The following is a 72,089-nucleotide window of genomic DNA, read 5'->3' on the forward strand; positions in this document are numbered from 1 at the left end:
CCATGTGGTCGGATCGTAATATATTACTATCATTTATCAACTTTTTTAAATTCATATTGCTTTGTAGTATTATTGTCTAGATGATTCTTTTTATCTTTTGGTTGGAAATCATATAGTGCATTAATTTGTTAGTGATTATGCTTTCACTAATGTGATGCTCAATTTCTTTGAGCAGTTAAGTAATCTGAATGAAAACCATTAATGATCTTTCGCCTTCTTTTTTGGTCTCAATTTCCTTATTCTTTCTTCTTCTTTTTCGTCCTCACAGCAGCAGATATTATTGAAAATTTTCAATGTTTCACCCTAAACCCTAAACCCTAAACATAGGACACATCAATCATACAAGTTTACACCATAAAATTCCACCTATAACTCATAATACTATATCAGAAATTCTCTATAAATATTCAAACAACATGAACTTACCCTTATTATGAGATTTATTTTTCCTTTCAGTCATCATGGAGAACACTTGTGTCGGTAGTTCTTTTATTTTTATATCTCAGTGGTTGCATCATTTCTCACAGAATTCATGCATGATGTTCCTCAACTGTCGCAGAAACTCTCCTTGATTTTAGATAACTCCTTAATGATATCTCCTGTTTGCATACGCTCCGCTGATAATTCCTTAGAACACAGAATGCCAATTCTAAGGACAGATGTTATGCAATTTATTCTTCTCCTCTTGATATCAACTCTTTTCTGTGCCTCCGGTTCTCCAAGTATGTCCTCTAAAGGTAGGTTTGGATCCATGACGTCAAACACTTGGTTTAGTAGTGCCATCTCAACATAGGTGTGAAGGCTAAGACCTTCTTTGAAAGAGACATCGGTGGGTCTCTTCCCTGTGAACATCTCTAGCAGGAGTATCCCATAGCTGTAAATATCGCCATGAGTGGACACTTTGTTAGCCATGCCGTACTCTGAAATAGTGATACTGCGTGTCAGTTCGAGTATGATCACATTAAATAGAGTAATTATAAAGATAATGACCAATTATAAAGATCATAAGAAGGAACTAAATCAAAAGGTGCACCTGGAGCAACATATCCAATTGTCCCTTTTAGAGCTGCTGAATTGGTTGATTTCTGAGAGGATAAACTAGCAGATGCTTCAAGGAACCTCGCCAATCCAAAGTCACCCACACGAGCAACCATGTCATCATCAAGAAGAACATTGCTAGGCTTAAGATCGCAGTGAACAATGGGAATTGGACCATGGTGGTGAAGATAATCCAATGCAGATGCCACATCAATGGCAATATTTAGCCTTTGGATGAAGCTCAGCTCTCGGCTTTGCTCCTCCACTTGTGGATGTAGCCATTGGTCTAGACTCCCATTAGGTAAATATTCGAAAACTAGAGCTTTGAAATCGTTACCTCTAAAATCAACACTTGAACAGGCTGTCAATATTTTGACAAGATTCCGGTGTCGAATGCATCTCAGCGTTTCACACTCTGCAGTGAAACTTCTAAGGGCTCCTCGTTGTTGGAGGTTAAGTACTTTTACAGCAACAACATTATGCTCTTTAGCATCTATGTTTCCTTTGTATACAGAACCAAAGCTTCCCACACCAATCAAATTAGTAGAAGAGAACCCTTCTGTTGCCCTTACCAGATCAGCGTAAGAGATCCACATGTATGGTTCACTTGAATGTGTCATATTTGATGGCTTCTTTCTTGACTTACGCCTCCAATATTGAGCTGCAGCAGTGAAAGAGAGGAGTATGATACAAGAGAGGAGTGCGGCAGAAACTGAGATGATCACTATCAGTTCGGGAGATGGATGCTTCTTCTTCTTCTTAGATGTCTTGACGGGGCATTGCGGCAACTCGAGTTCTGAGATGCCTCCACATAACATACTATTTCCAACTATTGAGATTGCACTTGCATTATTGAAAACTCCTCGTAATGGCACTTCACCCTCGAAATTGTTGAAGGAGAGATTCAGAGAGCTCAGTTCACTAAAAGTTGCTAGAAACTCTGGAATGGGTCCAGACAAGTTGTTACGCGAGAGATCTAACACCTGAAGGCCTCTCAATTGGCTTACAGAAGAAGGAATTGGTCCTTGGAATAAGTTTCCATCTAGATATAGATATTCCAAGATCTGACATTCACCAAGGGAGGTAGGAATTTGCCCAACGAATCTATTCTCTTGGAGATTAAGCTCTGCTAGATTCTTTAAGCTACCAACTTCTTGGGGGAGCAAGCCAGACAATAGATTGTGTGACAAGCGAAGATATATCGAGAGAGTAGAAATAAGGGAGACTTCTTTCGGTACAACACCAGTAAACCTATTATTTTCGAGGCCTAGCAGTTCAAGCGGACATCTTCCAAGGCTGGAGGGTATGTTCCCAGAAAGTGCATTGAAGCTGAGCTCAAGTTGGATCAGTTGAGTAAGGTTGCCAAATGTAGATGGGATCTCTCCAGACAAATTGTTTTGGTTTAGATATATGTTCTGTAACATCTCTAGCCTTCCTAGATTGGCAGGGATAGCACCTGTGAGGAAGTTACCACTGAAACCTATAGCATTTAAATTGACAAGGTTTACAATACCTACTGGTATGCTCCCTTCTATTTGGCTGTAGCTCACGTCTAACCACTCAAGACTGGTCGACAAATTACCTATTGCATTAGGCAGCACGCTGTTAAGTTTATTGTAACCGAGCTGCAGTACTCGTAGGTATGTGCAGTTCGACAAAGCAGTTAAGAAGCTCCAATCCTTTGCCTCTATCCGATTATTATCCACAGCAAGGAAGTATAAGCTCTTCAGAAGGCCAATACTTGGGGGGATGGCACCCGTGAATGAATTATACCTGAGTTGAATTGCTCCAAGCATAGAGGAATTAGACAAAGACGAGGGAATTGATCCATGAAAGAAGTTGTTGTTCAAGGCCAGAAATTGGAGACGTGGAAGCCGGAGGCCAATATCTAATGGTAACGAACCGACTAAGTTGTTCTGCTGCAAGTCCAGATGTTGGAGGGAGGAGAGGTTCCACAGCGAGGGAGGGATGCGGCCAACGAGATTGTTAAAAGCTAGAGTAACACCTCTGAGTTTAAGCATATTGCCGAGCGACGGTGGGATGCCGCCGGTGAGATTGTTTAAATATAGTTCAAGAGTCGTGAGGGACCGGAGGTTCGCCAGAGAAGAGGGGATTCTTCCGGTCAGATTGTTTAAGCCAATGTGTAGGAAATCAAGGGAGGAAAGATTGCCTAAAGATGGGGGGATGCCTCCTTGGAGGTAATTGCCTGCCAGAGAAAGAGTAGCAAGAGAAGAGAGCATGCTCATTGTGGAAGGAATGGGTCCGGATAGACTAGTATTATCAACAAGAAGAGACACCAATTTTGAGAGATTCCCTATCGAGTGGGGGATCGCTCCGGAGATACCATTCTCAGACAATTCCAGCGCTCTTAAATTTTGGAGCTTCCCTATCAAGTCAGGAATGGGACCTTGCAGTAGGTTGTAAGCCAGAGAGAGTCTCTCCAAGTTGACCAAGCCGCCAATCTCCAATGGAATGCCTCCTCCGATCTTGTTGTTCCTAAGATTGATGGATCTTAGATCGGAGCAGAGGCTGAGGTTAGACGGGATACTACCTCGGAGGTGGTTGCTATTTAGATGGAGGTTTTGTAGATAGGTGCAGTTCGAGATGGAAGCTGGGATACTCCCCTCGAGTGAATTGAAGCTTAGATTGAGAAGCTTGAGGTGAGAGAGAGAGCCGAGTTCGTGCGGGACAAGGCCATGGAGTTGGTTATTGGAGAGGTCGAGCGAGTTGAGGAACGTGAGGTTGGCTATGGACGGGGAGACGGAACCGGCCAGATCGAGAGAATTGAGAACTATGGCCGTGACGCGATGCCGGCGGTGACCGCGCTTGCCGCAGGCCACGCCTCCCCATTGGCAGAAATCAGGGGATGATGCATGAACATCCCACGAGGCCAAGGCTCCAGATGGGTCGGAAAGAAGAGACTTGATAGAGAGGAGGACGAGACCATCGGAAGAAGAAGTAGTAGTATCGTTTAAGGCGAACAACGGAGTAGTAACTAACGAGAACAAAAGGACGACGTACAAAAAGTTTAGCGGCGAAAGGAGTTCTCTTCCGATGGCGCAGCAGGGGAGAAGTCTAAGCTCCATGCACATTAATGTAGCAGAACCATGAACACAACGTGGAAGAGGAAGACGAAGAGGAAGAGATCAAGAGAGAGAGAGAGTATATACCAGATATGATCAAGTTGAGTATCGATTAAATAGAGTTGCATTTCCTTGCGTAGGACATGACGATTGATTCCATGACAAACAAACAAAGACTTCAAAGACTTCAAAGTCGATCGGAGTCTTTTCAGTTTGAAAGGAAGACTTATTTGGTTATGATGGGGCCACACGTCAGGACTCAGGATGGTAATCGACAAACTATAATAAATGTGATGATCTATGACTATTTTAACTCTGACCCTAATTCTTATTACATATTTAATTTATTTTAAAACTTAAATATAACATTAAGTGTGTTTGAACATTACTAACCCAATAAAAGTTTAATAAATTTTAGAGAGACATTTCTATATAAATTATTTTTCGGTTTAGCAATTTATATAGGAATTTATCCCTCACAATTAATCAATTTTTTTTAGAAAATTTAAATTTTATATAAATCACTGACACATAAAATAATTATTTAGAATAGCTAGTAGTAGATTTGGAAATAATCTTTAGATTAACTATATTTTTATCCCTCTTATTTTTGAACAAAAATTAATTTAATTTTCTAGTCTTTGTTTGCACTTTTGACTAAATTAAACTATTATAAAAACCCTATCAACATTAGCAGAATAATTTTTTGATGATTTTAAGAGTCTAGTCTAATTAAAGCCTTTCAACTAGTTCTGGACAATTTAAATTATTGGCAATTTTCTTATATCCCAATTTTATTATTTTTAGCTAGCTTCTTTGATATGAATAATTAATTAATTAGGATTAAATATATTTTATTCATCGGTATTTTGGCATAAAATTAATTTACTCTCTCTCTCTCTCTACTTAATTTTGTTTCACTTAATCATTCCCTACTTATAATTAATGTAAAAGTAGTGATGTCATTCAATAGAATATTTAAAATTATTGCAATATTCATATTATTTTTTTGGACAATAATCTATTAATCTATTGTGAGAGCAAGTTTTTTATTTAAATTTGATTAAATATTAATTTCAACCTATTTCTTACTTTATGGGTATTCTAGCTGGTCAGCTATTTTTAGAAGTCTTTTTTAAGTCTTAGAATCATTAATTTTGACAGAAAATTTAATATTTTCCATATTAGTCATATAAAAAGGGTAATTAAGTGATATAAATTATAAGGGGATAAATAATTTTTCTATTAATTATTATAATAAGCTATGGTCAATATTATAAGACTTTTCCAATGACTACCTTGAACATAGTTTTGAGCAAATTTTTAATTTTTAAAGACATCAAAGGCTTGACCCAACAACAAAAAAAAGAAAAAAAAGTCAACTCTATGAATTTATATTAATCTATTAGATTAACAGTGACGTTTACCAAATTTATATTATTAAACAAAGTTGGTCGGTTTATTATTCAAATGATTGATAAGCCTCAACAATGTTAACAAGATGTTTTTTTAGGGTTTATTTTCTTTTGCATGCATATCCCTCCAAAGTTACTCATCTACTAATATTTTATCCTAGAAATTTATTTTCCTGTGTATATACCTTTCAATTTCTTTGAGTTTTCTTGACTGTTACAAGTTAAAATCATAGTAGTTTAACAAATGAAAACAAATAGAATGAAAATTATTTATGTCTTTTTATAATTAACTTAATAAAATGTTAACTTTTTTTGTTAGGTTTAAGTGGCATCCATGCCAAAAAATAAATAAATAAACTCTATAAGAGGTATCATTATATATATATATATATATATATATATTTGAATTTTTTCAAAATCTTTAGTTTCAGTAAGATAAATTTGCATTTATTTGGATTTGAATCTCATACACTTAGTCATAACAAGTAGGCTTTGTGAAAAATGCCACGAGATAATGCCCGCTAAATGATCAAAATAGTTTGGTGCTCAGTTAAATTTGATAGCAAAACTAATAGTCCTACTTTAATCATAAGTACATAGACTGACTTAAGATTTTTTAAAATACAGAGAGTAAGTAATTTTAAGTATAAATATATAGTCATAAAATATATTTGGCCTAAATTAATATTATCAAGTCAACTATTAATGAGTCTCTTTGACCCTTTTGAACGAGAATTTAAGGACTAAGATGATGTAGGATCAAAAGATAGTAGAGTAAATTCGGTCTATTTAAGTATTACTATATTTAATCTGAAATTACTCCCAGCAAAGACATCACTATGAACAGCTTTGATTTATTTCATAGCATTTATTATGAATATCTATGTTCATATGCTTTATAAAGATGGAGAAAATGAGAAGAAAAGAAAACATCAACCAGGAAACTATTTGAATCGAAACCAATCCTAATATTAATTAACCACATCTACCTCTAAGATGGAAGAACCTTCAAACATTCTCCATGACATATCCTACAGCATCCATGCAGTTGTTCCACAGACCAAGAATGAGGTTGCCAACCAGCTCAGATGCACCACCAACAACCTGAGTAAAAATCTCACCCAACTCTTCCACCCCGGCCTTCGACATCTCCAGCAACTCCCCCACCGCCGACGAGGCGAGCTCGACGGACCCCGTCGCCGCGCTACCGATGAGCTCGACGAGGCTCGAGACGGCGGACGTAAGAATGTCGACGGCCAGCCCGGCGGCGTACTCTCCGGCCGACTTGAATGCTTCTCCCATGCGTTCTATTACGCCGCTGCCGGCATAGGAAGGAACCTTGAGGAGTTGAAGCAAAGCTACTATAAACATGGCCGCGATCCTGAAGACAAGGAAAGTTGCCATGTCTATGAATGAGCTCAAGGACCAGAGTATTAGCCTTAGCAAGACAAGCGCCATAGCTTAGCTTAAGCCTTCTCTCTTATTATCTCTAAAGGAGGAAGGAAGGTGAACTGGAGTAGGATAAGAGGAAAGGAGGAGAGACAAAGCTTCTAAGCACTTAGGAAGCTTTTAATATTTCAGACATAAAGTATAGGATTTGGTGCATACCAAGCACTTCACTTCCACTCTTATTGCCCAAAACTCTCCCTTTTTTTTTCTTGGGTGTTTAAATAATTGCCTCCAAAATCTTTTAAAATACCATAATTGTCACTAAAATTAAATCATTGTGCTATTTTTACTTAGATCTGAAGTAAACTATTTTACCCTTGTATAGATTATATACAATAGTTTAAATGCTATCAAAAATTATTGATAAATATTTTATGTTATAAACTTAAAAAGAGAGAGAAAGAGAGTATTTTAGTTATTTATACATGTTTAATATGTTAGGAATATTTTGTCAAACACTAATCATAAATTCATAATGGTAAATTTGAAAGAGTCCAACATTTTAGTAGCAATTTTAATGATGTGATGGAAAACAATGATATTTTGAAAGTTTTTTTTTGCTTAATTAGAACAGAAGTTTTTATAATTTTGCAATTCAGATCTGATTAATTTAAACGAACCAATCTATAACAAAATAATATTAGAAAATGAACACTCTGTTAGAGATGCTAAGATTAAGTTCTAAAATATTTAAAATATATACTTTTGTATGGCAGTCTTCAAGAATGTTTTGATTTTTTAATCAATGGCATAGAATATACTGAGAAATGCTGCTTGCTTATCAGAGGTAGTTTCTTGCTAATATGTCTGCAAAAGGAGGGATTTTTCTGCAAAAGAGCTTAAAAGAAGTGGTGATATGTGCAAGAAAACGAGTAAAACTTTGTTGACCATAGAGTATACTCAACAACCGTTGACTTAATTATACTAATTCCTTCTCTTAGTTTATTTATTTACCTTTATTTTTGCATAAATGGCACTCCGAACTTAACTATATTAGTTAACATTTTATTAAGTTAATCCTAAAAAGACACAAATAAATCTATTTAGTTTTATTTTTATGTTAAATTACTATGATTTTAACCTATAGTTGCCAAGAAAAAAAATTTAATTTGGAGAACAAAGAATCTTGTTAACATTTCTTAGGCAAATTAGTGATTGACTAATGAACCGGTCAACTTTGTTTAGTAACATAAATTTGATTAAGGTCACTATTATCTAATAGACTAATATAAATTAGTTCACCTAATTTCGTCCAATTCGATTCATATCACCAATTGAGTTCTTTCTTGGATTCTGATTGGACCAAACCTTTGTCACATCTTTAGAATATGAAATATTTATTAAAGACCAAGTTCAAGGTCAATTATTGGAAAGAAGATAACTTACAATAATGTAAATATTATTACATAAGCAAATTGCCAATAATTTAAATAGTGCATAGTTAGGTGAAAGGCTTTAACAAATAATGCCTCTCTAAATTTAATATATATATATATATATATACTTTTCAAAAATCTTATTTTTTTTAATAGGGATACTATTTGGAGTTAATTAACTGTTAAAATTTAAATAATTTATATCTAAAATTATGAAACTATACTTATTCTAGTTTCCATAAAGTTTTCTTAGTTATGAGTATTTTTATCTTTTTTTCGTAAAATAATTAAGACAACTTGAAAAGTAACGGGCATATTTTTTTTAAATAACTTATATTTTGAGATATAAATTGAAGGGTACATGTTACAGATCGGTCTAATCCGATCCGCAATGATTCCGGACCGGATAAAGTACATAACTTTTAAGGGGATTTGCGAACAATTTAACTAATAGATATTCTTGAATTTTAGATATATTGTTGCTCTTGGAGAGAGATTTTCAACGAATCCAAGATCATAGGACTCGGACGGCTAGATCTCAAGATATCGACTAAACGGTGGTCGAAGGTCAATTAGATCCTAGCTTAATAACCTACCAATAGCTAGATAGATACTAAGTTTAGTTCTTAGTGTGAAGGGGGAGAAGTTATTGTAGAAAAGGAAAGTTAGAAGCTGAAAGAGGCCGACTAAAAACTTCGGCAGAGGAAGAAGGGATATGGGAGAGGGCGTCAGTAGCTAGAGACAAATAGAGAAGGAGATAAAGACCAAAGGCAATTTTAATATCCTCCTCCAATTAGGGTTTCCTTATGCTCACCCTAAGAACTCCTCAACTAAGTTAAACAACTCCAAGCAACGCTAACAAATCCTAACAAAACCCACACTTTTGCCGCGGTGCCTTCGAACGCGCCCGATCACCTTCGAACGTAGAATTTCCATTCTATATCGATGCGAACGTTGTGTAGGCATTCAAACGGCTCAATTCCGTTCAAATGCGTTATTTACGTTTTCTGTTTTTGCGAACGTGATGCAGGCATTCGCACCCCCCGTTAGAACATTATCTCTACGTTCAAATGCGCCCCGGCAAAAGTAGTTTTATTGCTTCTAACAAACTCAACTAGATAACTAGATAACTAGATAAATAAGCTTATCCCAATGTCATGCGTGGAGTCAATATGAATCGAATCGTATCATTACACAAGCAAAAAAAAAACCTTAATCAAATGTAAAAGTTTAAATATCTATATATATATATATATATAGTTTCTCTTATGTAAGTCACGTGTGTTTAAATGCTTTCTTTCGCTAATAATTTAGAATAATTATTTAGTTTGAACTTCTAAATTCTCACAAGTAAAGTGGGTGTCTTAACTACAGGGTAATTCATAGAAATATATTTAGACTTATTTATTATAATTGAGTTAATTATATTTTGGCCCTATCAATCTCTATATAAATAGTTTTCTCTATAACTTTACTCTCTTAATTATTCAAAATCATCACCTAAGTCCTTCTATTAGTATACTTACAGAATTTTTAATAGAAACCCACCATATGCACGGACTAAAATTTCATATTTTGCTCCAATTCTAACTTAACACTGAAAACTCTAATCTAGAATTTGTTTGGAATGAGTGTAGCAGTTGAAGAAAATTAAGTGTTTGGTTGTAAGCTAGGAAAGTAGTGTTATTATTATTACTTATATGATATAAAAAGTGAAAAGATTGTTATCTTAAAGAAAAATTAAGAATATGTCATATAAATATATGAAAATGCTCACTTTGAAAGATGTTGAAACTTTTGTTTTGGAATATGGTTTTTATATTAATGTTTTAATTTTTTTTCAAAGAAGTCTACAGAATTGCAAGCTAAGCCCATAAGAAAAAGGTTACTCCAAGGTATAGAAGCGGACATTGCAAGTCAGCACTCATCGCTGAAACTATGGCGCTAAAGGAAGCTATATTCTGCTCAGGCAGAAAAGGTTACTCTAAGGTGTGCCTTGAGTCTGACTCAACCGTCTTGGTCGGCATTCTGAAAGATGGACACCAGCCGCCTTAGTCAATTGCCTCTATAATCAATGATATCAAAAACCTAACTAGCATTTAACAGTTGTAAAATTACTCATACATCTTGTCAAGCTAATCTTGATGTTAATTGGCTTGCAAAAAAAAAAAATAAGCCTCAGCTTTAGGTGTACTTGGGATGAGGAATTTCCTTCTGAACTTGTTCAAACTTTGGTCTCCGATTGCTCGGGAGATTTTGTGCCCAATTAATATCTTAATATAATCATTTTCTTTAAAAAAAATTTAAAACAAAAAGCCCACAAGAAAAATGTATAGTGTTTTTTTTTTCATTTGTAAGCTTGCAAACCCTAGAGTAAAGTTATTAATATTTTATTATTATTATTATTAAAGAACTTGTAGGAGTTTATAAGTATGCAAGCAATTTTTCTTTAAGAAATCCTATCCGCAAGCAAAAGTGTTAAGTTTTCTGCAAATAAATCATTTGCATATTTACGAGCTTATGATGTGACATGAAAAAGTTAAAAAAAAAGAAAATATTTTGGAGAAAAATTAAGGATATGTGAGAGAATGTGAAATAGAAGTGTTATTATTATATTTGATGTGATATGAAAAAAATATTAAAAAATATATATTGATTTTGGAGGCAAGTTAAGAATGTTAATAACGAAATATTATTATTGAATTTGTAAAAAAAAAATGTATGTCAATTCAAATGTAAATTATGATTTGAGAACAATTCAGACATACTCTCTTTTTAGTTTGGTTAGGGATAAATTACTGTTTCTTTACTAAATATAGTTAGTGGTTGCTAATTAAGTATAAAACCTCTTCTCTATGCATGGATTATAAGATTAAAGGCATGATATATAAATATTATGAAGATAAATTTATAATATATATTATTAGTCTGTTATCTAACAACTTAGAATTTTATATCAACCGGTAATCTAACATATAAACCCTACTATTTTCTATGTGGGTCTTCAACCTTTTGTTCTCCTCCTCTTTCTCATTCTCCCAAAATCTAGCCTAATTAAATATAAATCCCACCACGAGCACCACACTAATTAACACATAATCCCAGTATTCCTCCTCTTTCTTCGTAGAGGGACGTAAATTAGATTAATATCCCAACTAATTAATCCATTGAGAGCAAATGGATTGAGCTTTCTTAAACAAAAGTACCTCTATTTGGCAGAGAAAATACTAATGGAGCTTTTCTTCTTAACTCCAATAAAGCAATTATCTTAATCATGAAATTACATTTAAATTTGTATCTTGTGAGAAGGTAAGATTCGATTTGATCATTAATTTGGTATTTGGAAGCTTGGCGAATGGCAATTTTTCTGTCCTTGAGAATGTATAATCCTTTTGTAACAAAAATATTAAAAATAAAGTATAAAGCATAAACAGTAGATATAACATCCACAAGTCCAAGTATTATATCACTTGCTATGGATTGTAAATTTTGTACATCTCAGTCTAGCCTGTTGATAATGCTTCCAATAAACATATATTCACAATAAAGACATAACATTTTAGGTAGGCAAAGTCAGAATCTGAGGCAACAAGAGATTTTAGGTGACCCCATTTTGATAAACAGAATCAGTTGAGTTCATGACTAACCAGAATCATCTTCACACTCAGAATTCTTCAATCTTCACGATGACCGGTGAAATAAAAATGATTCAGCAAAGCCTAAAATTTCACTTTCTTCATCAGCTTCATTCAAATTTCATCTCTCTGATCAAGTTAAAAGGTTAAGCCGACGAACAATCTTGGGCCTCCCAGAAGGAGCTGGAAGTCATGGAAACGACAGCCTTCATTGCTAGAGAAATTACGAAAAAGAAGCTAAATTCTGACAAACCATTGCTCTGTATTTACAGATCGCTAACCATCTTTCAGCAACTTGTTCTTCTTAGCTCTCCTTTAATTTGTAAATCGTATCAACGTGCCCTTCCGCATCCCAAAGAAAAGAACCGAATGCAACAGCTTCTAGCACCAACCGTTTCAGTCCGGAAGATGTGACAGTGATCACCTCATTGTTTGCAAGTGTGTTCTTGTCGTGGTCTCCAAACAGAGCCCAGCTGTGATTCTCAATTAGATTAGTAGCTTCTTGAGACCGCAGCTTTGCACATAACTGCAAAGTCTTCGAATCAAAACCCATCATGTAACCCCTCAGCTTCTGGGCCTTTACTCTTGCATCAGATCTAGAATGTGAGGAAGATGCCATATTGGCAGAACAGCCAAGGGCCACCAAGTTCTCCTGTTCTTGGTTCCCAAGATGTGGAAATTGACAATTCATCTGTGCAAGGTTAAGATCTAGCTGATGCCTAAGGGAGACGGACTTCATAAAGTATCCATACATAATGGATGCAGCATAAACCCGGCCTAAATGTAGCCTCTTAATACCACACATCAACAAGTTCGCTTTGGAGTCAGATTTACATGTCATTCTGATGACATTGGAGAGATGTTCTCTTACCATTTCTAGTACCTCCAATCCATGAATGGATTCCAAGTCTTCATCCTTTGATGACCATATTTCTAGTCTTCCATTGTTCATTATCTTGTATAGATTAGGAACCATAGGGACCTTAATTTGAGTAAATTTGTAGACAATCAACATGTACATGACATCCTGGATGGAAATCTGGCACTCCTGATCCTTCATTTCAGCTATTCTCCTGGTTTTACATGATATTATGCCAGCATCAGTTATCTTCAGGTATTTAATATGCCTCATTAAGCATGAGAAGAAAAGTTTATCAGTTAGGATGATTCATATGGTAAGAAATGACAAAAATACGACGCGTCATACTTATCCCAATATGATCTCTATATAAAATTCTGCTAGAATATATAGTTGCATGAAATTCCCAATTTTACTTTCACAAATCAAATATCACATGCCTCCAGGACTTTTTAAATTTACATCAGGTGATGCAGAATAGGCAGCAACTATGGTTCTTCCAAGCTATACTATTGTAGGATGCGTAAAATATTAACCGATGCCAACCACTTATAGTAGACATCTTGCAGCATGACTTGGATAAGCAGATACTATAATATTTATGGACGGCACTGGACAAAGTGTCCATGACATTTTAACCAATATTAACCACAGTATTTTCACCCTGCATAACTTGAGTTAAGACAAGAAGAGGAAGATTGCAAGAAAGAAAAGAAAGACATAGTGAGAAAGGTTAGAATTCTGAAAGAGAAAAGAGGAAAAACTCCAGCATCTATTATATACATATATGTTTACTAATTATATGTGTGTGTCTTAAAATTTTAGAAAACATTTCAATGCCTTGTAAGCCATTGGTTGTGCCTTAGGATTGTAAAACACTAATCCCAAGGTGGAGAGAGAATGCTTCCAACCTTTTCCATCTCGGAATTGGGCTTTTGAAGTCCCAAAGTGTTCTCAAAGTCTAAAAAAGGTGTTCAATCTATTCACAAATATGATTACATGTCATAATGTAACAAAAATGTAAAAGAAACTAAATGCAAGAGAAAGAGAAAACTATTTTATTTCTAACAAAAACAAATTTTAATCAAGGATTTTAAACTAATAGCAAATGGAGGATTTATTAAAAGAGGGCATATTTCCTTATTGTTGTTTGGAGATTAGTTATATAGTCACTAATGTCTGGAATCCCAATCTTTTGAGGAATTGCACATGGTTAGAGGATCAGATTTGAATAGAATAGTTCTGTTAAGATGTGCCACAGATTTGTTAGTAAAGGTACTAATTAGCATTATACAATTAGACAACTGAAAACTATAGTTATGCAAGCTAGAGATAATGAGTTGAAAGCAGGCAGGTGCACCGCTAGCCCCCATGGCTTCACCTGTGTGCATACCTGAGTTGATAATTTTAAAACTGGGAAAAATTTAAACACTTTTGTAGTTATTTCATTGATCTCCAAATTGTAAACAGAGCTATCCCAATGTGGAGGATATAAAGTACTCATTTTATTTGATCTGGAGGTGCATCCAATGGCTATAAAAGTGTTAAATCTTTAGAGGAGGTTTTAACATATAGTTTGTAATCTAGACGTTGAACACATGCTTATATTACATAGCAATCATAGCTATATCCATATATCTGGGCTAGACTAGAGATTCTACATTAAATCTTTGGAAAAAGATGTTACATCTTTCTAGCCACTGAATGCAACTCAACATTCAGAGTACCTCTGTTTCAAAGATGAGAGAAACCCTTTATTTCTGCCAAACAAGGAATCAATGGCCTATATCATTAAATGTGGGCTTGGATGGCCTCTTATTCTAATATGAGATTGAAGTGCTACGTTTCGACTGTGTGAGGAAAGATCATTGGACAAATAATGGTTCACCGACATCTTATACTGGTCGGTGGAGCAAATATCATACTCCCTAAGTTCACCTATCTGTTGTCACTTTTGGTGTTAACAGTTTGTCAGTAGGCATGATGGGCTAGAAAGAGGCAGCGAATGTAGATCCTAAAATTGGCCAATCTTGATCCAAACCTAAAATCTGTCTTGTGATTGGTTTTGGTCTGGGATCAGCCAGTTTCAGCTGTATCGGTCATTCCATCTCGACCATATCGGCCAAAACTAATCTTTTTTAAGATTCAAATTAAATCTAAAATATAACTAACCTAGAAGGCATTAGTAATTGATGTCCTCCAACTTTCTTCTTTTCAATTTTTTAGTTTTTACTCACAATTTCTCACCCGCACTCTCCTCCCATCCTCACACTTCACTGAGCTCATTCGGTGGCCGATGCGATTAACCCCTCCGGCTACTCCACACGTTGGTGAACTCAGGTGAGTTTTTTGTTCTCATTTTTGTTCTCTCTTTTTCACCCACTTTTTAACTTCTCTTTTCTTACTACTAATAATAATTTTCAAGTGTAGAAGTTTATCAAATTTAAGTTAAAATTCATTATAGTTTTGACTGAGTTTTTTCTTTAATTTTTAAATTTTATATGTGAGTAATTTTTATTTTCTCATATTCTGTTATTTTTATAATTTTTTTAAAAAAATTCTGCATTATAAATAACATTTAAAATTTTACGTAATTAAAAATAGTTTGATCTGATACAGCCGATATGACTAATACAAATTATTTTTTCTAACAGCTAATCCCGATTCAAACACTTAATTCAAAATCTTGTATACAACACCTACCACCCAAAGAGAGAAAAAGAGGGGGAGAGAGAGGAGAGAAGGAAGGGTACTAGTGCAATCTCTCCTCATTTTGTCATCCTCTTTCTTAATCCAATATTATCCTCCAAACAATAGCCTCCACTTTACCTAGCAAGTAAAACCCTTGGAATATATTATAAAAATAGTTAACTCCATCAAAAAATCTTTTCCATCGAAATTCAAATTGTTCTCTAAAGTCATATAAATTTTTTACAAATGAATTTTTTTTCCAATAAGCAAAGTTTTTGGACTATTCTTAGCCTATATTTTATATGGGTCCATTTATTCATTTGTCCACAATATAACTAATTTTTCTGACAAGAGAGGTCCTAAAAGAACATTCTTTGATCAAAATTTTCCACTATGCAATTAACCGAACTCAATTTTTTGATAGACGAATTAACCGAACTCAATTTTTTGATAGACGAATAATTCATGGAATTACAAATGGTGTTGTTTGAGCTTGAAGAAAGCCTTCGCTATGGGAACTCACCTGGGATTACGATATTGATGACGACACCAGATGAAGCCCACACTACAACGTAAACTGATCAATAGGTTCATGGATGAGGGAGAGCGAAAGAGGTTCATGGATGAGGGAGAGCGAAAGAGGTTCCTGGATGAGGGAGAGCGAAAGAGGTTCATGGTAGTGGTGGAAACAAAGTCCTCACCACCAGAATGCTAGCATGGTGAAGGTTGTGTGATAGGTTCATGGAGGAGAGGAAGAGAGTTGGAAGAGGTTTGATCATGAAACAAGAGTCCTTAAAAACCAAAGGAAAAGAAACAAAAAAATGAGCTCAGATTGGACATTTTATTTGCAGGAACATGCTATTTTCTATGGGGATCTTTTCCAACAAAATGTTCCCTAAACAGCTATATAGGAGACAATTCCTATTCACTCGAAACTATATTAAATCCAGTTTGAGCTTGGCTTGAGCTCTTGTCCGGTTAAAACTTGTTGGGTCAAGGTTGGCCCAGTATAATCAAGCAGGCCTGAGCTCAACTCTTCAGGGTGAACAAGAAGCACATGCAAAGTGGGGCTCAAATAGAGAAGGGCGCTCTACAAGATTGATTGAGATATAAAATACTAACAAGTAGGAGAAATTCCTAATGTTCTAGAAGAGACAAGATGAAAGATTGAGAAATTCCTAATGTTCTAGAGGAGACAAGATGAGAGATTGAGAAATTCCTAATGTTCTGGAGGTTTGAACAGTAGGCTTTTATCAAACAAATAAGGGTGTTACCAACTGCACTAAAACAACTTATCTACTTTGGCAATGTATAAGTATATTAATAAATTCTATATGCACCTTACGAGCTAAATCAAACTGAGCTAGAGAGACCCAAGGCTAGCATGATCTTGGCTTGTTTATTAATTAGCTCAAAGTCAGGTAATTTAATAAATGAGAGAGCTCGAGCAGTTCACGAGTTGATGATCTTTTTTCACATCCCTACTTACTAGTCAAAACTCCTGTATGCCCATTTGTATATTCTTTTACAGCCCTACTTAATAGTTCATGCGGTTTCTCCAAGTTGGACACATGATTTAGGTACACTAATTTTTGACAGTCACTTAGAGAGAAATAAGAAAACTGCGTATATACATAAATAGGAATGCATTTACAACTATAGATGCATGTGCAACAAAATTGGGAAAATATATATGTGAAAATATAGGAATTTGTGGAATTTGGAAGTCTTCAGATACAAATTTTAAATATGCTTTAAGAACAATTCTTAGATTGAAGACCTGTTAAAGAATCTATGGAAAAGAAATGTTACTAATACTGACCTATGAAGGGAAGACTCAGGAGAGCCGATGCTATTTTCCCAGCGAGCAAAGGCACTCTTTCTCTCAGTCGCCAATTCTTCAAGCTGCTCTGCTGCAGCAAACGGAAAGATATGAGGTTGGCTCTTCAGTATACCACACAAGAAGTTTCCTTCTGCCGATTGCGGCTCAAGTGGTGTACCCACACTTCTTGATTCATATTCATCATGCTGTGCACTAGCAACTATACTGAGTGTTGAAGTCCTTCCGCTAGTAAAACTGCAGCTCTGATTGAATTTATAAACACCCTGTATCATCAAAAGTTCACATAGCACAAAAATTAGTCATGCAAAGACAGAAATAGAATAAGGTATAGGATAAATTTCATTTCTGGCTTGTCATACTTATAGGAAAAGTGAAAAAGCCTCACGATATTGCCAATGTTTCAAGTGATATCCTGTATGACCCATTAGCTCAATAAAAGGACAGTCAAACTTGTCCTAGGACAAAACCACCCAAGATGCATCCAGCAATCCAGTCATTGTATACTGATACTTAAACTAAGAAATATCCAATTTTCCACATCAAAGAGGAGAAATTTTCTTATCGAATAAACTAAAGATTTTGGTCAAAAATTATACAAGTATCTTGAGTCTAGAAACATAAAATCCTGAATCATTCATCAAGGAGAAAATTCCTAATCTCATGACTGCTCTCTTTGACTTCCTCAAATCCATTTCTATGTCGGAGTCGTGTCTCTCCAGATGAACTTTAAAATCTTCGAATTAGAAGAGCATTGCAACCTTGGAGGTCAAAAACTACAAACTCAATACGAATCTGACCACCATACCAGCAGCCACCAATCATACCATCACAAGCCACAGGATGCGAAGTTGACCAAAAAGAAAAAGAAAAAAAAACAATAATAATCTTTCCTTCCATCCCAAAACGGCACCTTTCTATGAGAAAAACATATGGAAAGGGGATTAGACCTGGAAATCCAAAGAAAGGCGAGCCGACCCCAAAGATCCAAGCTTAGCGAAGGAACTCCTACGACAGAGATAAGACCTCCGAGGGCTCACCACCAAACCCAAGGAGAGAGATGCTACCTTGACGCGAACACAGCAATCCATGGGAGACCCGCAACCCAGATTGGATAAGGGAAATCTCAGAGAGATTTCGTCGAACAGGTGGAGGGCAAAGGTGGGAGAGGGGGGGTGAAGGGGGCGGATAAGAACAGAGATTAAGAACGCAAACGCAGTCTCTTTGTTGGTCTTAAAGGACTGATGATATCTTGTCAGTTGTCACGTTGCTTATACCTCGTTGGTCTTCGGCTGGGCATATGAAACGTGTCAAAGCTCCATTGGATAAGGAAGAAGATCTCTTTTGGCTAAGATTATCGCTGGGTGTATTTTATACAGGAGAGGATGTAAATAGTACATACTGCAAAATAGAAATTGGGAAAATTAATAATTGGAAAATTAATTTACACTATTATTGATGCGAAATTAAAATAATAATGTTTTATATTTCATAAAAAACTATGATAAATTTAGGCTCAAATACCGCCTAATTTTATGTCTTAAATTAATTAACCCATATTATCCAACTCACCAAGCTCATGGGTTAATCAAAATATAATTAATTAACCCATATTATCTACAATCTATATCACTAAAATCAAACCAAAAAAATAAAATTAAAAAATCCACAAGAATGAAATTTTGCTAAAAAAATATCTATAATTTTTTTGCAACCCTCCGTTTATTAATTTTTCTTTTACGTAACGTGACTTACTTTATATATGGTTTGACAAATATATATATATATATATATATATATATATATATATATATATATATATTTTAGTAAGCGTTAGGGTATAAAATATATTTAAGGGAAATTTGTCTATAACAGTCTGCCTTTTAGCTAAACTTGCATTTACACCCTACGTTTTCACTATTTCCATATCGAGCCTTATGATTCAATTAATATTTACAGAAAACACCCTACTGTTAGTTCTGTTAGCTTAACTTAACCAAACCTCACGGTTAAGTTAACTACACTAATATGATTATCAAAATACCCTCGTCTAAGTTACCCAACATATACACAATTTAACCCAAACCTAACTCAGCCTAACCTAACCTAACCTAACTTAACCCAACAAATACCCAAATCTATCTCAAACGAGGGTATATGTTGAGCTTATTGATGATGACATTAATCCTCTTCGGAGCTACATAAAAAGTAAATTTGAACTCATTAATTAGCTAATAGCTATACCATTTCTAAAATCCATACTTTAACATTTCAAATAGGACGTAGGTTCAAAATTTGATCAGTGAAATTGTTGTAAAAAGTAAAACTCAAGCTGTGCCATTTCCAAAAATTGAAGCTATGTCATTTTCCAAATCTAAAGCTAAATCTAAAGAAAATATCAAACCCAAGATATAGGAGGAGAAGATAGAGTTGTTAGAAGAGAAAATCTTACCTTTTTTTGATCAAAAGAAGCTATATGGTTCTGCCCTAAAAGAAAGGAAGAGAGAGGAAGAAGAAATAGGGAGGAAGAAGAAATATAAGGGTATTTTCGTCATTTTAAAAAATTAATTGTAAATTTGATAAAATATTCCCATCTGCCTAAACGGTGTTAGTTAAAATCTAACACATGGTGTTTTCTGCAAATATTAATTGAATCATAGGGCTCGATCTGCAAATGGTAAAAACGTGGGGTGTAAATGTAAATTTAACTAAAAGGTAGGGTGTTATATATAAATTTCCCTGTATTTAAGAAAATCTTACTTATTTATTAACTAAAGAAGCACAGTAAATATATTTTTTTAAATTGGAAAAATATAAAAAAAATTCCTTATTAAAAATTAATGCTTCAGATTCTTTATAATACCGTTGTAAATATTGTTTATGATTCATTCATCTTGAATCCTCTCTCTGGTATGAGCTCTTAACTTAATTAAATATATTTGTGATGGTAGTTGTAGCAATATATAAATTAGGATGCATTTTATCAAATTATATTTTGAAACTAAATTTCAAAATTAACCATGAGCAAATAATATAGTATGTATATATATATATATATATATATATATATATATATATATAATTACAAATGCCTCCTATATATCAAACCAAGGAAAGGGCAACCATATCAATCTGTTCATTTTCTCTCTTATCTTAATTATCCTAAAGAAACATTTTCTATTTATTGTAATATTTATATAAATATTTTTAAAATTTTATTTGTAAAATATTAAAAATGTTTAAAATCTTTGTGTAGGTATATACACAATTTTTTATGAATATTTACAAAACAATTAAAATAAAAAACAAAGAAAATTAAAGTGAAAGATAAGTTTTCTAATAGTTCTAAGCGTTCACATTGATGTACGAACACGAATTCAAATTGGCTCAAAATTTTATATTTTAAGTTATCCTGTTTGAACACAAGTTGGCCGTGTTTGAACATCGTTAGAAATATGTTGAATTGTTCTCAATTTAATATATCTATATTAGATCTTAAAAAATTATATCTCTAAGGTCATTGAAATGAAAAACTTAACCACAAGAATCATTGAGGTCAGGAAAGCAATCACGAAAAATAGTGCATCACGGAATCAAATTAAACAAAGTTTGGATAAACTGAGTCATGAAGATCAGCGAGTGATTAGTAATATTCTGCAACTATTAAAAGGTTTTAATAATTGATTTCAATCCGAGCTTGTGTCCATAGTTTTTTACTTTTTTTAAAGGTTTAATAATTCTTTGTTATTATCTTTTTCACACTTTTCATATTTATTTTTATTGATAATATGTAGTATGACAAATATTATAATTTTTCGATCGATATATGAGCATACCTGAGGATTCACATTTTGTTTATTTATCAAACACACTTATTATATTTTATCCTTATTTTCCTAACCAAACACCATAGTCATTTATTTGCATCCTTGTTTCCTCATCCTACTGCTAGATTACCCTCTTAGTTAATGCTCAAAATTAAACTATTATCAAAATTTTCATTTGTATCACATTTGCTGAAAGAGATTGTCTTCTTTGAGTACCAAACTCAAATTAATTGTGCTAACTCCACCATTGCTTCTAGGATTTCGAAATTAGAAGCCAGTCAGCAATTTATGATTTTTGAATAATATAATAAGTTAATTAAATAATTTGGATAAACATCTAAAATCTCTAGTTGTATTGGTGAGCTCCGGTTCAAGCTCAGCTCAAAATTCAAATCAAAACTAAAAACAAAACTTAAGCTTGACTTAGCTCGAGCCGAGCCCAAGCTGCTTTGAACATTCGCATTAAAATTTTCAGATTCACAGTTGTTCGAATACAACTTCGTATATTCGAATTTCTAGAGAACAAAAGTTTAGAGTTATAGTCATCCGAATGCAATGACTTGAACATTCGAACAACATCGAAAAATTTTGCTAAAATATTTTGTTGAATATTTTTCAAGGATATTTTATCTTATAAGGTATTTGAGGGTTATTTAAATCTAACCCTAATAGCCATCTTTGATCATTTTTGGAGGAGAGCTCTTGGAACTAAACTTTGTTAGATAGAATGTGCCTCAAACTTCCAATCTACTCAACTTAAGTTCTTCAAATCATGAAGAATAGCTTCTCAAGGGTTAGAGAGATGATTTGATCAATCTTAGATTTGATTAATCTCGTAGCTCACAGAGATTGAGAGCCGATCGGCGAAGACAATTTTAGATAAAGTTGTAAGTATCGACAGGAGTCTGTAATTGTATGTTGTAAACTGCTATATTAGTGATTTTTTTTAATTTGAGTTTAGATTCGTAGTTTTTTATGCAATTTTAGGGCTTTTCACCTAAAGATCTTGATGCTCGCTGCTTCTGCTTATTTTTTGGTTATCATTCCGCATTAATATTATTTACAAGCAAGGTATTAGAAAATTGTGCCTATGATTTTTAAGTCTTTCATTAAGATTAATAATCATTCTAATTGGATTCAAAATAAATGATCTGTGGATAATCCATTTCCTAATTCTAGCACAAATGACCTGGATTAATGTGAAAAAGTTAGAAGTATAAAAATAGTCCAACAGAACAACAAATCCCATACAGATCATATAAGTTACATCTATAAGCCAATATTAGAAGATAAAGTTAAGAATCAAACTGCCAATGAGCCAAATGGGCTTAAAATAACTTCACCAGCATAACTCCATTTATTCCATCCATTGCCTATAAATTCTCCCATTCCTCTTCCAGGAACACATTCCAGAGAGCACCAAATGGCCGAGAGACAGATGCTCTTGCTGGGCCTCGCCTTAATGGGCCTTTTGTTGTTGGGCCAAACTCAAGTCGAGGGGGCCAAGGCCGGTGGGCCTGCTCAGTTCATCGACTGGTGCTCGCTCACCGGTGCATGCAAGCAAGAGCCGAGACGCCCGAAACCGGAGAACCCCTATTCTCGGGGTTGCTTGAGGCAATTCCGCTGCCGCAACGATGATTGACATTGCTGCTCGAAAAACTTGTTCTTATAAATATGAATGGTTGCAGTGATGTTCAACGTATATATATATATTAGTCCAATATATATGTCGAATTTGAAGATATTTATTAAAGACAAAATTATAGATAATTGAAAGCTTTCTAATGTCTCCCTAGAATATCACGAATAGAATTGTATATAACTAAAATATACATATATTTATTACATATTTATTATTTAAAATATAATTCATATTATTTTTAATGCATCGAAAAAATAATCCAATTATTTGCACTTTATCTCTTAAACTTAATGATCGGTTAAAGATGGAAAGAGTAATAGTTTTAGTATGAATATAAACTTTAAGTAGGTAAATGACATAAATGAGACTATACAGGCGATAAAATAAATTGATGCCTAACTACATATAATTTCCCCTATGTTAAGTTTGTTGAGAGAGTAACTGCTTCACATCTTTTCTAGCTAACCTCGAAAGCCAGTGAGTGCTAATCTCTCCCTTCCTCTGAAAGCATCCACTTTAGTAAAATTAATGACCATGGTATAAATTACAGTTCTTCCTGGACTTCAACAAAGAAGAACGAGCAAATGAAGAAGAGTTGGGATTAATGTTTTCTCTTCTTTTTTTGTGACTGAAACAATGCCGGCTAATAATAGCAGGAACAAAATGAAATCTCAGGACATCACATCAGCAAGACAGCAATGCTATGAAGTAAGACCATTACTACTACACCTTTATTGCTCAGGAAAACAAAGCTAGTATTCATGGAATACATCTTAGTTGTTAAATAGGATTTGCCGTCTTTCCAGAGACAATCTCAAACAAACGGAGGCAAAAGAAAGATCAGAAACTGAAGAAAAGAAACAGAAGAAAAGGTGAAAGAGTTGGGAAGCAAAAGAGCATAAGTTCTCAGAACAAAGGAGAATCGCAAAGTTGGGCCCCTAATCCTTGTACTTCATCTCAGACATTTGGAAGCCAGGCATGTCGAAGGAGGAGGCAAACTTCTCAACTGCAGCCTTGAGATTTTCAATATCCTTGTTGTTCACCAATCCCTTGTTGAAGTCCTTGAGGAGCTTCCCATGCTCCTTCTGGATGCTCAAGCAAATGGTGACTGCCTGGTGAAGGAACTCGGCGATCTGCTCGAAGTCCTTCTCAACCAAACCCCTTGATGTCATTGCAGGGGCACCTGGAAAGATGATCAAATGGTAAGCGATAGCATTCACCAATTTGGAAAATACCATACAGGAAATATAGGGGTGAATAGAATACGATACATGCAGCAATCTGGTTGAAAGTTCGTTACCAAGTTTCATAAAAACATTTTACTTGCTTCTTTTACTGGAAACAAACATGCAATTTTAGTTTTCGGTGACTAAAGCTTATTTGAATATACTGCCAAATACCTTGCCGTCAATTTGCTATTATTTAAGAGGACTCCTAGATCTGCATCTCTACAAATAAGCATGTCCATATGGGGTGCCCAGTGGGGCTCATAGGGGGGACAGAGGAAAAAAAAAAGAAAAAAGCATCCTTGTACAAGCTGTCATGATTGCACTTTTTGAGTAGATCTAGCAAGCCCCAAGCAGGCCTGCTAATTGTTGGAAAGCATGCATGACATACAGATCAATGAGTCTTTTGTGACCAATGCAGTTGGTAAAATCATAAAAGCATCTTATTTTTGCAGTTGAATTCCACCAGATCTATAAGATAACAGATCATAATAGTTATAACTATACCAATCGTACAGATCTTTAGACAATTACTCTAAACATCAAATATAGCAGATATAAACCTGTAAGAACCTCTGAGAATCTACTAAAAAGAGAAGGATTGATAAAAAGTAGAATCCCAGTAAAGGGTAAAAATGTCCTCACCAATCCGAACACCACCAGGAGACAATGCGCTGCTGTCCCCAAAGACAGCATTCTTGTTCAAAGTAATATTGCACAAATCACAGAGTTTCTCAACCTTGTTTCCTACAAACATAGTAAATAGGGTAAGATTAATTGCTGAACATCAAAAAGATGATTGTAAATGAAAGTATAGTTTTAGATACCAGTCAAGCCAATAGGACGGAGATCCCAGAGGACGAGATGGTTCTCAGTGCCATCAGTAACCATTTTGTAGCCTTTGCTCATCAGATAGTTTCCAAGGGCGACTGCGTTGGCCTTGACCTGCTTGGCATAGGTCTTGAACCCAGGTGTTGTGGCCTGTTTCAAGGCCACTGCCAGTGCTGCAATTTGGTGATTGTGAGGACCACCTTGAAGTGATGGGAACACAGCAAAGTTAACCTTATCCTCATAGTCATACACAGCACCCTCCGGCTGGCCCTTCTTGGGAGGCTTAGGTCCCTTCCTGTAAAAGATCATCCCAGCTCTTGGTCCTCTAAGACTCTTGTGAGTCGTGGTGGTCACTAAGTCACAGAATTCGAATGGGTTTGCAGCTTCCTACATCAACCAGGACAAAAGGAATCATTACCAAAGTTCTAAGAAACAAATATAATTACAAATAGATCAGCCAGACTCATGAATTGTCCTCAACTCTCTCAATGAGGAAAGCAGATAATTTGTTGTGTGAAAAAACGAAACTCTTTGCTATTGAATAATAATCCTTGAAAAGGTAGCAAATTATTCACTTAATTTCTCTCTTTCATATGCATGAATTCAAGAAAAGCAGAGATATAAACATTAAAAAAAAAGTATAGTTTCAAAATAACAATCGTATCAGATATGATACAAATGCGAAGAACATCTTTAGTCCCAACTATTTGGGGAAGGTCACACAGATCAATATGAACTGGATATAGAAATGCGATGATATTAAAATTCTACTGTCTACCCAATACAAGAAATCGTTTGACTAGACCCACATGAAATTAGAATATTCATAGACAACATTAAGAAAATATTAAGTAAATCCAGTGAATATAAAATGTTAAATTATGAATTCATTTGTTCTAGATTTTATCTAGTCACTATGCAAGTATACTCAGACCGACGAACTCAAACAGCTTCAAGGCATTTAGATCAGATCTTACAAGAATAAGAGAAACAAAGCTACACTTTTCCAAGATCAGACGCGATCTCATCTTAAAACAGCCAATTTTCATAGATCTAATCCAGATCTCACAGTGAGTTAACCAAACGCACTGCTCCATTCATATTAAAAACCACAAAAACTCGAATCCCAAAATCCCATCTTACTACCAAAACCAATATCAAAAGTTAGGAAACAGATAACGAATCATTACCTGCGCGGCCACCAAGCCACTGATGTGCGCCATATCGCAAAGAAGCATCGCCCCACACTTGTCCGCAATGGATCTAAACTTTCCATAGTCCCAATCCCTGGGATACGCACTCCCCCCGCAAATGATGAGCTTTGGCCGGAAATCCAACGCCTTCTCCTCCAACTTCTCGTAATCGAGGAACCCCGTCACCGGGCTCACCTTGTATGGCAAGCTCTCGAAATAGATCGAGGTAGCCGAGATCTTCTTCCCCCCAGCTGTGTAGTACCCATGAGTCAAGTGCCCGCCGGAAGGGAGATCAAGCCCCATGATCCGATCATGGGGGTTGAGGATCGCGGTGTACGCCGCGAAGTTGGCGGGGCTGCCGGAGTAGGGCTGGACGTTGACCCCCCACTTGGCCGGGTCAAGGTGGAAGGCGGCGAGGGCACGGTCGCGGCAGAGGTTCTCGATCTGGTCGATGAACTCGTTGCCTCCGTAGTAGCGGTTGCCGGGCATACCCTCAGAGTACTTGTTGGTGAGGGCAGAGCCGAGGGCCTCGATGACGGCGAAGGAGGTGAAGTTCTCGGAGGCGATGAGCTCGATGCCGTGGGACTGGCGGTGCTTCTCGCGCTCGATGAGGTCGTGGATCTCCGGGTCGGCGGAGGAGAGAGGGGTGAGGCCCCAAGAAGCGACGGAATCCATGGCGGCGGCGGAGACTGGAGGACGGAGGAGGAAGCGAGAGGAGAGAGGAGGAGGAGGAGAAGGAGAGAGGAAGCGAGTGGAGTGGAGGACGCGAAGAGGAGAAGAATGGAAGGGGGGATATATAGGAAGGAGGGGTACGGTGAACATGAGAGGGGTGGGGGATTTGGGGTTGGTGGTGGGAGGTGGGTGTGGAACAGAATTATTTTAGGGTATTGTTTTGCTTAAAATTGGGGGATGGAAGAGACAGTGTGATGGATGGTTGTAATTTAATTGCATTTACTATTACACCTCCTATTTTTATTTTATTTTTTATAGCTATTAATTCATGGCTAAATGTTATACAAATAGACTAGCTCTACTCACACATGTGTAGTATAAATTGGACAACTAATCCAATCTATAAAAAAATAAGCCTTAAAATTATATACATATAACACTCCCGATGAAAAATCTATCAAATATCAAATCAATATTTATGGGAGAATAACCATAATAAATCATAATCACTGAGTCACATTGGTGACTTTAAATTTATTAACTTATATATATATATATACTTAACCATTAAAATAATAGTAATATATTAGACTATGTAATTTATATTTGTGTCATTTAATAGTTCTAATTTATAAAAAAACCATTACATTTTATATCAAAACTAATAGTATTTTTCATCGAAATTTGACCATTTTTATAACTCAATTTTACTTACAATATACTTTTAATTTTGTATATTATGAGTTCGTAGACTATAGGTTACACAAATGGCAAGTTTTCCTTAATATATATAATATATGTCAAAAAATTAACTCAATACGAAAAAAAAATAGGCTAGAAGTTCAAATTATTCACATGCACAACTGTAACAAAAAATAACTGAATTGTATATATATTTTTGAACTTTGAACTTGGAGTTTGTATAATTACATAAATTTTAAGTGTTTTGTAGACGTGAAAGTAATTTTTTATTAAAATTATTAAACTTTTGATTATTCATTTGCTATTAGAAATTTTAGTTTTATTTTAATTTTATAAATTATAATTTTATAGGCTAGAAGTTAGATAAATAAACTAGCTATTTTTAATATATAGTATAAGTTAGACAACTGATCTAACTCACAAAAAAATATACTACAAAGAGTCCAAATAATACACATATAGTGTTTTACTAGAAAATTCATTGAATATCAAACTCAATGTCTATAGAGGAATGATAATGGTAAGACTCAACTAGTGATCCACGGTGAAGGCTTAGAAATTACTAAATTATATATATATATAGAATAATATTAATATATTGAATTTTATTTATATATAGTAAATATTATACTTACAAAGAACATATTTTACTAAGTATCATAAGGTAAATTTTAAAGTGTGTCATCTAACTTTTTACTTATGCACTTAAAATATTTATAATTCTAAAGTATGAGAAACTATTAATTTTCATCATTTTTTTAACTTAATTATATTTATTATTAAAAAAAATTATTTTTATTTTATTTTTATAGATTACAAGCTTGTAGATTATAGGTTAGAAAAATATGCTAGCTCTTCTTGATATATAGTATAAGTTAGACAACTAACCAAACTTACAGAAAAAATGTAATAATAAGTCCAAATTATATACATATAACGCTTCGATGAAAAATTCATTAAATATCAATCTCAATGTCTATATAGGAATAAGCATATAATAGTAAGATCATTAAGCCACCACAGTGGTGATTTGTAGTTTATTAAATTTTATGTATATAGTTAAACTTTAAAAGTATTATTGATGTATTGCATTATATATATTTTTATAGATTATAAGTTTGTATGATAAATATTACATAAATAGGCTAGCTCTCTCCATATATGGTATAGCTTAGAAAACTAATTCAACTCATCAAAAAAAAAAATTTTAGAGCCCAAATCATTCATATAATATTTCGATAAAAAATTCACTGAATATCACTAGGAAAATATGCCTATAATAGTAACACTCAACCATTGAACTGCAGTGGTGGCTAAGAAATTTTTAGATATATTTATAAAAAAAACTTCTCCCATTGCTCAATAAGAAAGTTTCAAACTTTTTAATTTCTTATCTTGATGAATATATCAATTGAATGACATTTTATTTAATTTCTTATATATTATCATAACACGACATTTTCTCATAACATAGAACAAGAGCGATTTCTTTTATGTTTAAAAAATAGTAAAAATAAGTAGCATCCCAATTAAGTCATAAATCATCATTAATGATAATTAAGTTTTTAACTTTTCAGTGAAGATATGGGTATGTCAACTACTAGGATATTAGTTAAGAAATCATATATCAATTGATAATATGATTTTATAAGTGATTATGGATAAAATAAATAAATATAATTTGACTAATATTGACTTTTTATCACTCAAGTTAACTTTATAAGTAATTTTCTTAAAAGCATATAATGCATGAAAACTCACGAGAAAAGGTGAATATTAAAATTATTTGCCAAATTAGCTACCTTTTGATCATTTCAGTAGATAATTGAGCAATTTTTTTAATAAAAAAGTTACTTAAATAAATAGTGTTTATTTAAATGTCATTTTAGCTTCTTCTTTTTTCACGAGCCGTCTTCTCTTAACCTAAGTAATAATATAACACACAAAATATATAAATATAATAAAATTATGTTTTAGAAATACCACGAGGCTTCTTAGCCTCAATATTTTTATATTTGAAGGTTTATACATAAAATGCAAATATTTAAATATTTTTTATAGCATGAAAGCTTAATAAGATAATATATGTTGGTTTTCAGTCGGCCAACTTTTTTAAAACATAAACCCTAACATATTAACATCATTTTAAATTTTTGACAAAAGTAAATATTCAATAAAACTTAAATACCATTCTTGCTACCTCTCAAACTTATAATACCACTTGATGCAATTTTCGGCACTCACATACTAATTTATTTTTATGATCGAGAAGCACTGTTGACAAAGAAAATGGCTATAAACACATTAAAAAAAATACTTTAGATCATTCTATGCATGATTGTAAATGGGCTTAATGAGTAGAATGTCATAAGTAATAAATATATAACTGACTATTTTATTTAAATAGTAATTATCATCTTTTCATGTCTTGCACATTTATTTGTTTTACATTCACTATCTTATTATATATTACATTTTTATCTATGTTATATAGAATATCTTACTTATTAGATACATTTATATGGACATATAAATGTAAAAAAAAAAAAACTCTAAAGCATTGTTTGATTGGTGTGTAAGTTTTCTTTTTTATAAATTAATATTATCTTAGGAAGTGTTTAGTTCCCACAAAGTAAAGGAAGAAAGTGATCACTTTCAATAATTTTTCTTACTTTTATTATTTAGTAATAAAAAAATGACTTTCCCACTTATTAAAAATAGCTTCACTTCTTCATTTTCACTTTATTTCTTTCTTAAAAGAGAGAGTTACTTTATTGAAATTAGTTAGTTTCATTTTAATTATAAATAGCATTCAAATATCACTATCTCTCTACAAATATATATAAGTATGATCAATATGCATAACTTTAAGGTATATATATATATTTTTTTTGGTCTCAAGTGAAGAAGTGTGCATAAACTCTTTATCCACATTTAAGACTTATACTCTAATCAAATGATGCATAATAGTATTTAGTATGATATATAAGTAAACTACTAATTCTACTAGTAGACCGTTACTAAACGATGTTGTGCTGTTAAATACATGCAAATAGACATCGTTAAGCTTATACATCAAATATATAACACCGTCCAAATTAGTGACTTAGTTAGATTAAAATATTTTTCTAATCAGCGATTTTCCAGGCATCCAATAAGTTTGAAACATTATTTAGTTTTAAAAAATGTGTAATATTATTGGGCTTTTAATATAATTGCCACTTAAAACTTTCCAAATATTTTCACTGGTTCAGAGATTACATTATAGTTAATTATTATTAAGGTATCTAAAACACCTCCTTTAAATTTAGTTGTAGTATTAGGTATGGCATTAAATAGCTTGTTTTTAATAACTTATGCAAGAGTAAAATAGGTATATATTTTTTTAGATCTAGAATGTGTTTTAATTATGACTAATTAGATTTAACTAAGGAAATATTATTTTTTAAAATAGCACAATATCATATAGTTTGAAAATTCTCATGGGTAATTATGTAGAAATTCCAATGTTATTTATTTGGTCAAAACTACCCATCATTATCATGGACTTAAATTGCATAATCTACCATTTTCTTTCTACAAAAAGTCTATTGTAGGTGGGTTGGTGGGTGAGAGAGGAATTTGGAAGGTTATAAAAGTCATTAACCTTTCTCCACTTCTCCCAAAGGTTAGGTGAGCATAGATTTGCGTCAAATTTCACGTCACCACGATCTAACCACTGCCGTACGATGCGCTCTGATGTGGGACGTCCACCGTGAAGCATGGTTGGTGTATGATGGCATGAAACGTTTGATGGATGTCATTGGTGAACACCTACCAACATCTGACATGCGACCTTTGTGATGGGCCCCATGTATGTATATCTGGATCCATGTTGCTCCCTGATGTACATGCCATCATATATATATATATATACGGTGTCACTCTCATGGCTGGTGCAACTACTCCCTATTAAAGAAAATAATTTAATAATAAAAGAATAAAAAAAAGGTCTAATTAAACAAATACTTAAAAATTAAAATGAGAATACTTTTATCTTTTTTATATATAATTATTTAAATTTAAACGGTTAGATTTTTATATATAAGTACTAATTTTAGAGGAACATGTAAATAAATTATAATTTTTGAAAGATATATATGAGAAAAGAAACAACACCCAAAATTTTAATGATTTTTTTATTTAAATCGGGAAATTATTTTAATCACCCTCATGTGATTATATATCGGTGGGTTCCCGACTTCACTATTGCAAATAAATGACGACATTCCTTGGAAATCGTGTCCACAATATAGGTCTAATTATTATTTTTTTCAGACTTTTTGCAATACAACAGAATAAAATATATTTAATTATTATTTTTTTACTCTTAAGAGTTTGACTAAATAACAAAAATATTTGAGGGGCTAAAATATAAATGTTTGTAGTTTTGCATATATCATCAAGTTCCTTTTTTGGAGGCATCCCCGGTGAGCGCTTGAGTTGGAAAGATGTGGTCCTACTGAGTTTTTAGCTGCTTAGTTTGGACTTTAAACTATATGTATAATCGAACGATTGCTATAAATCAAACGTTGTTGAAACTTGTTCTAAGCTATTGTGTCGATAAGCTGTCCTCCAAGCTATCGTACCGTCGAGTTATCAATTGAATTAAACTAAATTACTAAATTATTAACCATCAAATAATTTTTCTATAATATTATTTAGAATTGAAGTAAAACTTATAACCCCTTCGGCCATGTATAAGTTAACATCAGTCTTCGTCACAGAGTGTGGATCGCACGTTAGAATCCACGGCCGAGTTCAAATAGTAAGTGTAGAAAGTTATTCCGGTGTGGAATAAAGTTTAAGCTTAGATTTGAATAATTTGCCGTGTACTTGGAATGTGCGGTGACAGATGGACTTCAGCTAACTACTTGACCGACAAATTTCAACCAATCACGTCTGGAGGAGATTTTATCGGTTGATACCATATCTCCTCTTTCCACCATTCACGTGAGGAAAAAGGAATATTAAAGCCAAAAGATGGCTTTTTCGTGAATATACTAGCAATTGTAGGAAAATAAATAATAATAATAATAATAATATAGATATTACATTTTTGCCCCCATAGGCATATCGCTTTATTTTGTGTTAATTTTATCCCTTTTATAAAAAATTTAATGTGTTAAAAATGATATTAATCGGATTTCAGAAGATAAAAATATGACAAATATATTTTTATTATGTCCTAAAATTCGATCGGTATTATTTTTGATGCGTTAAAAATCTTATTCAATTATTTATATCTTTGTCTCTAATATAATTGATCAAAGATATGATCAATTGAAATATAATTATATATACATATATTCTTGAGAGTTTCTTCCTAATATATTTGGACTTTAATTTGTGGAAAAAATGGTTAATTGCACTTTATCCATTTATAGTTTGACTTAATTATACAAAACTCTTATGTTTGATATTATAAGTACTATAATGTAATAGTTATATTTGATATTATATTTGACTAAACTAAATGTCAAATTTAAAAATTCTCATTAGTAACAAAATTCTAGAGAATCAAATAAGATTTCAACATATTTAAAATAATATAAATCAAATTTGAGATGATAAAAATATAACAAAAATTTACATCCATTCAATATATTTATCTAATTTTTTACGACTTTATCTCTAATGATGATGTTCAAATTCGACCTTTAAATTGTAAAATATAATAAAAAAAGTAACTATGATGTTTTAGTTCAAAACATATAAGGTTAAATACTTAAGTTGAAAATATAGAAGGATTTTTTACGATTCAAACTATTTTGAAGTATAATTTGTTAAATGAACATGAATATTTTATAAACTTTAAGCCTATATTTAAGTAGGGTCTATACATATTAATAATAGATTAATGATGATATTAAAAGAGTTTAAAAAGTATTTTAATAAAATATATTTAGTTATTTAAATTAATAAAGAAAAGTGAATAAGAATTAACTTTAAAATAACTAGTATGATAACAAAAAATAAATAGAAATAAGTTTAGTAAGCTATTTCAGATATATGAATGGAATATATAAGCATTAAATTTTTTATAGACTTTGGGCCCTAAAAGGATACCTATTTTTTGGATAAAAGAATTTATGCAAAATTGACTCACCGTGACATCAACCAATTTTTTGGATAAAAGAATTTATGCAAAATTGATTCATCGTGACATCAATCAAAATAAGTAAATAAATTTGATGCCTATAAGACCAATGTCTAGATCATCCGTTTTACAGCAAATTAGTCTTAAGAAAATAGTGTCTAACAGTATATTCGACTAAATAAAATTTTACGTTCTATAACCTATAAATTTATTTACCTAACTTTGAAGCAAAATTTGAGATTATTAAAATCTGATTGTTATCAAGAACATAATTATGTCAACAAAAAAAAAGTCAGTATTTATAACTACCTTCTTATATATATATATATATATTTGTGTGTGTGTTTGTTGAGAAGGTCACTCTCCGAAGTCTACGGATCAAGGGAAATTGTGCACTTCTATATATCCTATGGTTCTAAGCTGGGAGTAGTTTGAGGAGGGCATTGTGGGGTCAAAATATTGACCACAACCAATTCTGATGATGACGTCTCCTCTAACTTCTTCTTTATTTTCCTCTAATACTCCAAATCTACCCATGGAAATATTTTCTCCACCCCATTCTACCCCTCCAAGCTTTAGAAAAAATAAAATAAACATTGCCTACTCATGAGTATGTTCAACCCATAGCCATAGCCGGATTCATATTTTTAGTTATTTGGATTTAGATACAAATATCAGATGAATAGTAAAATTTAAAATTATATCCTAACTAAACGGATACGGATCTTAAACGAATATTGATTGAATTTAAAAGAATTATAATATTTATTTAGATATAATTAACATAAAAATATTAAGAGCCTTACGACAAATACATTTTTTGTTCGTCAAATATGTAAAATTAGAGAAATTAATCTCTATAAATAATATATAATGTATTATTAGTAACAACATTAATATTTACTATTTAAATAAGCAAACTTAAAACTGTAAATCATTCAAAAAAAATATGCAAGTAAACGGATATCCAATATCCATATCTGAATTCGAAAAATATATCTGACCCATATCTGAATTCGTATCCTTATTCGAATCAGATAAAAAAAATTTATTCGAATTCGATCCGAGTCGGATCGAAAAGCAGGTCGGATCGGAGTTAATCCGACTATACTTTATTTAGTACACTATTGTAAGTTGCATATTAATCACATATGCATCACATTGCATTAAAATCCTAAGCACTTCTTGTAATTATATCTAAAATTACTTTACCTCCCTGTATTTTGAAAAGTCTCGAACCAATCCTGGTACATATGACTAAAGTAAGTCGGTTAATTTTTCTGTTAAATTTAACGAAGTACCATGACTATTTTGATAATTTAATGCATCATATAAAAATCTGTATGTCTTTTCTAACAAACACAATCAGGGTATTTTGATCATTTTGATGTCATTCAGTTAGTTTTACTTTAGTCATAAGTATAGGAACTGATTTGAGACTTTTTATTGTACATAGGGGCATTTAACCTGAATGCCAATTATGCTAACAATAGTTACATTCGAGGGTAAAATTGTAATTAGCGTGCTCATATTTAATCATATATATTATTGACCAAAGTAAGTAACTAACGTTTGTTCGTCCACGTAGTTGACAAGAAAGCAGAGGCATAACGAACGAACACTAAATTTTGCTCCTTTGCCGACTTTCACCTACCCCAAATCCACATCCGACTCTTTATGCCACCACTCTTTCCTTTGGTTTATTGCCCACAAAGCAAAGAAAACATCATTTCTAGTTGAAGAACAAAGGCAAATTGCCTTTCTCTCCCTCAACTAACTATTCACACTGGCTTTGCCAAAGCCATCTTGGGATACTTGAATCAAATTCCATGGAATTCTTCTTGACTAAATGAGCTAACAACACTAGCTTACTTTCTTCTGTGAGAGTTATTGTCATCAACACTATGGAAGCTCCAAAAATTCATACTATTAATTTGTAACAAATTTTGCTGACATGGTACACATTTAACTTTTTAATAGGCTTGTTTTAGATACTATAATAATTTTCTTTTATTACACTCTTTATCTTTCTCATCTTGAAATGTATTATACAATAAAAGGGTATACTAGCAATTGTGTTATTTTCATGTAAATAATATATAATAATTAAATAAATTTTCTTTTATCATTCTAAAGCTCGTAGCTAATACTTGAATACAAAGAGAACCGCACGTAGGCTAATCATTTTATCATGCGATCAGGTTATCGAGCTTGAATCAAACCGAATTAACTACAAATATATATATATATATATATATATATATATATTTTTTTTTTTTTTTTTTTTTTCCACCGTCGGTACTAGGACTTGACCACAGTGCCTTCTCTCGTGGGGCACTACCCTGCAAATGGTTGGTGAATTAAAATCCCAATTAACCTTAACGGGAAGCCGCGGTGGATCAATCATGACCTCATCCGACAACCCCACCCAGTAAATATTAACTTCCATAGACATGCGTCATTTCGGGAATGGGTAATCGCGTAGTATAGCCTTTAGTCGTACACAACCTCCCTTGCACAGAATCCTCACCCACCCCCACCCCAATCTGCAAGATCCAACGGCCGAGATTCTCCCACTTCCTCATTATATACTCCCCCACCCTTACTCGCCAAACCCTCACTCCTCTCTTCTTCTTCCACTCGCCTCTTCCTTTGTCCTTCTTCCTCTAGATCTGAAGCCATGGCCCTTATAGTAGAGAAGACCTCGTCGGGCCGGGAGTACAAGGTCAAGGACCTCTCCCAGGCTGACTTCGGCCGCCTCGAGCTCGATCTCGCCGAGGTGGAGATGCCGGGTCTCATGGCCTGCCGCGCCGAGTTCGGCCCATCTCAGCCCTTCAAGGGCGCCCGGATCTCTGGATCCCTTCACATGACGATCCAAACCGCCGTTCTCATCGAGACCCTCACCGCCCTCGGTGCCGAGGTCCGCTGGTGCAGCTGCAACATCTTCTCCACCCAGGACCACGCCGCCGCCGCCATCGCGCGTGACTCCGCTGCCGTCTTCGCCTGGAAGGGTGAGACCCTCGCAGAGTACTGGTGGTGCACCGAGCGATGCCTCGACTGGGGCGTCGGCGGCGGGCCGGATCTGATCGTCGATGATGGAGGCGACGCCACGCTGCTGATCCACGAGGGAGTCAAGGCGGAGGAGGAGTACGAGAAGACGGGGAAAGTGCCGGATCCGGAGAGCACCGACAACGCCGAGTTCAAGATCGTGCTCGGGTTGATCAGGGACGGGCTTAAGTCGGATCCCAAGAAGTATAGGAAGATGAGGGACAGGTTGGTTGGAGTCTCGGAGGAGACGACCACGGGAGTGAAGAGGTTGTACCAGATGCAGGAGAGTGGTTCACTGCTGTTCCCGGCCATCAATGTCAACGATTCCGTCACCAAGAGCAAGGTGAGAAAGAGAGATCCGATCCAGATCTGGGGTTTTATTCGTTTGGATTCTAGATCTATGATTTGTTTGTTTGCTAACATTCTTTAATTGTTCAGATCTGATTACACCAGTTGGATTGGCAACTGTTAATGATTCTCACTTTTTTTTTATTCCTTTTGGTTTCTAGATCTTGGTTTTGTTTGTTCCCTACCTAATTTTGTGGCACAGATCCGATTGAGTTTGTTTTGATTAATACTGCTTCTAAGATTGCTAATATACTAATTAGCCATTAGTTTTCAATAGTATTTTCTATTAAACATTGTTTCTTTTTATTCAGTTTTTTATTTGCATTTAATGTTTAATTTTAAAAGTTTGGACAGGTAATATAACTTTGATGCGCTTTTTGTTGACAAATCCAGCCTGCGTGTAATTAGATGAGACTCTCTTTAAGCGTGATTTTGATCAAATGGATTGATTGCATCCAAACATTATAATTCCTCATAAAAGTTGAAGATCCTTTTCTTTCTTTTGATTCTCTGGTGTGATTTACTTCAGTCTGTAACTTTACTATGGACTTGGTCGCCAATTACAAAGTTAAACTTTTTAATCTCTCATGTTATTAGTAGATCTGGATCACAGAATTGAGATCTGAAACTTCGTTGCCTCTTGGTACATGTCTAATATTCCTTTTTTAAATTTAAACAGTTTGATAACCTGTACGGATGCCGCCACTCTCTCCCCGATGGTCTGATGAGAGCCACCGATGTGATGATCGCCGGAAAGGTCGCCGTGGTCTGCGGTTATGGTGATGTTGGCAAGGGCTGTGCTGCTGCCCTGAAGCAGGCTGGTGCTCGGGTGATCATCACTGAGATCGACCCCATCTGTGCCCTTCAAGCCCTGATGGAGGGCATCCAGGTTCTCACCTTGGAGGATGTCGTATCTGAGGCTGATATCTTCGTCACCACCACTGGCAACAAGGATATCATCATGGTGGATCACATGAGGAAGATGAAGAACAACGCCATCGTCTGCAACATCGGTCACTTCGACAATGAGATTGACATGCAAGGCTTGGAGACCTACCCAGGTGTCAAGCGCATTACCATCAAGCCCCAGACTGACCGCTGGGTCTTCCCTGAGACCAACTCCGGCATCATTGTTCTTGCTGAGGGGCGTCTGATGAACCTTGGTTGTGCTACTGGCCACCCCAGCTTTGTCATGTCCTGCTCCTTCACTAACCAGGTTCGAATTCTCAAAACAAAAAACTGGTCTTTTGCCTGTAAATGGTAGGAAATGCTAGTGCGTTAATCTCATCGCTTATATTCTAGGCAATCATCCAAGAAGGTAATCCTGGGGTGTGTTTAATATCTTTAATATATATGGCTTCTTGTTATGGATAGTTAAGTGATCTTTTGTGAAAGATTGAGGATTATAGTTAGATAGTTCTTTCAGTATAATTAGTAGATTTGTTTAAAGATAATCCTGAATTAACTGTAACATCTACAATCTAATTTATTGTCTCTTGAATTTAACTGCTCTTGTTACTAGTGAAGCTCAAAGTGATTTCCCAAGTTCTGATTCAAATTGGAAAAAAAAAATGTGTGCAGGTGATTGCTCAGCTCGAGTTATGGCAGGAGAGGAGCAGTGGCAAGTATGAGAAGAAGGTTTACGTGCTGCCTAAGCACCTGGATGAGAAGGTTGCAGCCCTTCATCTAGGCAAGCTGGGAGCTAAGCTAACCAAGCTCACACCGGCTCAGGCCGAGTACATCAGCATTCCGGTCGAGGGCCCCTACAAGCCTGCTCATTACAGGTACTAAGCACGAGGCTAAGAAGGAGAAGAGGAAAACGAAAAGGAAAACGCCGCTGCCGGTGCCAAGATCATATTTCCGAATTAATATTTAAGTTTCATCTCTAGGGAATTTGTTTTGTTTGCTTTGAGTTCAAATGGCGAGGGATAGCTGCCAGGAATAATGGTATTGTTGTGAGGTGGTGTATCAGCCAGATGCAATTTTTGTGTTTGGCTCTCTTTGTTGCTAAGAATTTTGAAAAGAATGGATGATTTTTATCGTCAATTAACCCCCAATTATTCTTGTCATCTTTGTGAATTCCCTGATGCTTGCAAGTTATCTCAGAAGATTTGCATCTCTTGAGAGGGAGTGGAGAGAAGTTGGAGCTTTGGCATATACCTCAATCTAGTAAACAGATCTTTAGGCAATGTTCATTTAAGTTATGCTATCATCCCTTGCAGAAAAGCTTCACAAACTTCCTCGGTTAGTTATATACTATTTTATATATACTAATAAGAATATACTATAAGAATGGCATACTGGTGGGTGGGCTTCCAATAGTGCAAAGAATTGGCTTTGTATATACTAATAAGAATATACTATAAGAATGACATACTGGTGGGTGGGCTTCCAAGTTTTAGCTTCTCTAGCCCAACCCACCAATTACATTTTCTCAGCTTTAGTGAGACAACTTCTGACATACCTCTTTAATCACCCGAATTTTTTAAGCCCCAGATCATAGTAATAGCTAAACACTGTATATATATTTGAAAATATAAACACTATTTATTAAAATTATATTTTATACTTCACACTAACTCAATTACCAATTTATCTTTAAATTTGACTACAATTTATCACCCATATTTTATCTCTTTCAAATGTCTTATTCATCACTTATCTCTAATATCTTTTAAACATCTTATTAACATCTTATTATAATTTATCACTCCTTTCTACTCACTTTCTATCTCTTATCATATTCTTTTATTTTGTACTAAATAAATAAAATTTAATTCAAATAACATAAAATATCAACAATTTAATATTTTATGAACTTAAGCACGTTTTAAAAGGTATTATTATTATTATTAAATATTATTTTCATTTTATATACTTAAATATAAATTAATAATAGGGTATATAATAATTTTTCTATGTACTAATAACATCAAAAATATAATATTAATTAAACTAATATTTATATTAAAATCATAGATAAATAATATATTTACTATCTAAACTATACTAACCTAATTGATTTTTTTTTTAAAAATAATAAAATAAGAAGTAACGGTTCCATCCTTTTCCACTAGGGCTGTCAGGCTTGACGAGCAGCTCGGGCTCGGCTCGGGTGAAGCTCGAGTCCGGCTTGGCTCGATCAGAGCCGAGCCGAGCTCGAGCCATTATAATAGGCTCGAAATTAATATCGAGCCGAGCCTGAGCTGGAGCCGGCTCGCTCAGGCTCGGCTCGATAGGCTCGATAGCCTGAGTCCCTATGACTAAGGACACGTGGCATAAGAAAATATTGCCACGTGTCCCTCACTAACTCATTCTCACCCGTAACTATCCCAACATTCATCATCCTCACCTACCCTCACCTACCCCACCCTCATTAATTACTTCACCTTTCCCATCACATCACCTTCCCCATCATCAATTCCCCCACCCTCACCTTCACTCTCACCCTCATCCACCCGATCACCTTCACTCTTCCCTCCCCGTCGGTTTCCATCAGCAACGACGGCAAGCCACCACCACGGCGCCACACCTTCCTCTCCGTCGGCCTCCTCCAACTCCTCCTCCGTCGTTGGCCTCCTCCTCCTCCGTCGTCGGCCTCCTCCATCCGTCTCCGACTCCTTCGGCAAGCCGCTGTCCATGTCGCCACCGCCTCATCTTCTAATCGAGCTCAGTTAGGCTCAGCTCGAGCTCGGCTCGGGTTGAGCTGAGCTGAGCCTGAGCAACATTGTGAGGCTCGAAACTAATTTCGAGCCGAGCCTGAGCCAGAGCCGGCTCGCTCAGGCTCGGCTCGTTTACACCCCTATTTTCCACAAGTGGGAGAGGAGAGATAAATACTAGGCCTATCAAAATAATCTGGCTAAGGCTCAAACAAGCTCGCTTGAGCTGATTCAAGTTTGATCATAAGCTAAGCTAGCTCCATCAAGCTCAAGCTCTGCTCAATAAGATTCAAAAATAATAAAATTATATTTAATTATATATATATAAAACATATAGCTAGTATAAAACTTTAATAAAAAACCTAAAAGCTCATAATAGTATTATATTAATTTTGTATTCCTTTATTATTGAATCATGCCTTATTTCAACCTTGATTTTAGCCCGAATCAAGCTTGATTCTCGATTTAGGCTTAGAATTACTTTAGGCTTGAATTGGTTTAGGCATTAAGTTATTCAGACTGAATCAAGCTTGAACCAACCTTATTTCAACTATTGAATCAACCTTGATTTCAATTTTCAGCTCCTTTCACATTAGAAATATCTTTTTTTTCTAATTCATGAATACAATTTACAATTCAAAAATAACCAGCTAAATATTAGATTAACCATATTCCAAAATAAATACTATTTATCAAAATAATATATTATACCATAGATTAATTCAATTATTAATTTATATTTGATTTGATTACATGTTCTCTCAAATATCTTATTATAATGTATTACTCATCTCTTCTTCTTTTTTTATTTGTTTTACACTAAATAAATAAAATTCAACTTAAACAATATAAATATCAATAATTTAATATTTCATGAAATTAAGTACATTTTTAAAAATATTATTAATATTATTTTAATTATATATATACTTAAAATATAAATATAAATATTACAAAATTCTTAATGATATAATATCTAAATTGAAATAATAATATATAATAATAAATTATATTATTATTAAAATAGTATACACATACTAATAATAAAAATATATAATATTAAGAAATTAATAATTTATTGGTTAAATATTTACTCATAGATAAAATAATATATTTACTATTTAAAATATGTTTTCACATAATCAAATCTTTGTTCTTTTAAATAGTAAAATAATCAATATGGGGGAAAAATAAATATAATATTATTAATGATCTCATGTTTTAAGTTAAAATAAAATTTCATGGAATAAAATTCTATTTTCAACTATAAAATATAATAATAGTTTAACATATATTTGTACCATATGAAAAATATTTGTATACCTAACCGAGCACCATTGAAGTGCATACTTAATTGACATTGCATACTTACTTTAGCATCACATATTTAGTTAGCATTATACACCTATTTTAGCATTATATACCTATCTTAGCATTGCATACTTACATATTTAAGTTGTATTTAATCTATCTCATTAATTTACTTTATATCAAATCAAAAGGTATTTCAATAATCTTTTTTACCTTCACTTTATATTACATCAAAAATAATTATTATATCTTTATTTTAAATAAAAGTGAATAAATGAATAATTTTTTCTAAATAAATCTTTCATTTTGATAATAACAAAAATAAATTATTGTTCCTATTTAAACTATATTCTACATGTAAATGAGGCCTTATAAATCAGCTTGTTTAGACTTGAACTCAAAATTGGTTCAAATATGTTTGAATTGAGATTATTTTAATTCAAACTTTGATAAGAGCTGACTAGATCAGGCTCGGCCAAATTACACCCTAATAAAGAGAAAAGTTAAGTAGCCTGTCTATGTTACTAATACTGTTGTGAAAACTTTTAAGCCATATTAAACCAATGCTGATGTGATCTGATTTTGTTTCATTCATCTATGATTATAAATGTTAAGTCCTGCTTTCCACTGCAATATTAATCTAAGTATAGTAAGATAAGACACCCCCCAAAAGATATAATATATATACATATATGACATATAGGGGGCTAACATTAAGGCTTAGGATTCATAGCTTTGTTTGTTGCTAGTTTCTCCATTAGTCTTTAATTCTAGAGTTTTTGACCAGATTAGGCTTGAACAAGGAAAATATGTGACTAAATGATTGAGGCTGAAACTTATTTAACTGACTAAAGTTGACCAAAAAAAGGAAAAAAGGAAAATCCTAACCTATAAAAACCCCTGAATTCTATATAGAGATATCCAACAAGATAAAGTACAAAGAACTAGATATCTGAATCCTACCATAGTAGGAGAGGAACCTTTCCTGTAGAATAAAGTATTACTTTTTTCTTTTTGAAAGAAAATTAGTTGACTGATGATTCATTCATTTTAGCAAATATAATTTGATATAACAAAAGAAAAAGAAAAATAAGGTAATACTTTTACAAGTCCTTCACTTGGCGAATAAACTGACTAAACCACAGATAAGTATTGTATCAAGTTAACAATGATACAAACTATCTTGCAAAGAAATAAAAAGGATAGGATAGCAATCCTAAAAACAAACCTCCTACTTTATCAGCAGCACCATAAAAAGAAGCATCAAGAAGCTTGAAAAACTTCTGCGTGCATTTTTCAAACTATCACTCTTTTTTCTATCTGAACACAATATGTGACTATCATATTATCAATTTCATACCTTATTTGTGCCGCAATTGCTCTTATTATCCTCTTTAAACTTATAGTAAGGTATTTATTCTCTCCCAAATCCCAATCACTCCATCTCATTTTCTTCCAACATATTTCTCTTCTAGGAGCTATTACCCTTCTTCATCTCAAACTCTCAGTCTCTCTCAAATTTCTCTCCTCCTTCCCATCCATGCATTTTGTCTCCCTATCTCAAGCCAAATCATAAGTTCTATGCTGATATTGTTTTCATTTTCTCTTCTTCCTGGCAATTTCTCACAATTCTCTATTTTTCAATCTCTTTCAAACTCTATCCCTTCTACTACAACCCAAATAAGTACATGGCCAGAGGGAAATTTTGTACAATTAATTTTGCCACTTTATAAAGATTACTATAGTTTATGAGGTATTAATGTCACATTCTCTTTTTCTTTAGAGGGCACAAGTGATATCAGATCCTAATTCAAGAAATCTAAGTGTAATTTAGCCAATTTAAAAATACTACATTGCCTACAAAGCATGTGAAACAACTCAGCTAATAACTTCCAAAGATAAATCCACAAGATCTCATGGATTCATGACTTCTACCACTGCTTACTCCATCTAAGAGAAACAATTGCTGGCTTTGATACAAGAATCTGAAAGAATCCCTCAAACTAAAGTATCACAAACATACACAAATCCATCAATTTGAAATTGCAAAATGAAAAATAAAAACAAAAATCATGAAGCACATAAAATTGTTTGTCATCTCTGGTAACAAAACACAACTATGAACATGTTAAAATGTTAGAATCCAAAGCAGACCCACCATGAGTTTTCCTTCTCTCAAGGATCCCTAGCACAGTCAGTGATGATCTCACACCCTCTTGAGTAGGTGTTGACTCTTGGAAGGGCTCTGCAGTTGTAGTAGGAAATCCCTGGCCTTGAGCATGGCACCACATCCCCCCTCAGAGCATCATAGCTAATGTACCTCTTCCTGGTAGCCCAAAGCACCCTTCTATTAGCCTCTGAGTCCATCTCCATCTCCATTTCTTCCTCCATTGAAAGGCACTTCCCACCTCTCCCACCACACCCCATCTTTACCACAACCTCCTCCTTCCCTGCACTGCACTCCCTTGAGGCAAAGATGAGCAGCATTGCCACCACTGACAGTAGAGTGAAGCAGCTGGTGAGAGGCCTTGCCATATCTCTCTGTCTCTTCTTTTTTTCCTTTTGGTGATCTCCTCAGATCTCTCTCTTTCTCTCTATTGTTGAGCTCTCTTTTCTCTATCTGACTCTGAGTGAGAGGGCTCTTAATGTGTGTCAGTTGTTGCACCTGTTTGGGCCTTGCTGGGCAATGAAATGAGACTAGCAACTGTATTTGCCATTATTGAGTTCACATTTCCACTAAGGACTCTCTCTCTCTCTCTCTTTATTCAGGGGACCACCCTGAAAGGGAGAGAGATATTATAGGGATGCTGAGTTGGTTGAGGAGTTAGAATCCTATTAATTTATAATAAAAGTTATAAATTTAATATTTAATATTTTTATAATATTATATGTATATGGTTTAATTTTTTGTTGCTATTTATCTAATCTATATATATCAACCAAGATTAATCTCTATAGACTATGTGCTCATAATCAATAATATAAAATAAAAAGATGTACAGTTTTACTGCAAACTTTTTACAAACTAACTTTGGTTTTCTAATTTATTGAATTGAGATTTCAAATGAATAGTGAAAAGGACTCCTCTCAAAGTCAGCAGCTTTTAAGAATTGAATATTTGAAGAATTTTTGGCTTTGATGGAGAATCGCTTTTAAATAAATACTTTTATCTTTTCAAATAAAAGTTAAAAAAACCACCTATTTCTAAAATAAATTTGAAATATATATATATATCTCCGTAAAACTTAGTAATAATGATATGTTTCTTAAGAAAGTTAGTCTAATTCTCCGATCTATATATCAGTAAATATTAATTTTTTTTTATTTAGCTTACAACATATGGACATAAGATTGATAAAAAGAAGAAGAAAGATCGACAAATTTACTTCAAATTCTTCTTCAAATATTTTTATTTTACAAATTTACTAAATTAATTGATGAGTTTGCAAACTATTAGGTTTTCTCCAATTTCTTTGAAAAATTTGAAATCTCATCTATTTCTCCAATAAATTTGAAATGTAGACATAGTTTTATAAAAAGCCAGCAATTGTAACCCTGAATATAATTGTCTAAGCTAGATATATCCGGGGAAGGCTACTCTATTTATTTAACCCATAATCTATGAGATTATTATTGATAAAAAGAAAATTTGGTAGGTTTATCATAAATTTTCTCTGCTAAATAACTTTGGTTTTTAGATATATTAAATAAATAGATCAATTTTCAAATTCTTTAGAGTAATGACTTAAAATGCCTTCGGCGAAAATAATTTGCTCTCAAAGTTAGCATCTTGCATATATTTACAACACGATAATAAAACATAACAACTTTGAGAGATTATTCTAGGGAAATATTATTGTTCTCTTATAGCGAATCGCTGTCGTTAAAAAAAAAAGAACAGTTTAGTTTGAAAACTTATCGATTTCTCTAGTAATTTTCGAGTGTATGACATATTTCTCTAACATTTTTTATAAGCTTTTGATGACATTTTTGTTTGATGCATCAAATGATGTTAAGACTAATATCACTTTCACTTATTAGTATAACCAAAGCATGATAACAATCCGGCCTAGCTAGTTCAATGAGCAAATGTTGCTCATTAGACTAGTTTTTTTTTCTTTAACTGTCAAAAGATTAAATTAAAATGATTTATATACATAAGATGCTGATCACTTCAACGTTTCACGGGACGAGACAAAAATATTGAACTGATTATCATTTTTTCTTAGAGATAAAATATTGATTAGTTTAACGTTTCTATTAGGATTATAATAATTTAAACCTTATTCAGTAATAAGTTTAAGGAGTAAGTCCGGTAAAAATAAATTAAAACAAGACTAATTTGGTCAAAAACTCCTCACTAGACTACAAGATATATGGGTATACTTCACCCTTTTAACACTTTATATAGAGCTCTAACACTAGTGGGAATGAGTTTGGGACCATAAGGAAGAGACACAATTATTAATTTGTTGACTCATTCCTCACTAAAGATTCCACTTGTTTTTTCTTTACATTGAAGCAAGAACTGGGACTCATACTTGAACACACATTGATGGCAGAAAGCCTTTGGTTGTTGCAGTTCATCTTGTTCCAGGGCAGTGCAATGATATTAAAAGTTTAAGACCCTTGTACCAGAACATTTTGTCTCCGAGTAGAAAGGAAAGAGGTGAGGGATGGTTGGCCTTCACTCATTGTACTCAACATCTCTTCAGGTAATAAAAGCTTTTAATAGCTGCGGTGTGAAATAAGAATATGTTTGTTTTAATATAAATATTAGGTTTTCTTTTTTAACATGAATATTACATGCACTTAGAGCTCAAATTTAAGTGGGGTCTACAATATTGCTAATGATGGATTAGTGATGAAATTAAAAGAACTCAAAGAATACTCTAGTGAAGAGAATTGAATAAAAATTAGCTTTAAAATAAGTTTAGTACCATATAAGTTATTTGAGAAAGGTTGGTAGGATATATACTGTTAGGTTTTATTTATACTAATATAATTGACAAATTGTGTTTCAAATTATAATTTATGTATATAATGCATCAATATTTTATGTATAAGTATATGCACAAGTTATAACAAGTTATGAAATATTTGATGAAAAATATTGAAGTGGAAGATTAATTTTGAAGTTATAATATTTGAAACGATTTTAGAATCGTTATTGAAATGCTTAAACAGTGTTATGATGTTGAAGAAGTATGAAATTGTACCAAAAGACACAAGAATAGTCAATCTGCATTCAACTATCTACTCTGCTGTTTGAACAAGGCATTTGAACGCACCACCGTGTTCGCACCGCGTTCGAATGTGAAATCAGGCATTTGCACATATAGAGAACACGTTTTGGCCGTTCGAATGTACTCGAGCCTCGTTCGAATGCACCCACGTAACATGCAAGTTTCTGGACTTTCAAGATTTCTGTTTTGAAATAGATTGGCTTTATTTATTAGAGATATTTATCTTATCTCTAAGAGAACCCGTGGAAAATCTTTGAAGAGATATTTATTTTATCTCTAAGGGATATTTATCTTATCTTTAAGAATATAAAATGGTTTAGTCTAACCCTAGGAGTGACGACCATCAAGTATTAATCAGATCACCTTTTGGAGGCTAATGAAGATCAATTCTCAGTTTACGAAACATGCTGAATCGTTTTTATCTCAATTCATCTACATTTGATCTAGAAGAACTACGTATCGAGGGTCGGATGGAAAGAACCTCAAGGGTCACTGAGGTTTGGAACCCTATCATGTAAAATAGTGTGTCGCGGGGTATAGCGAGCAAGGTTGATACAAATTGAATCGTGGGGATTGACCGGTGATTTGTAAGCTTTTTTATTAACTACTACAGGTTTTAGTGATTGGTTTTTATCCGAGTTTGGATCCATGGTATTTTACTTTATTTTGGGTTTTTCCACGTAAATTTTTTTATGTTTGTGATCATCTTTTTTACACTTTATTTTTCGCATATTATTATTGATAGTGTGTGATAGATACTATCTCCTTACGACGTTTCTTATGTTTTTCACTTAGTATCATAGCATAACTAAGGATTTACATAAATTTCAGTTTTTTCATATAAGTATCAAACTTCTTATAAAATTTGAGGTCCAAAAGGGGTATTTATTTTGTCGGTAGAAGAAACTATGCTAATCAACTCACACAAATGCACACCGCCCGACTCAGCTGAGCTTAAAAAGACACTCGATTAATAGTTTCCTTTTGTGTGCAAGACAATCATTATATCATGAGAATTTTATATTATCTATATGTAAGTCTACTTAATTTTTTTATTTATTTTTTATCAGATTTTTATGACTATTAGAATCGGATTGTTACCGCTAGCAATATTTATATATTAGACTAGAATATGCTTATTCTAGTATAGATCTCTCTCCTTTTCCTCTTCTCTTTCTCTCATATCCTCGTCTATTCATTATCAATAGTATTTTAATTATTTGCCACCATAATTTAAATTTTATATCACATTAAGTATAATTATTACATATTATACTGATATAAAACTAAATACTAGAATAACTTATATAAGTATAAACTCTCTTATGTTAACACAAGAATTAGAATAACTATACTAGTATTGGTGTTATGCAGTTTAATCATAGTATCAAAGGATATTACAAAGAAAAGGAAAGCATATATATATAACAACAACAATCATCTTATATCTTATCAATTTCTCTTGAAAGGAAAAAGAAAGAGAAGAAAACATCTCATATCTTCTTTACACTGTGATAACAGGGGTTAACATTTGATGGATTTACTATCAAATCATTGTATGTGCATGATTTGAGCCTCCATTGGTTCATTGTTATTAGTAGAAATTTTATCTTATAAGAGTTAATCTAGTTGTCCAACTATACATATGAGCATAATAACTCATATATCCTATATAAATCTAACCCATTAAACTAACTTATTAAACAAGATATAGGGCAACACATCTAATTAGTTTAATAAATAGATTGTGTTGGTATTCAAAATTTCCCATGTATAATAAGTGATTTGTTGGTGTTAGCTTAAATTTGACCATATTCAACTGATTGCCATCTATATATGGATGTAAATGAACCAAGCTCAGACATGCTTGGCTCAAAATCAATTAGACCTAAGCTCGAGCTCGAACCAAGCCAGTCTATCACTTGCTCGAGCATAGCTTGAGCTCGACTTAGTCAACTTAGCTTCAAAACATATAAATATAATCATCAGAAGGGCCAAGATGGGTTTCGATCAGGCTGATTGACCTTTTGCTCGCTTGGGTTCGAGTCAAGTTGCATGGATAGACAATTTTATCACCTTCTCCGTGTAAAGTATAGATGTTTATTATTTGGTTCCTATATTTTGCCTAAATACCTCAAAACATACTGCGAGTTAAAATAGCAATAGATGTAAAATGACCATGATACCCTTGAGTAAGTTTTTTATAGGTTATTGTTTAGTATTATATACGACTAAAAGTAGAAGAGGGAGAAAAGATATTAAGAAAAAGAAAGTATAGAGTAAATATTATGAGGCTAAATTGGTAAATTTATGGCTAACCATACTTTGAAAATAAAGTACTACACAAAACACCCCAATTAAGGGATCTTGTTTTTGAGATTTGATTTTCAAATGCTATCACAGCCCGGATTGGATGTTATTCGAATTAAAAAGACAAATGAAAAGAGTTGGAACGAACACATAAAAGAAGCAACATCTATTAAAAGGATAATTTTAGCTACACCTTCTAAACCATCACTAATTTATTTTTATATGCACTCGCTAAATATTTTATTATCTATATCTTCGTGAACTAAGGAAAATAACAACTATACCAATCTCTAAATCAAACCATAAAAATAATGATAGTTCAAAAGATCTAAGTAAAATTATCTCTTTTATAAATAATTAGAAAAAGTCTAGCGAGAACGGCACCGGTTTTGGTATATGCAAGGACGACTATAAGATCCACCCCTTGCAGGGCACGAAGTACCACAGGCTGGACGGTTTGCATTAAGTGCTTTTCCTGCATTAATCGTGCTAGTGAGTATCCTCCTATGTATCTCGACATCAAATGGCAACTCCATCTCGACCACCTCTTCCACCGCCGTCCTCATTGCCATCGCCGCACACTCCATGTCGGTCCCGTTGCACGCGCCGGACTGTGTGAACATGGATGCCGAGCCGGCGACGATGTTATTGAGGAGTAGGAGGGAGAATAGGAGAGATAGAGCTCTAAGCTTGTTAGCCTTCTCCATCTTTAATTAGTTAGCTGTAGCTATTCTTGGCTCTATACATGGATGGATGCTAGTTATAGGAAGATGAATGAGTGCGTGTGCTTAATGCCTTTTGATGGAGATGGAGGAGCTACCATCACTTGTGAGTGTTCGATGGAGTGGGTTTCCATGATAGCAATCAATATTGGGATTCATGTCAATAGATTGCAAGAGGTTTACTGGTGATAATGGTTGTCAGAAAGTGAGGAAAGAGACGTGGAAGTTCCTGAGAAACTTACTTCCTAACGTAGAACATCAAAGTCAAGGCAGAAATAAAAGAATTTGTTTACGTCTATAAATCCTTTAAATTATTTATTTGTATGCATTGATTTTAAAATTTATATTTATGTTTATATCCTTTAAAATTTATATATATATATATGCCCTTCATATTAGTTTTCTACTAATATAAGTTAAAATATATAATACTTAAATATAAAAGATATAAAATACTATTCACTAAAAAGACTGTATAAAAATAAAGATAAGGATAGTTTAAGCTTTTTAGTCAGATTGATGAAATTTTAATGATTAATTTGATTTGAGGTTGGCTAAAAAGAAACTATTTAAAAAAAACATCAATGTAAAGAACTAAGAGTTTTAAAGAAGATAAATATAAATATTATTTATAGAATGGTATACAGAAAATAATAGATTTTAGAAGAGTATACATATAGAAAGAACTTGAAATAAAATAATATGAGTTATCTTAGAGAAGTGGACTCTCCAATTCTCCATCTTTCAAAGAGGAAGTTGATTTGACTAAAAATAGAGAACTCCTAAAAGTTGGATGAAGTCAAACATAAAACTGCCCACTTCATTAACATGTAATTTATGATGATAAATTATAAATCATAGTTGTCTATTTAAGAGTTTCGGTATTTTTTATTTCTATCATTTTAAAAATAATAATAATTCAAAGAGATGTACAAAATTCCAAAAAGTAGCAAAAATTAATATAAAAAGAGCAGAAAATATCATGTTTAAAAAGGTATCATGCCATTGACTAGCAATTAGCAGAAACTTATATTAATCTTAAATAATTTACCACCTTAATCAACGAATAAGTCTTTTATTTGCCATTTGATTTCTAAAAGCCACTCCAAGTAGGATTTTATTCGAATTAAGGTTCCATACTATGTGACAAGAGAGGAGAGTAAATATATGTTACGAATTAGCTCTGGACTGATCTGGATGTAATAAAATTATAAAAATTTAGGTGGTGGTATTCTCGTGAGTTAGAGTTTTAATGGCTCTAGTTTCACTTAAATTAGAGATCGGAATGAAAAGATAAAAATAAAATAGTGGAGATATATCAGAATAGGACAAAATAGTAAAGGTGTGGTTTGGTGGACGGCCGTAGGGTAAGGTAGGGTAGCTGCTAGAGGAAGGTGGTGGCTAAGGTTTGAAAGCGTTGGAGGTTTTACGACTATGATCTACGCCTAAAAAGATAAAGCGATCTAACGACTACGATAAAAGATAAGTACGAAAATAATAACTTAGCTAAACTCAGATTTTTTCAATGATAATTATCAATATATGTCCACTCCTATTTATAGAAGTAAAGTTCCCAGTGGATCGGATCCACATGCGGTTTATCCGATTTATTTAAAATTCAAAATAATAGGATCAAGCTAAGTAACTAACTTGACTCGACTAAACTTGACTCGACTTAACCCATATGGTCGGATTGTAACAATCCACCACTGTGTTGACACCTTGTCCTCAAGGTGACTAGTCTTTTACGTCCTTGTACTTATACAACTTGTTGTGCCAATCAGTGGATTCAGGTTTGTCTTTCTCGAGTCAACCTAGGAATATGACATAGGTTGGCTGGCGCTTGCATTTATACCTTAGGGTAAATCGGTCATCACAGTTAAAACACAAGCCTTTTCTTTGGCGCTCTTCCAAGTCGTTGGCTACAAAGCGCACGTGATCATCTGTCGATTAGGCTGAGCAGTTGGTGCAGGCTGAATCAGAGCAGATGCCGTCTTTAGTGGGTCGTGGGCTTGGGCCGTCTTTCTTCTCTCCTCCTTACGGATTTGGTTTAGCCGATCCAACTTGGACTCTATTAAAACAGCTAAGAAGAAGGCCTCATCAAAAGTAGTGGGCCTTAAAGCCTTGACCTCAGCCTGAGCCCACACTGAAGGTACTCTTTAGGGCTGAGTCAGACCAGTTAGTGACTCGGTTGCATATCCGCTCGAACTTCTTCCGGTAAGCTCGAACTATTGTTGACTAAGTCAGCTTAGTTAACATGGCCTGAAAGTCTCCGTACTGGGTCGGACCGAACTGAGCACAAATTGCATTCGCTAATCTTGTCAAGACTCGAATGGTCGAGTTCGCTCAGCTGACTGGTACCACTTAATCACCATACCCTCCAAGTTGAATGAGGCTAGCTAGACCTTCTAGTGGTCAAGCGTGCCATGGTATGTGAAAAACTACTCCACTAGATAGGTCTAGTTTAGCAGGTCTCCTCTAGAGAATTTTGGGAAATCAAGCTTGATAGTCTAAGCTTGGATCCCAAAATGTGGTCTATTATCGCGGGCAAAGTGACCTCGGGATCGAGGCTGGTCTCGTTGGTCATAGGCCCACAAGTTCAGCTCAGTTTGATGACGCGGGCCCACCAAATCATTCCACCATTCATCCTCGAGCTCATACTCGTACTCAGGGTCATATTCATAGGTTCCAAACTGGTTCGCATGAGGTGGTCGACCTACTTCATGAAAATTTGGCTTGCCTAAAAAACCGTGCACTTCATCACCTTCATTTCAATAAACCGAACCCTAACCCTAGGGCTGAATTTGGAATTCGGCCTAGGGGCGACTCCATATGGTGCATGGGGGCCGGCGGTGGCTAGGTTCGGTTGTGGGGCGCCGGTAGTCGACTCCTAGCTAGTCCTCGCGGCGGTGGAATGGCGACAAGCGGCGGAGGAAGGCCGAACTCCTACTCAGGCTCGAATTGGTGCAACGACAGCCATGATGCATCGCCGATAGGCCCACCAACCCCCAGGGGCTACGGAAGGAGCCCGTGGCCCCACTATAGGGGAGCGGCAGTGGTAGAAAGCCGCGGCGGAGCCACCCCGTTGTAGGGGTAGCTTCCCACGATGGTGGCTGTCGGGTTCAGCCACCCGACAGTCGCCAGCGGTCGGCCCGAGGAAGCTAGCTGTGGTCGCTAGTGGTCATGGAAGCACCGAACCCGTAGCCACCAGCCGCGGGTTTGCTGTAGCATAAACCACCGTCGTTGGCGATCTTCCAGCCTGTGTTGGCATGAACGACAGCCGTGTCTCGGGTGCTGTTGGTCCAAGGAAGCGAGTGGATGTGGCGGTTGGTGCCGGTGGGGGCTGAATCATTGTCGATGGGAAGCTAGGGTTTTCGACCCTCGCTCCCACCGCTGGTGGAGATGATGAACCCATGGCCACTGCCACGGGCGGTTTCGGCATGTCAGCAATATCTGGGAGGGTCTGCAGGGTCGGAGAGGTATCCATCGTTGCCGGAGTAGGGGTTGAGACCATGTTTTGGGTGGCTCATCCCCTCCCTCACAGTTTGCTATTGGTGGCCGCGACTGGTCTAATTTGGCCGTGATCAGCGGTATTGGCGGCGCGAGGTGGTCGTGCTGAGTTAGGAGGGCTGTCGCCAAGGCTTGAATAGCCTTTTCCATTCTCTCAGCGGTCTCCGTGATGGATCTAGTGACCTCGTTAGAAAAATCTTTAAATATTGCCTTCGCCCACGCCGGCGCCTCGTCGTCTACTATTGGTGGTGGTGGTAGGGCACTAGATCTACTCCCACAGGAACGGAGGTGAGATCCTAGTCCTCCATTGTCGATCCCATTTTGTTGGTCTTGGATCGCATGTTAATCATTTTTCGAGGAATGTCGGCTCTGATACCAATGTTATGAGTTAAATTTGGACTGATCTGGATGTAAGAAAATTATAGAAATTTAGGTGGTGGTAGCCTTGTGAGTAAGGTTTTATTGGCTTTAGCATCTAATAAAATACTTTTGATCACTTCCAAGGATATGGATTGGGAGAATTTGGTTGAGTTTTTGACTAAACTAGTCATATAATTTTTTTTTACTGAAATAGAATACCATTTAAAGTTATTACCAAATAGATTCTAATTCATTATAGCTATAATAAAATGCTAAACTGACCAATTTGATCTATATTTATTAGATTTAAATTCCGTATAATTTATGATGATAAATTATAAATCATAGTTTAAAGTTTTGGTTTCCGTCCTAGAAAAAATATCATGTTTTAAGAGTTTCGGTAGTTTTGGTTTCTGTCAAAATTTCAAAATGTAGCAAAAAAATTATAAAAAGAGCAGAATATATACCATATTTAAAAAAGTGTACTGCCATTAGGAGAAACTTATATTAAAGTGTACTGCCATTGACTTCTTTTATTTGCCATTTGATTTCCAAAAGCCACCCCGAGTAGGATTTTATTGGAATTAAAGATACTACACGAAAAGAGAGGAGAGTAAATAAAATTCTAACAAGCACTTGATGCTACTAGCATCTAAATACTGCTGATCTCTTGCAAGGATTGGGAATATACGGCAGACCACTTCTTCCACCGCACGGCTGAAGACAGTCTGGTTGGCCTGGCTTAAGTGCTGGTTTTGTTATACTCGGCTGGTCGGCAAGTATCCTCCTATGTATCTCGACATCAAATGGCAACTCCATCTCGACCACCTCTTCCACCGCCGTCACCATTGCCGTCGCCGCACACTCCCCGTCGGTCCCGTTGCACGTGCCGGACTGCGTGGTCTTGGTCGCCGTCGCCATCACCCCAGCAGCGGCCGAGCCGGCGACGATGTTATTGAGGAGGAGTAGGACGACGGAGAGTAGGAGAGATAGAGCTCTAAGCTTGTTAGCCTTCTCCATCGATCTTTTATTATACTTAGCTGCTGTAGCTATTCTTAATTGTTGGTTCTTTTACGTGCGTTGATGCTTGTTATATATAGCTACGAAGAGTAAAAGGCTTTTATGAAAAAAATAGAATAATTTTATCTGAAACCTCTACTGTAGTCAGTGATAAGATTATAACATTTATTTTCTAGATAAAACTATAGGATTAAAAACACTAATGATCACTTTTTGGGATCACTATCAAATAATTAGAAGAAAAATAATTCACTTTCCTTCTTTTTTTAATGGGTTCCACAAGCTCTTCTCTTTATTCTCAGAGATGGTACTCTTCTTTAATTCACACTAATGCTCTCTTTTTCTCTCATCAAGAAGCTCTCTGCTTTATTTTGAATCACTTCACTCCCAGTGAGACCCGCACAGCAACATTGCTTTTAGTGTTGAATGTAATTATCCATTAACTCATGGTTAATGCACACTCGAACGTGAAACATCTGTAATGCTATCTGCACAATGTATGATTAAAAATATAATGAGAGCGGTAAATTGTAAATATGCGTGATGAAATATAACAAAATTACCAATAGAATAGATAGATAGTGTTCATATAGTTGAAGAGATTCATATTGTATATTTGTTCGAGTGTTTTCGTAGGGATATATATTAGGGATACTCGGAAAGTTTGAAGCCTAACTCAACCCTGTTGTGCAAAATTACCTAAATGGATGAAGGAAGTGGAAGCAAGACTTTCACCCCCAAGTAGCCCAAATGGGAATAGTGAAAGAAAAACAAATGCAATGCTTAGAAAACTCCAAAGAGATGTTAATGGTGATAAAAAAAACCCTAAGCAAGTTCTAATTATGGATTAACACCCTAATGTAAGCATACACTAATAATGGAAATAATGGAGACAATAGAGAGAGAGATAGAGACAAGATTTACGTGGTTCGGCGAAGTGCCTACATCTACGGGCGGAGCATTCTTCTTCATTATGCAGATCCCTTACTTACAAAGAATTTAACAACTCTAATCACTCTCAATACAATAGTGGCTCAACCCTCATTAATGTTCTTCCAACTACCAACCTTAAAAAACCCACTTTAGTATTTATAGTCAGGTTTAGATTTGGGAATATTCACTGTCGCGTTCGAACGCCCTCGGGGGCACGTTTGAACGCGCACAATGTCAATACAGCAGAACCAAAGGGGCGTTCGCACGCAGGAGGGGGTCTGTTCGAACGCCTGCAGAAACAGCTGCTCTTAGGTTGGTCCGCGTTCGAACGCCGCTGGGGCCATTCGAACGCCTGTAGAAAGTCTACTCTCGGGTTGGCTCCCGTTCGAACTCTGCTGGGGCCGTTCGAACGTTTGCACCACAGACTGATCTCTGTTTGGAGTTCGCGTTCGAACGCGCAGCACAGAAATGCTAATACATGCTGAATTTTTGCTAAAACTGAATTTGAGCCAATTTTTTAACAATTCTCTACCTTGGCGAAGAACTCAAAACTTCAGCAAATCACTCTCCACCATCCCAAAGTGACTTAATCATTCAAAAGGTGCTCCGCCTGCAAATTTGCGTCCTAAGATGCCAAACCAAACTTGGTCAATAGTGAGTGACATTAATCAAATCCAAACAATGTTATAATTTGATTTTGGTCACTACTTTTGTCAATATATCAGACGAATTATCAGTAGTTCTAATCTTGTAAAGTGAAATATCCTTTTCTTCTCAAATTTCCCTCACAAAATGGAAACGACATCAATGTGCTTTGTCATTGTGTGATGAACTTGATTCTTAGCCAAACAAATTTCACTTTGGATATCACAATGTACCTCCACCTTCTCCTGGTATATACCCAAGTCATCCGTCAGACCAAGCAACTAAATAGCCTCATTTATAGCCTCTGTCACTACCATATACTCAGCCTCTGTGGTAGATAAAGCAACAGTTGACTATAAGGTAGACCTCTAACTCACCGACCTTTTAGCAAGTGTGAAAACATATCTCGTTGTGGATCTACGCTTATCCAAATCACTTGCATAGTTCGAATCCACATATTCAGTAAGATTTAGACCAAGTCTATCATCTTTTACAAATTTTAGTCCAACACCCATAAGACCATGAGTATATCTGAGAATCTATTTCACAGCCTACCAATGCCCTTTTCCTGGAGCATGCATATATCTACTAACAATGCTAATAGCTTATGAAATATCTGGCCTAGTACACACCATAACATACATCAAGCTTCCAACTGCACTTGCATATGGTACCTTGGACATAGACTCTCTCTCGACATCTGAAGTGGGTGACATAGCTGCACTGAGCCTAAAATGAGGTGCCAACGGTGTACTCATTTATTTTGTTTTGCCATCAACTCTAAACCACTGCAATACATTCTTCAAATACTGCCCCTGAGTTAAACATACTCTCCCCAATTTCCTATCTCTCTTAATGTCCATGCCAAGTATTTTTCTTGCTTCTCCTAGATCCTTCATTTCAAACTCCTTATTCAATTAGAGCTTCAATTTATTAATTACCACCTTGCTCTTAGATGCTATCAACATATCATCAACATATAAGAACAAATAGATAAACGATCCACCTTGAAGCTTCCTAAAGTACATGCAATGATCATAATTTTGTATAAACTGGTCAAACCGTTTATAGCACTGCCTAGGAGACTACTTCAAGCAATACAAGAATTTCTTCAATTTGCAAATCAAGTCTTCTTTTCCACTAATTTTGAACCCTTCCAGCTGTGTCATTTATATGTCCTCCTCCAAATCACCGTGCAATAAGGTGGTTTTCACATCTATCTGGGCTAGCTCAAGATCAAATTGAGCTACCAAGGCTAGCAAAATTCGAATAGAGGAGTGTTTCATCACCGGAGAAAACACTTCATTATAGTCAATCCCCTCCTTTTAAGCATACCCTTTTGCCACTAATCTAGCCTTGAATCTAACCTCACCTTTTGATTGATGATCATCCTTCTTGGCATATATCCACTTGCACCCATTAGCCTTCTTCCCCTTAGAGAGCTCCACAAAATCTCAAGTTTTATTTTTCTCAAAGGCCTTCATTTCATTATTCATTGCCCCTTTCCAATTTTCTCTTTCGATGTTCTTCATAGCTTCTTTGAAGAAAGCGGGAAAGTCTTAATCAATCACCCGAAGAGCATAGGCCAACATATTAAAATAGCGTGCCGGTATTCTGATTTCTCTCCTTGACCTTCTGACTACTATGAAGTCTTGATTATTAGTTTCTGACTCCACACTGTCATCTTCTTGCAAATTAGAATCATCATCTTCATTTGCCCCTTCTGAAAGTGTATCTTATGGTGGACTTGAATCTGCCTCAAACTCCACCTGCCGTGGAACATCTTCAGCACTATCATCAACCGGGCTATCTGATGCTTAACTTTGCTTCAGCATGGATGATTCATCAAATGTAATATCACTGCTAATGATCAATTTCCACAATTCTGGCCTCCAAACCCGAAATCCCTTCATTTAGTGCTAAAGCCCAAGAAGATGCCCTTCTTGTCTCTAGGATCCAACTTGCTTTCCCTGACAGGGTAATATGTAGGACAACCAAAGATGTGTAAGGAATCATAATCTGAAACAGGTTTGCCAGACCATACCTCCAATTAGCTTTTCCCATTGTTTGCAGATGAAGGTAGCCGGTTGATGAGATGAAATACATAATTAACTGCCACAGCCCAAAACTCCTTGCCCAATCCAATATTGGACAACATACACCAAACCTTCTCTAATAAGGTTCAGTTTAGACGTTTTGCCATGCCATTTTGCTGAGGTGTCTCTCTAACGGTGAAATGTCTTTCAATCCCTTCTTCTTTGCATAACCTCATAAATAGATTTGACGTGTACTCTCCATCGTTATCTGATCTGAGCTTCTTGATCTTCTTGCCAGTCTGATTCTCAATTATCTTCTTCCAATTCTGAAAAATTTCAAGCACTTGGTTCTTATTGTGCATGGTGTACACTCAAGACATTTTAGAATAGTCATCTACAAAGGTGATGAACTAGTGCTTTCCTCCCAATAAGACCTTCCGAGTAGGCCCCCAAACATCTGTGTAAATATAATCCAAGATCCCCTTGGTCCGGTGTACCGCAGTGGCAAATTTAACTCTAGTTTGTTTGCCCAAAACACAGTGTTTGTAAAATTTCAGTTTGAGGCTCTTCACATTATTTAGCAAACCTTGACTTGTTAGGCTTTGCAAAGCTTTCTATCCTAGGTGCCCCAACCTCATGTGCCATAGTCTGAAAGAGTCAGCCTCCCTGACAGTGTTACTTGAGGCGGCCCTACTCTTCACAAATCCATAGAGCCTTGTAAGAAAAACAAATTGCCTTTTCTTATGCCCTTCATCACCATTAATGCTCCCAAAGTCACTTTCAATGCTCCACTCTTTAAAGTAACAGTGAAATTCTTTGATTCCAAAACCCCAAGGGAGATGAGGTTCTTCTTCAAATCCGGTATGTACCGAACTTCCGTTAGCTCTTTGATAGACCCATCTTGGAGCTTCAAGCGAATAGTGCCAATGCTTTCAGCTCTACAAAGGCTATCATTGCCCATAAACATAACTCCACCGGAGATCTTCTCAAAAGTGGAGAACCAACTTCGGTTTGGACACATATAATATGTGCAACCGAAGTCCAAGATCCATTCATCCGTGCTATATGTAAGAGCCAAGCCTACCGAAGTGCTTTCCGAGTCCTCATCATCCGAATGTGCCACATTTGCCTTTTGGAATTTTTTATCCTTGTTCTTCAAAACAGGACAATCCTTCTTCCAATGCCCTTTATTGCGACAATAGGAACATTGGTCTTTGGCAATTGACTTCCTATCTGAGGATGCACCCCTTAACTTTGAGAAGGATTTACCTCTTTTACAAAAAAAATTGTTTTCTGATCTACCCTTCACCATCAATGCATCAGATGATGACTCATGAGTAGCTTGCTTGTCCAATATCCGGTACTCATTGCTAATCAATGCCTTGGCAACATCTTCATAATAGATTGAATCATTTCCATACAATAGGGTATTAGTGAGGTGGTGATAAGTATCGGCAAGGAATTTAATAATACCAATGCCTTGTCCTCATTCGAAATTTCAATATCCAAGTTTTGCAAGTCTGTAAGTAACTTGTTGAAGGCATTTAAATGCTCTGCCATCGGCGTTCTCATCTTGTATTGAAAACTGAAAAACTTCTTCAAATAGAGTCGTTTCTCAATGCTCTTGGTCATATATTTGCCCTCTAGTTTCTTCCACAAGCTCTTTACCGAATTCTCCCTCATCACAAAGTTGTTGGTGCTACCAAACTTCTCAACTTCAAACTTTGCATTTGAGATAAGTTTCATCGATTTGGATGATTCCCCCATTTTGCCAAAATTTCTTCAATTCCTCACTATTCCCAAATTCAATAGCCTAGGTTTGAAACTAATAGCTCTGATACCAATTTGTTGTGCAAAATTACCTAAATGGGTGAAGGAAGTGGAAGCAAGACCTTCACCCCCAAGTAGCCCAAATGGGAATAGTGAAAGAAAAACAAATGCAATGCTTAGAAAACTCCAAAGAGATGTTAAATGTGATAGAAAAGCCCTAAGCAAGTTCTAATCACGGATTAACACCTAATGTAAGCAACCACCAATAATAGAAATAATGGAGACAATATAGAGAGAGAGAGACAAGATTTACGTAGTCCGGCGATGTGCCTATGTCCACTGGTGGAGCAATCTTCTTCACTATGCAAATCCCTCACTTACAAAGAGTTTAACAGCTCTAATCACTCTTAATATAATGGTGGCTCAACCCTCATTAATGTTCTTCCAACTACCAACCCTAAAAAACTCACTTTAGTATTTATAGTCAAGTTTAGATTAGGGGATTTTTAGTGTCCCGTTCGAACGCGGCCCCAATGTCAATACAGTAGAACCAAAGGGGCGTTTGAACGCAGGAGGGGGTTCGTTTGAATGCCTGTAGAAACAGTTACTCTCGGGTTGGTCCGCGTTCGAATGCGACTGGGGCCGTTCAAATGCCTGCAGAAAGTCTGCTCTCGAGTTGGCTCGCGTTCGAACTTGGCTGGGGCCGTTCAAATGCCTACATCACAGACTGCTCTCTGTCTAGAGTCTGCGTTCGAAAGCCCCTATGGCCCGTTCGAACGTCCCTATGGCCTGTTCGAACGAGCGGCACAGAAATGTTGATACATACTGAATTTTTGCTGAAACTAAATTTGAGCCAATTTTTTTAACAAACCCAAGCTCGCAGTGCCCAACACATCTATTAAAGTCCTTAAATAATGACCCCTTTATTAAGGACTAACCCCCATCAGCAGACTCACCATTTTCTTGACCTATATTTATTAGAATTAAACTCCTTATAATTTATGATGATAAATTGTAAATCATAAGGCATCAAGATCCTATCTTGGTCTGCCTCATGCTGAATCTCATCTGTTTACCATCATTTTTTGCAGCATCAGGTCCTGTTCTGTATTTTGGACTAGTTGAATGGAAATAAATAAATTTTGATCGATTTTCAGATCATTAATGTTATAAAGTACCATCTATTGTTGTCACTCATAAATTTTAATTTGTATCATTTTGCAGCATTGAAGCTGCAGCAGTCTGAGTGGGCGAGAATGCTATTGATTAGAAGGAGATCGACATATAATTCGAAGGTAACCCATGAATTTGAACCTAGAAGTGCAAGTGGAGAAATCCCACGACTCTACTTTTGATTGAGGGAGGAAGGGCGCAAACACAAAGAAGTCACGGGAGAAGCAGCAAGGACTGTCGGCCCAAACCCACCATTTGTCATCTTCCATTGGAAAGGTGGTGAGGAAGACGTTAGAGTCTATCTCCTCAAAGGAAACTCTTTCCTCTAGCCCCCAAGCCTTGGATAATGTCAGCTTCAAACCTTGAGTGTTGGCCAATTTAACCAAAATGAGTTTGCCCACCAAACAAGTTTTCGACTTTTTATCAGGGATAATACATTCAGCCAGAAGACAAATCTCACAAGGAGCATTTGGGGCAGGAGCAAAGTCGCAAACTTTTTGAACACTTCTTCTGACTCTTCCAGAGGAAAAAGAAAAAGAACTTAGAAAGAAACCCTAGGAAGAGAAGAAACAATTTCACGTCATGCAATCCGAGGCATACAAAATAGGACATAGGGTAAAAATGACATGGAGAAAACAAGGGGTGGTGGGAAAAATAGGGGGTGAGAGAGGGAAAATTGATGAGGAAATAGGTAATGACTTAATGGCGACAAGACAACAATGGGCAGGTGAGGGAAACGTGGCGCTAGGGGGAGAAAACAAGGAAATATAAGTAGAGTAGGGAGCAGGAACAAAAGGGTGAGAGGGTTGTAGGAAGGCGAGGGAGAAAGAGAGGAGGCCGACGGAAGATTGGTTTTGGCCAGGGGAAAACCTAGGCGGCGCTAGGGTTGTCGGTCACTTGAGGATGTATTGCTCATGTTAGGAGAACTTAATGCTATGGTACACAACATATTTACATATGGCCATTAATAGGAAAAAAACAATTATAAAGAATAGACGTCGTTAATAAACAGTATTTATAATAATTAGGGAAATTTGTATAACACCCTACTTTGTAATATAACTATGGTTTACACCCTATATTTTCACTAGTTATAATTGAGCCATCTAATTTAGCGAATATGTATGAAATACACCGTGGATTAGATTTAAACTAACCCCATTAGAATATTTCATTAAGTAGAGATATTTTATTTTTAAATAACTAAAATACCTTTATTTTTAAAATGACTAAGATGCCCTTAGTATGACTTGGTTCGGAGTATTTTTGTAATTTTATTAGTTTACTTAACTTAACTCAGAGATTTGATTAAGTTTAACTAATTGATCTAACGGCTTTCTACACATATTCACTAAATCATAGTACTCGATTTGCAAAAAGTGAAAATATAGGGTGTAAACTATAATTGGATTATAGGAGGACAAGGTGTTATATGCAAATTTTTCTAGTAATTATCATGCAAGGTTTTAATAAATTTATGTTTAACGAGGCTCCATTATTGACAGTTAGATTCAATATTACCTAATAGAAGCCATTTATAGGGGCAATTAGGAGAAATAAATGCTGATTAGTAATGGAAAGAGATACAAATTAAGTAATCAATGCTAATTTCGAACCTAAAGCTCAATCAATTATCTTACCGTCTAATGGACTGCTCCAACTGGATACCATCATTTTTTGTTCCGTTATCAAGTCCTAATTAATATTTCATATTTGGATTGGCTGATCCTGATTTTTTCGACTAATTTTTCAAACCATGCATGTTATAAAGTACTGCATGTCTATGGTTGTGTGTAAGATTAAATTAATTTGTATCAATTTACCTATTTATAATCTAAACCGGCATGAAAGATTGAATGGCTCTTAATAAAATCATCAAATCACTAGAATGCCATTGTAATATAGTTTGAACAACCATGAATAAAAGAGGGTGATAGTATTACGAACCGGCTTGATCCGATTTGTAACGGTTGATATTCAGATTTGCACGAAATTTAAGATTCGTGGGTGGAGGCACGGATTCCTAGGTATAGGATGGAGGTGATGATGGAGTGGAGGCTGAGTAGTTGATGAAGGTGGCTCAACAATAGATGATGGTGATGGTGATTTGCGGATGCAGATGCAATAGATGGTTGAAGACCATGATTGGCCTACAACTGTGGTAAAAATCGTACAGGAGATAGAAATTAAGATAGAGAGACGAATAGGAAGAAGTAGGTCTGTCCTACAGGACTAGGGGGATCGACGAAAGAGGGAGATTAGACGAAGGTAGAGGAGATCGTGTTAACGGAAAAGGTGGCGCTGGTTGGTAATGGAGGAGGAGGGAGATGTAGAGGCTGGCAACCTAGTTGAGAGAGATGCCATGGCAAAAGCCAATTAATTTTTCATTTTAAGCATGCTTAAGATACAAGTCATAATGCCATATTTATAGAGATTAAATCAAAAAAGCTTAAACAAATATAACTAAACCAATCTTCCTTATCTTCTCGCATTAATCTTTCATTTTGCCGTAGATAGATTCCAAATCTAGAAAATTCGTGAATAAAAAAGTTGTAGATCTGGAGCTTGGCGATCTTATTCAACTTGTTTGATAATATTTGGATATCTGTAGAATATTCTACGAATATTTTTTTAAAACTGTGCTGAATTTAGCTAATTAAATAAAATCCTAACATACTAAGGCTCTAACTAAACTAAATAAGATAATTAGACTCAATTCATTGAGCTTATTGTCTTTCGAGATGATCCGATTTAGTTCGAATTACATCAATCAGTGGAGAGATGCTAGATAGGATTGGGCGCTTAGTGTCACATAAAAGAAGTATAGAAGAGGGAGAAAAGACACTAGTGAGTAAATATCATGAGGCTAAATTGGTATAATGAAAAGTTTATAGGAGAATTTGATTTTAGACATATCTATATCTACACGGGAGGAACAATTCATAATTTACGTGTACATATTTGCAAATAAAGTAATATCAAAACACTCGAATTGAGGACTCTTGTTTTTGCGATTTGATTTTATTCGAATTAAGCTACACTACCTATAGTTGTGTGTAAAACTAATCCACTCATAAACTTTAATTTGTATCATTTTGCCTCAAGTAGTCTAAATCAATATAAAAGAATTGATGGCCATTGTGATGTAGTTTGAACAACCATGAAAATTCTACCCATGTTTAGAGATAAATGAGAAGGTAGATGATGGCAGTAGAGAGATGCCGAAATCCTACTCAGTCACACTTTGAGCCCAGCATGGCTAGACCCGAGAGTCTAACACCTAACCCGACCCAAGCTTGTAGAGCTCAGTCCATCCATTAAAGTCCTTATATAATGACCTCTTCTTGGAGGCCTATCCTATTCATCCGCAATTAGCTTGATCCATGTTTATTAGATTTAAATTTAATATAATTTATGATTATAAATTATATTCTGTCCTAGAAAAAATATCATGTTTTAAGAGTTTCGGTAGTTTTGGTTTCTTTCAAAATTTATAAATGTCGCAAATAAATTATAAAAAGAGCAGAAAATAAGATATTTAAAAAAGTGTACTGCCATTGACTAGAAATAAGGAGAAACTTATATTAACGTAAAATTAATTTAATTCCTTAATTAGCGAATAGTCTTTTATTTGCCATTTGATTTCCAAAAGCCCGCCCCGAGTAGGATTTTATTGGAATTAAGGATACTACACGAAAAGAGAGGAGAGTAAATAAAATTCTAACAAGCACTTGATGCTATTAGCATCTATATAGTGCTGATCTCTTGCAAGGATTGGAAGTATACGGCAGATGACTATTTCCACCGCACGACCGAAGACAGTCTGCTTGGCCTGGAATAAGTGTTCGGGCTGATATAGTCGGCTGGCCGGCAAGTATCCTCCTATGTATCCTCAGATCAAATGGCAACTCCATCTCAACCACCTCTTCCACCGCCGTCCTCGTTGCCGTCGCCGCACACTCCATGTCGGTCCCGTTGCACGCGCCGGGCTGTGTGAACATGGATGCCGAGCCGGCGACGATGTCATGGAGGAGTAGGAGGGAGAATAGGAGAGATAGAGCTCTAAGCTTGTTAGCCTTCTCCATCTTTAATTAGTTAGCTGTAGCTATTCTTGGCTCTATACATGGATGGATGCTAGTTTTAGGAAGATGAATGAGTGCGTGTGCTTAATGCTTTGATGGAGATGGAAGAGCTACCGTCACTTGTGAGTGTTCGATGGAGTGGGTTTCCATGATAGCAATCAATATTGGGATTCATGTCAATAGATTGCAAGAGGTTTACTGGTGATAATGGTTGTCAGAAAGTGAGGAAAGAGATGTGATCTTGAAAAATAGAAGTTCCTGAGAAACTTACTTCCTAACATAAATTTATCATTTTATAATGTTTGATGCCATCGAGAATGTGTGTTATTTCACTTTCTATTATTTGGTTGAAAAAAAATTTAAAAAAAAATCTAAAGTAGAACATCAAAGTCAAAGCAGAAATAGAAGAATTTGTTTACGTCTATAAATCCTTTAAAATTATTTATTTGTATGCATTGATTTTAAATTTTATATTTATGTTTATATCCTTTAAAATTCATAATTTATATATATATATGTGCCCTTCATATTAGTTTTCTACTAATATAAGTTAAAATATATAATACTTAAATATAAAAGATATAAAATACTATTCACTAAAAAGACTGTATAAAAATAAAGATAAGGATATTTTAAGCTTTTTTAGTCAAATTGATGAAATTTTAATGATTAATTTGATTTGAGGTTGGCTAAAAAGAAACCATTTTAAAAAAACATCAATGTAAAAAACTAAAGAGTTTTAAAGAAGATAAATATAAATATTATTTTTAGAATGGTATACAGAAAATAATAGATTTTAGAAGAGTATACATGTAGAAAGAACTTGAAATAAAATAATATGACTTATCTTAGAGAAGTTGACTCTCCAATTCTCCATCTTTCGAAGAGGAAGTTGATTTGACTAAAAATAGAGAACTCCTAAAAGTTGGATGAAGTCAAACATAAAACTGCCCACTTCACTAACATGTAATTTATCATGATAAATTATAAATCATTTTTGTCTATTTAAGAGTTTCGGTATTTTTTATTTCTATCATTCTAGAAGTAATAATAATTCAAAGAGATGTACAAAATTCAAAAAAGTAGCAAAAAATTAATATAAAAAGAGCAGAAAATATCATGTTTGAAAATGTATAATGCCATTGACTAGCAATTAGGAGAAACTTATATTAATCTTAAATAATTTACCACCTTAATCAGCGAATAGTCTTTTATTGGCCATTTGATTTCCTAAAGGCACTCAAAGCAGAGGAGAGTAAATATATGTTACAAATTAGATTTGGACTAATCTGAATGTAAAAAAATTATAAAAATTTAGATAGTAGTATCCTCGTGAGTTAGGATTTTAATGGCTCTAGTTTTATTTAAATCAGAGATCGGATTGAAAAGATAAAAATAAAATAATAGAAATATATCAGAATAGGATAGAACGGTAAAGGTGTGGTGTGGTGAACTGCCGTAGGGTAGGGTGGTGGACGGTCGTAGGGTAGGATGGCTGCTGGAGGAAGGTGGTGGCCAGGGTTTGAAAGCGTTAGAGGTTTTACAACTATGATCTACACCTAGAAAGATAAAATGATCTAACGACTACGATAAAAGATAAGGACGAAAATAATAACTTGGCTAAACTCAGATTTCTTCAATAATAATTATCAACATATGTCCACTCCTATTTATAGAAGTAAAATACCTAGCGGATCAGATCCACATGCGGTTTATCCGATTTATTTAAAATTCAAAACAATAGGTCAAGCTAAATAACTAACTTGACTCGACTTAACCCATATGGTCGAATTGTAACAATCCACCACGCTTTTGGCACCTTGTTCTTAAGGTGACTAGTCTCTTATGTCCTTGTACTCATATAACTTGTTATGCCAATCAGTGGATTCAGGTTTGTCTTTCTCGAGTCAACCTAGGAATATGACATAGGCTGGCTGACGCTTGCATTTATGACTTGGGGTAAATCGGTCATCACAGTAAAAACACAAGCCTTTTCTTCGGCGCTCTTCTAAGTCGTTGGCTATAAAGCGGCACGTGATCATCTGTTGATTAGGCTGAGCAATTGGTGCAGGCTGAATCAGAGCAGATGCCGTCTTTAGTAGGTCGTGGGCTTGGGCTTGGGCCGTCTTTCTTCTCTCCTACTTATGGATTTGGTTTAGCTAATCCAACTTGGACTCCATTAGAACAGCTAAGGAGAAGGCCTCATCAGAAGTAGTGGGCTTTAAAGCCTTGACCTCAGCCTAAGCCCACAATGAAGGTACTCTTCAGGGCCGAGTTAGCCTAGTTAGTGACTCGGTTGCATATCCGCTCGAACTTCTCTCGGTAAGCTCAAACTATTGTTGACTAAGTCAGCTTAGTTAATATGGCTTGAAAGTCCCCGTACTAGGTTGGACCGAACTGAGCACAAATTGCATTCGCAAATCCTGTCAAGACTCCAATGGTCGAGTTCGCTCAGCCAACTGGTACCACTTAATCGCCACACCCTATAAGTTGAATGAGGCTAGCTAGACCTTCTAGTGGTCGAGCATGCCATGGTATGTGAAAAACTACTCCACTAGATAGGTCTAGTTTAGCAGGTCTTCTGTAGAGAATTTTGGGAAATCAAGCTTGATGGTCCAAGCTTGGATCCTAAAATGTGGTCTATTATCGTGGGCAAAGTGACCTCGGGGTCGAGGCTGGTCTCGTTGGTCATAGGCCCATAGGTTCAACTCAGTTTGATGACGCGGGCCCACCAAATCATTCCACCATTCATCCACGGGCTCATACTCGTACTCAGGGTCATATTCATAGGCTCCAAACCAGTTCGCATGAGATGGTCGACTTAGTTCATGAAAATTTGGCTTGCCTCAAAAATCGTGCACTTCATCACCTTCATTTCAATAAACCTAACCCTAACCCTAGGGCTGAATTTGGAATTCGGCCTAGGGGCGACGCCATATGGTGCATGGGGGCCGGCGATGGCTAGGTTCGGTTGTGGGGCACCAGTAGTCGACTCCTGGCTAGTCCTCGTGGTGGTTGAATGGCGACAAGCGGCGGAGGAAGGCCGAACTCCTGCTCAGGCTCGAACTAGTGCAACGCCGGCCATGATGCATCGCTGATAGGCCCACCAACCCCCAGCGGCTGCGAAAGGAGCCCTTGGCCCCACTACAGTGGAGCGGTAGTGGTAGCAAGCCACGGCGGAGCCACCCCATCGTAGGGGTAGCTTCCCACGATGGTGGCTGTCAGGTTCAGCCACTCGACGGTCTCCAGCAGTCGGCCCGAGGAAGCTAGCTGCGGTCGCTAGTGGTCATGGAAGCACCAAACCTGTAGCCACCAGCCGCGGGTTTGCTGTAGCATAAACCACCGTCGTTGGTGGTCTTCCAGCCTGTGCTGGCATGAACGACAGCCGTGTCTCAGGTGCTGTTGGTCCAAGGAAGCGAGTGGATGTGGCGGTTGGTGCCGGTGGGGGTTGAATCATTGTCGATGAGAAGCTAGGGTTTTCGACCCTCACTTCCACCGCTGGTGGAGATGATGAACCCGTGGCCACTGCCGCGGGCGGTTTCGGCATGTCAGCGATATCTGGGAGGGTCTGCAGGGCCAGAGAGGTCTCCATCGTTGCCAGAGGAGGGGTTGAGACCGTGTTTTGGGTGGCTCATCCCCTCCCTCACAGTTTGCTATTGGTGGCCGCAACTAGTATGATTTCGTCGTGATCAGCAGTACTGGTGGCGCGAGGTGGCAGTGCTGAGTTAGGAGGGCTGTCGCCAAGGCTTGAACAGCCTTTTCCATTCTCTCAGCGGTCTCCATGATGGATCTAGTGACCTCGTTAGAAAAATCTTTAAAAATTGCCTTCGTCAATGCCGGCGGATCGTCATCTACTGTTGGTGGTGGTGGCAAGGGCACTAGATCTACTCCCACAGGAACGGAGGTGAGATCCTGGTCCTCCATGGTCGATCCCTCTTCGTTGGTCTTGGATCGCATGTTAATCATTTTTCAAGGAATATCGGCTCTAATACCAATGTTATGAGTCAAATTTGGACTGATCTGGATGTAAGAAAATTATAAAAATTAGGTGGTGGTAGCCTCGTGAGTAAGGTTTTATTGACTTTAGTTTCATCTAAATTGGAGGTCGGGATAAAAAGTTAAAAATAAAACAGTGGAGATAGATAAGAATATGGCAGAATGGTAAATATCCGACGTTGCGACATTTGTCGGAGGGTGGTGGACAGCTGTAGGGTAGGGTGGTTGCTGGAGGAAGGTGGTGGCTAGGGTTTGAAAGCGTTGGAGGTTTTACAACTATGATCTACTCTTAGAAAGATAAAACGATCTAACGACTATAATAAAAGATAAGGACGAAAATAATAACTTGGCTAAACTAAGGTTTCTTCAATGATAATTATCAACACATGTCTGCCCCTATTTGTAGAAGTAAAATTCCTAGCGGATCGGATTTACATGCGGATTATTTAATTTATTTAAAGTTTAAAATAATAAGATAGAGCTAAGCAACTAATTTGACTCGACTCGGCTTAACCCATGTAGTCGGATCGTTATAATATAATTCCGACAAGCACTTTTAAGCAACTACTAGCATCTAATAAAATACTTTTGATCACTTCCAAGGATATGGATTGGGAGTATTTGGGTGAGTTTTTGACTAAACTAGTTATGTTATAATTTTTTTTTACTGAAATAGATTACCATTTAAAGTTATTACCGAATGGAGTCTAATTCATTATAGCTATAATAAAAATGCTAAACTGATCAATTTGATCTATATTTATTAGATTTAAATTCCATATAATTTATGATGATAAATTGTAAATCATAGTTTAAAGTTTTGGTTTCCGTCCTAGAAAAAATATCATGTTTTAAGAGTTTCGGTAGTTTTGGTTTCTGTCAAAATTTCAAAATGTAGCAAAAAAATTATTAAAAGAGCAGAATATACCATATTTAAAAAAGTGTACTGCCATTGACTAGAAATTAGGAGAAACTTATATTAAAGTGTACTGCCATTGACTTCTTTTATTTGCCATTTGATTTCCAAAAGCCACCCCGAGTAGGATTTTATTGGAATTAAGGATACTACACGAAAAGAGAGGAGAGTAAATAAAATTCTAACAAGCACTTGATGCTACTAGCATCTATATACTGCTGATCTCTTGCAAGGATTGGGAGTATACCGCTCACCCTTTGGAGGACACGAACCACCGCAAACCGGTCGGTCTGCATTACCTGTGTTTCCTATTTGAGTCGTGCCGCCTTTTAGTATCCTCCTGTGGATCTCCAGATCAAATGGCAACTCCATCTCAACCACCTCTTCCACCGCCGTCCTCATTGCCGCCGCCGCACACTCTCCGTCGGTCCCATTGTACGCGCCGGACTGCGTGATCTTGGCCGCCGCCACCATCACCGCAGCAGCGGCCGAGCCGGCGACGATGTTATTGAGGAGGAGCAGGACGACGGAGAGTAGGAGAGATAGAGGTCTAAGCTTGTTAGCCTTCTCCATCGATCTTTAGTTACTTAGCTGCTGTAGCTATTCTTAATTGTTTGTTCTTTTACGTTCATTGATGCGTGTTATATAGCTAGGAAAAGGCAAAGGCTTGGAGTCGATGATCATTATGCATGACATTGATGTGGATGGAAGACCGACAACCATCACATGATGGTATTCGATGTAGTCAATAATAATAATAATAATAATAATCAAAAGACAATATATAACTTTATGAAAATAAATATGAGAATAATTTTATCTGAAACCTCTACTGTAATCAATAATAAGACTAAAAAATTTTGTTTAATTCTAGATAAAACTATAGGACTAATGATCACTTTAGAAGAAAAGAAAGCTATTTATTCTCCAACAGGGTTCTTTTTCTCTTTATTCTCTGAGAGGGTGGTCTCTTTTTATTTTTCCCCTTAAATTCACACTAACGCTTTCTTTTTCTCTGCTACCAGCATAGCCTTTATTTTGATTCACTCTTGGTGAGACCCATACACCAACATTGTTTTTAATGTTGAATGTAATTATCCATTAACTCGAGGTTAATGCAACACTCCAATGTGAAATGCTTATAATTCTATTTTGGGAATGAATAAATTTATAAAATTTTGCATATAAAACTTTATATTTTAACGAAATTATAGTTTATGTCCTACATTTTCGCTATTTATAAATTGAGCCTTATGATTTAGTAAATATGTATATAAAATATCCTGAGTTAGATTTCAACTAACACCGTTTAAATAGATGAGAATATTCTATTCAAATCTACAGGAATCGAGACGAGATGAGAAGAGAGCTTAGGTAATGACCCCA

The 72,089-nt window shown here is 35.4% G+C and overlaps 5 protein-coding genes across 5 annotated transcripts; 1 reads left to right on the top strand and 4 right to left on the bottom strand.

Moving 5' to 3' along the window:
- Positions 1-215: 215 nt before the first annotated feature.
- On the bottom strand, positions 216-4,181 carry LOC140778064 (receptor kinase-like protein Xa21). Its single transcript, XM_073122598.1, has 2 exons — positions 1,034-4,181; positions 216-920 (listed from the first exon to the last, which is right to left on the bottom strand). The coding sequence occupies exons 1-2, from the start codon at positions 4,128-4,130 to the stop codon at positions 547-549; spliced, it is 3,471 nt and encodes a 1,156-aa protein (XP_072978699.1). The 5' UTR covers positions 4,131-4,181; the 3' UTR covers positions 216-546.
- Positions 4,182-11,811: 7,630 nt separating this feature from the next.
- On the bottom strand, positions 11,812-18,598 carry LOC140758096 (UV-B-induced protein At3g17800, chloroplastic-like). The gene is made up of 3 exons (XM_073094125.1): positions 18,337-18,598; positions 17,369-17,652; positions 11,812-13,069 (listed from the first exon to the last, which is right to left on the bottom strand). Exons 1-3 carry the CDS (start codon positions 18,475-18,477, stop codon positions 12,301-12,303), a joined length of 1,194 nt encoding a protein of 397 aa, XP_072950226.1. The 5' UTR covers positions 18,478-18,598; the 3' UTR covers positions 11,812-12,300.
- Positions 18,599-23,559: 4,961 nt separating this feature from the next.
- LOC140780059 (serine hydroxymethyltransferase 4) lies at positions 23,560-26,950 on the bottom strand. Its single transcript, XM_073125369.1, has 4 exons — positions 26,103-26,950; positions 24,909-25,299; positions 24,727-24,828; positions 23,560-24,038 (listed from the first exon to the last, which is right to left on the bottom strand). Exons 1-4 carry the CDS (start codon positions 26,925-26,927, stop codon positions 23,794-23,796), a joined length of 1,563 nt encoding a protein of 520 aa, XP_072981470.1. The 5' UTR covers positions 26,928-26,950; the 3' UTR covers positions 23,560-23,793.
- Positions 26,951-36,234: 9,284 nt separating this feature from the next.
- LOC140779552 (adenosylhomocysteinase) lies at positions 36,235-39,071 on the top strand. Its single transcript, XM_073124671.1, has 3 exons — positions 36,235-37,009; positions 37,694-38,230; positions 38,596-39,071. The coding sequence occupies exons 1-3, from the start codon at positions 36,299-36,301 to the stop codon at positions 38,803-38,805; spliced, it is 1,458 nt and encodes a 485-aa protein (XP_072980772.1). The 5' UTR covers positions 36,235-36,298; the 3' UTR covers positions 38,806-39,071.
- A 5,088-nt stretch (positions 39,072-44,159) lies between these two features.
- Positions 44,160-44,519, bottom strand: LOC140758202 (protein RALF-like 33). The gene has a single exon (XM_073094288.1). It carries the CDS (start codon positions 44,517-44,519, stop codon positions 44,160-44,162), a length of 360 nt encoding a protein of 119 aa, XP_072950389.1.
- Positions 44,520-72,089: the final 27,570 nt, after the last annotated feature.

The sequence above is a fragment of the Typha angustifolia genome, chromosome 3, assembly GCF_048772165.1.
Source record: "Typha angustifolia cultivar Huaian chromosome 3, ASM4877216v1, whole genome shotgun sequence".
In the NCBI taxonomy this organism is placed as follows: domain Eukaryota; kingdom Viridiplantae; phylum Streptophyta; class Magnoliopsida; order Poales; family Typhaceae; genus Typha; species Typha angustifolia.

What these genes read in the sequence shown, in the direction of transcription:
- LOC140779552 (XM_073124671.1), top strand. Translation starts at nt 36,299, where the DNA reads ATGGCCCTTATAGTAGAGAAGACCTCGTCGGGCCGGGAGTACAAGGTC. An exon ending in ATTCCGTCACCAAGAGCAAG is followed by an intron (nt 37,010 to 37,693) that starts GTGAGAAAGAGA and finishes AAATTTAAACAG; the next exon opens with TTTGATAACCTGTACGGATG. An exon ending in CCTGCTCCTTCACTAACCAG is followed by an intron (nt 38,231 to 38,595) that starts GTTCGAATTCTC and finishes AAATGTGTGCAG; the next exon opens with GTGATTGCTCAGCTCGAGTT.
- LOC140758096 (XM_073094125.1), bottom strand. Translation starts at nt 18,477, where the DNA reads ATGGATTGCTGTGTTCGCGTCAAGGTAGCATCTCTCTCCTTGGGTTTG. An exon ending in GCCTTTCTTTGGATTTCCAG is followed by an intron (nt 17,653 to 18,336) that starts GTCTAATCCCCT and finishes TTGATGATACAG; the next exon opens with GGTGTTTATAAATTCAATCA. An exon ending in CCTGAGTCTTCCCTTCATAG is followed by an intron (nt 13,070 to 17,368) that starts GTCAGTATTAGT and finishes ATGTAAAACCAG; the next exon opens with GAGAATAGCTGAAATGAAGG.
- LOC140780059 (XM_073125369.1), bottom strand. Translation starts at nt 26,927, where the DNA reads ATGTTCACCGTACCCCTCCTTCCTATATATCCCCCCTTCCATTCTTCT. An exon ending in GTGGCTTGGTGGCCGCGCAG is followed by an intron (nt 25,300 to 26,102) that starts GTAATGATTCGT and finishes TGGTTGATGTAG; the next exon opens with GAAGCTGCAAACCCATTCGA. An exon ending in TCCTGGTGGTGTTCGGATTG is followed by an intron (nt 24,039 to 24,726) that starts GTGAGGACATTT and finishes TCATCTTTCCAG; the next exon opens with GTGCCCCTGCAATGACATCA.
- LOC140758202 (XM_073094288.1), bottom strand. Translation starts at nt 44,519, where the DNA reads ATGGCAAGGCCTCTCACCAGCTGCTTCACTCTACTGTCAGTGGTGGCA.
- LOC140778064 (XM_073122598.1), bottom strand. Translation starts at nt 4,130, where the DNA reads ATGTGCATGGAGCTTAGACTTCTCCCCTGCTGCGCCATCGGAAGAGAA. An exon ending in AATTGGATATGTTGCTCCAG is followed by an intron (nt 921 to 1,033) that starts GTGCACCTTTTG and finishes TCACTATTTCAG; the next exon opens with AGTACGGCATGGCTAACAAA.